Source organism: Oryctolagus cuniculus, chromosome 5 (assembly GCF_964237555.1).
Source record: "Oryctolagus cuniculus chromosome 5, mOryCun1.1, whole genome shotgun sequence".
In the NCBI taxonomy this organism is placed as follows: domain Eukaryota; kingdom Metazoa; phylum Chordata; class Mammalia; order Lagomorpha; family Leporidae; genus Oryctolagus; species Oryctolagus cuniculus.
Genome location: NC_091436.1, coordinates 166,550,461 through 166,601,188, shown reverse-complemented (window position 1 = coordinate 166,601,188; position 50,728 = coordinate 166,550,461). Strand labels below are relative to the sequence as shown.

The window sequence follows — 50,728 nt, the reverse complement described above, 5'->3', positions numbered from 1 at the left end:
CCCTCCCCTCGTTCTGAGTTAGTTATGAGGCTCCAGAATCAGGTAATCAGACCAAACCTGGACACAGAAGGCAGCCCCGGGGGGCAGCTATTTTTGCTGGGTTTCTTGGCTTCAGACCCGGCTCGTTAGCAGGTGCTTCTTGATACTTCGACGAGGGGGCGATGCCACGCTGTGGCCCCTTCCATCCTCAGCCTGCAGATCTCCAAGCCTGTGCCAAGGCCTCTCCATGGCTCCCAGGGTGGCGGGGCGCAGGCCAGACTCGAATGACATCTGAGGAAAGGAAAAGGAAACAGACGGAGCCGGTGGCCGCGTGGCCTTTCTGGCCAGAGGCAGCGCTTGGCCCGAGCCAGGCTCTGGGGATGAGTCAGCAGAGGGGCGCAGAGGTGGCCTGGCAGGTCCTGCATCCGTGATGGGGCAGAGTGCTGATTGCTCTGGGGTGCAAACGAGAGGGAGAGAGTCACGCGCACCAGACAGGCACAGAGACAGGCGCGAGACAGTTGGTCTCGATTTTCCTCCCCGCGAACCTGCGATTGTTAGAGCGACAGCCAGGTTCCCTGCGTGCATGCTGGGTTTGTGCTAAGCCCTGAGTCACTGCCGCAGCCTTCCAAATGGGTTGGAGGTGAGCTGGCGTGGGAGGGGCAGGGAGGCCGGGGAGGTGGGAGCTGCTGGGCTGTGGGCAGCCGCCGGCTCGCCCGCTCGCCCGTGAGAGCGTCTGTCCGCAGGGGCGGGCGATGCTCACTTCTGAGCTGGGGGAGCTGTCACCGCTGGCTTTCTACCAGCAGGCTCTGCTCTCCCAAGGTTGGCACTACTCTGGCCGTCCGGAGTGCAGTGTTGGAGTAGGGGCGCTGCGTCCATTCCAGACAGAAAGAAGAGAATCCTTTTCCCTCTCCGCTCAGGGGCCAGCTCCGCTGGGGACTGCCCTCTCTCATCAGCGGCGTCTGAAATGAACATCCCAGGGTTTGGCGGGTGCAAAGGAGAGATGCCCAATTGCAGCCTTGGACTAGCTTCCCGGCGCAATGGGCGCGAGTGCAGAGGGCGGGGCTTGGCAGGTGTGCCGTGGTCTGGCTGTGCATCCTCTGGTACCGCACTCCGCTTGATGAGCAGCCAGCTGACCCACTCAGCAGCGACCAGGGGCGGAGCCTGCTGCTGCCTGCCGAGCCTCACGCACGGCTGAGCCCTGGGTGCTTGGAGGCTCTCGCGAGGCTGTGACGACTGTCGGGAGGAAGTGCCTAACTGAACCACCTCGCGAGTTAGGTCTAAAATGATAAAAGTCACTGCTTTAAAATTTTATTCATTTTATAAAAGAACAGAAAGAAACCAGAGTTGTTGAAGCTTGCGTGTTCTTTACCACAAAGATTATTTCTCTAAGGGCAAGGGCAGATCGTGTGCATACTTCTGACAGGTGTGGATATTACATGTGCACGCATGTGCCCTCCCAGGCACTGTGGGTCTCTGTTCTAGAATGTGTCAGTCGGTGGGCTGGTGTCGTGCACAGTTGGTTAAGTTACCGCCTGTGACGCCAAGAGGCAATGTTGGAGCAAGGTTTTGAGTCCTGGCTGCTCCACTTCCCATCGAGCTCCCTGCTAACACTCCTGGGAAAGCAGTGGACGATGACCCAAGTGCTTGGGTTCCTGCACACATGTGGGGGGGACCAGAATGGAGTTCCTGGCTCCTGGATTCTGCCTGGCTCAGCCCCAGCTGTTGTGGCCATTTTGGGAGTGAGCCAGTGGTTGGGTGATTCCCCTCCAACTCTGTTGCTCACTTTCAAATAAATAAATAAATAAATATTTAAAAAGAGAGACCATGTCAATAACCTTCCTCCAAAGAGAGAGAAGGATGTCGGGGCTTCCACACTGTGGTTACTTCTCCTTTATTCCTTCCTATTTTAGTTATGTTCTATTGTGGGTTAAATTGTGTCCCCCAAAAGACCTTATTTGGAAATGGGGACCTTGCAGAAGCAATCAAGTTAGGGTGGGGTCACCTGGGGTAGGTGAGCCATGTCATTCGTAAGAAGAGAGAGATTGGGGCACAGACACGCAGAGGGAGGAGGCCACGTGCGGACGAGGCCAGGCTGGGGGATGTGCCTGTCGCCAAGGGCGCCAAGCGGTGCTGGCCACCACCAGAGGCTGGGACCTCAGAGCCTAACCTCTGGGCAGTCTACACATTCCCCTACTTCTCGATGTGTTTTACCCCTGCTGTCTTCCCGAATATGCCCTTTTGGACATGAATGAAAAACAAAAGTGACATCAGCTAGGTGAGTGCTCTGGGGGTCCTGCCATCATCAACACTCACCATGGTTTATCCATCACCACGGACCTTCTGGGCCCAAAGCCCTGTTCCAGGTATGCTCTCGATGACTCAGCATAAATGACTCAGCATAAATGCGTATACGCTGCTCGTTGGGCTATGCTTGAGGGAGCAGAGGCACCAAAGAAGTCAGCTGCTTACAGCTGGGCCCAGGAATCACCCAGAGCCACCCAGAGCCTCGGGTCCATCCGCTTCCACTGCAGACCACACTGCCTCCCAGACCAGCTCATCTGGGCTCAGCAGAACCCGGCGGTGGGGCTTCTTGGGCCTAAGGTGGAATTAGTCCCCCTCCACGTTCCCACGACCAGGAGAGCAGTGACTCTAGTGTGCAGTGTCGTCCGAGGCACTGGCTTCAGGATGGAATCTCAAGTCCTTTCCTCCTCCTCTTCTCAGCCTTGGAGACGCTGCTGGGGGCACACGTGCTGCGTGCGCCATGTTGTGAGCTCATGGAGAGAGGAGGCTCAGCTTGCTGTCTTCCCAGCCCCCTGATTCTGTCTTGAACACACCAGGGCCTTCATCCCTGCTTGTTGAACTGGCTTGGATCCATCCATTCCTCCTCAAAGGATGATGGTTAGACACGGAGCATATTCCAAGTAGATTCCAAAGGCCGCTCCACAAAGAGATACCAAGTGAATGAGCACCGGGTGCTGTGCAGGATTTCAACGGTGGCTCAGCCTGCGACCACACTGGGGTCCAGTGTGGGGTCAGGGCAGCGGTCCTCCAACAGTGGCATTCTCACATCTGCACGCCGGTTCAAGCCTCAGTTGCTCCACTTCTGGTCCAGTTCCCTGCTAATGAGCCTGGGAGACAGAAGAGGAGGGCCCAAGTGCTTGGGCCCCCGTCACCCATGTGGGAGACCCAGATGGAGTTCCAGTTTCTTGTCTTCAGCTTGACCCAGCCCAGGCTGCTGTGCCCATTTGGGGAGTGAACCAGCAGATGGAAGATCTGTCTCTCTCTCTCTCTCTCTCTGTGTGTGTGTGTAACTCTGACTTTCAAATAAATAAATCCCCAAAAGAACAAAAGAAAGTCCATGTGCTTGTGTTGCAGGGGATACCATTAAGAAGCCTCTGTTCATGACCTGGTCTATTTTTCAGATGAAGACGTTGTGCCCGGTGAGGGGCAGGTGGATGGCAGGGACCTGAACTTGGATTTAGGGTCGTATGGGCCCTGGTGGATCTGAAGTGGAGAGGAGGCTGATGACAGGGAGGGAGGAAGGAAGTTAGAGACTCCAGGAGAGGGAGTGGCTGGCTAGGGAGTGGGGCCACAGACATGGCCCAAGAGACGCCTGCATTTCCCACAGTCAGGGAGGAGGAGGGGATCTGTGAAAGGGTCAGGTGAGTGTCCAGGGGTCAGAGGGGCCAGCTGCCTGGCAGGACGTTCCTCACCAGAGTCTCCATGTCAGTCTACGAGGACAACTTCTGTCCGTTTGGGGACGCCTCTCCGATCTAACAACGGGAGCCCACAGGACAGTGAGGCCCAGGGACCACACATCATGTTGCATTCCGTGTGGCTGCAGCCTCCCTGGAAGGAGAGCCCTGCAGAGGCTTACGGATCCGTAGAGGCTGCTGATCTCCGCTTACCCCCCTCCTGCGTGTCTAACAGATGCTCGAAGACCCAGCGGGAGGGAGGCCAAGAATTCCTGCAACGCAAGGGCTTCAGTGCTTGGGGTCGGCTGTGGCACCTCGGGAAAGCAAAGCCAGGCGGCTGGCAGGCTGGCGGGGTGGGGGAGCTTAGTGGAGAGAGGGGGTGTGAGCCAGGTGGGGCACCCCCACCCCACCTGCCTGGCAGTTGTAGTAAATCCTGCTGTTGGCAGCTCCTGGGGGCTCTGGGCCCCCTCATACGAACCCCGCGGGCAGGTGGTGAACGTGGCTTGCACGCACACAATTGCTTTCTCTCTCTGTGGCTGGAACGTTGAGGAGGCATTAGTCCCAGGGCGCAGCTGGCTCTGACAGAGTCCCTGGGGGTTGCTGCTCCCTGGCTGACCACAGAGCTATAGCTCTGTTTTTAATGGACAAATACACATCGTATGTATTTATAGTGGTACCGCTTTGATGCCTGTGTGTCTGTAAGTACGGCTAACTCAAGCTAATCAACATGTGACTGGTGTCACAAACTCTCGTGGCAGTTCTCAAGTATATACTGTATTGTTGTTAACCACAGATTAGTTGTACAACCACCTGCACTTATTCCTCCTGTGTAAATTTGTGCCCTTTGGGGCAGGCATTTGGCACAGCAGGCAAGACACCACCCGAGATGCCCACACCCCACATGAGAGAGCTGGGCTTGGGTGCTGGTGCTGGTGCTGCTCCTGCCTCCTGGGCCCTCCCAAGGCTCACCCTGGGGAGCAGCAGTGTGGGTTTCAGTACTTAGGCTTCTGCCACCCATGGGAGCTCTGGACTGAGTTCCTGGTTCCCAGCTTTGATCTGGCCAAGTGCCGGCTGCTGTAGACATTTGAGGTGGAACCAGCTGAGGGAGCGTCCTTAATCCGGCCGTCCATCTTTCAAATGAATAATGAATCAAATGTTTATAAAAATTAACTCTGTGCCCTTCGACCAACATCTCCCCAGTACCCTGCCCCCACCAGCCCCTGGTAACTACTCTTTGCTTTCATGAGTTCAACTTTTTTAGTTTCTACATATAAGTGAGATCATGCAATATGTCTTTTGCAACATGACTCCTTTTAAAAAACATTTTATTTTTATTTTATTTGAGAAAGAAAGAGAGACGGACAGTTCTAATCCTGCATTAGCCGGGGCTGGCCTGGGGCCAAAGTGGAGGGCCCGGAGCTCAATCCAGGTCTCCCACGTGAGAAGCAGGGACCCAACCACTTGGGCCGTTTGCTGCCTCCCAGGGTCTGCATCAGAACAAAGCTGGGGTCAGGAACCAGAGCCAGGATTTGAACCCAGGCACTCAGAGGTTGGATGCAGGCATCTTAACTACTTGGTTAAATATCCACCCCCAAACACTACTTCTTTGTGTGGTGGTCACATAAAACTGAGCCACATCCGTTCTCCTTTCTCCGGTAAATTCTCCTTCTGCCCTGAGGTTAGGCTCCAGGAAGCAGCTCAGCTCCAGGAGCCAGGCAGGTGTCACTGTGTCCAGAAGCCACACAGGTCATCCAGGAAGGGGCCTTGGTGTGCAGAGAGGGACCCATCATTGTGCCTCATGGCTCTCAGATCCCAAACAAAAAAAGTGCAGGTTTGCTCTGGGGGCTGGCTTCAGACGTCTGCTACTCTCTACCCATCAGGCCTCACAGCATCACTGACAGCCAGCCAAAGGCCCACACACCATCAGATGTTGATGTGGGAAGAGTTACAAGGCCGCTCAGGGCCTGTGGCACCGCACACTCAGCACCCACCCCGAGGGGTGGCCGAGATCACCAGGAAGCGGCAGCAATAACCCGCTGGTTGTGACGGTGCCAGCGCTTACTGGTCTTGAAAACAGCCACCCTGTGCAGGGGAAGCCCTCAGCAACCCTTTAAAGAATTAGAGGCAAACTCTAACCTTTTCTGTAATTTTGGGGTGATGCATCTCTGTGGTGGTAGTGATTTTGTGCGTTTGCCCATGGACTCATCCACTCACTTTCGCCACGTTGCTCTAAGGTTGGACAGACAGGCTCCAGGTTCTTGAACACGTTTTCCCCAAAACAAAATAAAATGGAGGCCCTGCTGCTGTGCTAGATTCCAGCTTATTGAATGTTAGGGACAAAACCACCTGCGGGAATGGGGCCCCTGTGGACCACAGTGCAATGCGATGAAACGCGCTGGGGCTTCCAATCAACTGTGCTGGGTTCTCAGCTCTGCCTCTTCCAGGGCCTGCAAATGCCAGCTAAGTCGTGCTGCCTCTCGGCACTCGGTTTCACCGTTCATTTTGGGTGTCAACTTGACTGGGCCACAGGGTGCCCAGACATTTGGTCAAGCATAACTCTGGGCATGTCTGTGTTTCGGGCTGAGAGTTATACTGGACGTGGTAGCCTGAGTAACACTGATTCCCTCCCCACGTCTAATCTGTTGAGGCCTGACCAGACGCAAAAGGCCGACCTTCCTGTGAGTGGCAGGGAATTTTCTGTCTGAGGCCTTGGAGCCGGAACAGCAGCTTCCTCCTGACTTTGGGCTTGAACTGAAATATCGGCTCTTCCTGCGTCTCAGGCCTGCCAACCTCTGGACCTCTGACCACGATGACATCATCATTTCTCCTGTGCCTCTGGCCTGCAGACCCAGGCTGGAAGTACACCAGGGCCCTCCTGTCCACACTGGACCGGCCAACCTATATAACTGCAGGAGCTCATCCCTCAGAGACAACAAACAAATACACACAAACACACACATCCTAATGGTTTAGTTTCGCTGGAGAACCCTGATTGTAAGTGGAATAAGATGCCCGTCCCTCCCGTTCCTCACGGCTGCGGTTAATGAGCACATCCTGAAAGCTGCGAAGTGGTGCCCCAGTGATGGTCACTCTCATCCGCATCACAACGACCTCCCAGTCGAATTCCAGGGTCAGAGTTCATCTTTCCTTTCCTGACCAGCAGCATCTGACGTCGATGTTCCGCACACGTCCCCAGACGCCGCGCTCCCCCGTTGTCCGCCTGCCTCTCTGCCCTCCGCCTACTCCTTCTCACCTCTTGGACGCCTTCTGATTCCCCACATCACTGAGCCCTGGAGTCCCCAGGTCCTGTCCTTGGAATCCTTGCTTTCTCTTTTTTTTTAAACATTTTTTTAAGATTTATTTTTATTTATTTGGAAGACAGAGTGTGGGGAGCAAACCAGACTAGACTGAGTTACTGGAATTAAGACTTATTCTATGCATCTGCTCTCCCACTGTGGGGAGCAAACCGGACTAGACTGAGTTACTGGAATTAAGACTTATTCTATGCATCTGCTCTCCCACTGTGGGGAGCAAACCGGACTAGACTGAGTTACTGGAATTAAGACTTATTCTATGCATCTGCTCTCCCACAATATGGCGCTGGGAGAGAAGTAAACAGCTTCCGCACAGCTGCCTCTCACCAACTTGACAAGCTGCAGGACTTGCTACTGATTGGAGGAGAGCAGCGTACTCGGCGTGTGGGCAGCCGAGTTGGGATTGGCGGAGGAGGACTATAAAGGAGGAGAGAGACGGCATGCACCAGGAACATCTATGGGGAACATCTAGCTGAAGGAACACCTGTGCAGCCCCCCAGAGAACCGTCCGGCGGTGTGCCGCTCCCCTGCGGAAGTGGGGAATGTGGCCAGGGGGAACTGCCCTTCCACGGAGGTGGAAGGGATAGTAGCCAACCCGGGAAGAACCAGCAGCAAACCCGGGGAGGGCCGAGCAGACGAAAGAACAGCGCAGGGTCCTGTGTTGCTCCTCCACGAAGAGGGGGAGCGACATAATGGTGCCGTGACTCGGATAGGAAACCTAGGAGGGAAAGAAACGGGAAGAAGCAGGAAAATACCGGAGAGAGAGACTAGCAAAGAGCCTAGGTGCCAGAAGAAGCTATTGAAAGCCTAGGCATAGACTCAGATATGGACTGTGGGAAAGAAGTTAGGATTGAAAGCGAAAGTGAAAGCTTTCATAGACTCGGATGCGGACTATGGCGGGGAAGCTAGGAGATTGAAAGTGAAAGTGAAACCTGGAGGAGGCTTGGACTCGGATACGGACTGTGGGGAGTAGCCAGGAGAAATGAGAGGAATATTGTTGGAAGAAAACTTAAGGAAACATACCGGGTAGAGAAAAATGTTAGGGAGGATGAAGCCGCGAGTGCAGGCCAAGCCATCTTGGAATTCTTCAAGTCACCCCGGGGAGCAAGAGGCGAAGATCTGGAACCAGAGGCAGAGACGTGGGCCGCCAGGATTCGCCAGGTTAGTCCGGGGAACTTGGACTGAATGCCGGTGGTGGCGGAAACATTCGCGAAAGCCGCCGCGTGCAGAGAGAGCACGGGGCGTTGGCGTGAGGCCGTGGTGCGGGCGCGAAGTGCGTGGAGACCGCGGAGCGTGCGCGCAGAGCCGGGAACCCGCCGGCGGGGCGAGGCGCCGGGAAGCCGCGCAGAGCCGTGAAGCCGCCGCGGGGCGAGGCGCCGGGAAGCCGCGCAAAGCCGGGAAGCTGCGCAGATGAGAGAGGCGCGGGCTGAAGCGGCTCAGCCGGGAAGCCGCCGAGAAGCAGCCTCGGGGCGGGCGCAGCCGGGAAGCCGCGGGGATAAGAATGAGAGCGGGAAGCCGCAGGGATAAGAGAAACAGAAGTTTAGAAGTAAAGTGAGAAAAATAGGAATGCTGGAAGATAGAAGTAAAATGGGAGAAATAGGAATGCCCGGAGATAGAGAAATAGAGAAATAAAAAGGCCTCCCTACAACACTGCAATGTGAGAGCTTGGATTCGGTCTGCCTAATCAAGTGAGGCGATGAGCACCTGCGGGCAGCTAGCAGCTTATGCGCCGCAGGTCACCGAAGACAGGCACGAATTAACATCAGTAAGGCTTCCCCACAATGTAACAATTAGGAGGCTTGGATTCGGTCTGCCTGATTTAAGGCGGTAAGCGCCAGCAAGCAGCTCGACCAGAGTATGAGCTGCAGGTCACCGAAGATAGGCACAAACCAACACTAATAAGTCTCCCCCACAATAAGGCAATGAGAAGGCTTGGATTCGGTTTGCCTGATAGAGCTTGTAAGCCCCTGCGGGCAGAGCAGAGCATGCGCTGCAGGGCACCGAACACAGGCACGCATCAGCGCCTAAAAACCTCCTCACAACATGGCGAAGAGAGGACCCGGATTCGGTTTGCCTGATTGATAGGACTTGTAAGAACCTGTGGCAACTCTAGCAAGCAGAGCAGAGTGTGTGCCGCGGGACACCGAAGACAGGCGCGTATCAACGCCAAAAATAAAAAGAAAGGGGGATCTGTGGGGAGCAAACCAGACTAGACTGAGTTACTGGAATTAAGACTTATTCTATGCATCTGCTCTCCCACTGTGGGGAGCAAACCGGACTAGACTGAGTTACTGGAATTAAGACTTATTCTATGTATCTGCTCTCCCACAATATGGCGCTGGGAGAGAAGTAAACAGCTTCCGCACAGCTGCCTCTCACCAACTTGACAAGCTGCAGGACTTGCTACTGATTGGAGGAGAGCAGCGTACTCGGCGTGTGGGCAGCCGAGTTGGGATTGGCGGAGGAGGACTATAAAGGAGGAGAGAGACGGCATGCACCAGGAACATCTATGGGGAACATCTAGCTGAAGGAACACCTGTGCAGCCCCCCAGAGAACCGTCCGGCGGTGTGCCGCTCCCCTGCGGAAGTGGGGAATGTGGCCAGGGGGAACTGCCCTTCCACGGAGGTGGAAGGGATAGTAGCCAACCCGGGAAGAACCAGCAGCAAACCCGGGGAGGGCCGAGCAGACGAAAGAACAGCGCAGGGTCCTGTGTTGCTCCTCCACGAAGAGGGGGAGCGACACAGAGGTACAGAGAGAGGTAGAGGCAGAGAGAGAGGTCTTCCATCCACTGGTTCACTCCCCAGATGGCCATAATGGCCGGAGTTGCACTGATCCGAAGACAGGAGCCAGGAGCTTCCTCCAGTTTCCCACGTGGGTGCAGGGGCCCAAGGCTTCTACTACTTTCCCAGGCCATAGCAGAGAGCTGAATCAGAAGAGGAGCAGCCGGGACTAGAACCGGCGCTCATATGGGAGGCCGGCACTTCAGGCCAGGGCATTAACCCGCTGCGCCACTGCGCCGGACCCGGAATCCTTGCTTTCAACATCTCCTCTCACTCCCTTGAGGATGGCGGCGAGTCTCTTGGGTTGGACACTGTGGCTCCCCAGGGAGCAGCCTCTGAGCAGGAGATCTGGGTGCAGGGCGTTCCTGGGGACTGCTCTGGGGACTGGCACCTGCTGAGCAGGTGTCATTAGGACTGGAGCCTGCTGGGCTGGGGCGCAAGCCATTGGCACAGAGCGATTAGTTCTCATGGGAGTTCTACGGCGGGGAGGGCCCCTATGTTGTTATACGTGGAGGGAAGGCCCCTGACAATCTTGGGGTGTGGCTGCCAGCAAGGAGGTGTGACCTCTGGCCAGGTGGGTGTCTCTGGTGGTGAACCAGTCCAGGGGACATCTCAGCCACGAGCCATCAGCTGCGACACTCCCATAGCTGCGCAAATGAGTCGTCCACTTTCAAGAGGGATTAGGTTGGGAAAGTTATGAACTGCAGCCTGAGAAATGAATTCTTGCTGTCAGATGGTGCGATCTGAGCACGCCCCTTGCTGCAACGCAGTCACAGCTTAAGACGCTGTCCCAGAGCCTTCGTTTTATTGCAGAGTTGGGATTTGCATGAAGGACAAATCTCCCAGCATTCTCTCTCATTCTCTTCTCTCTTTTTTTTATAGGCAGAATTAGACAGTGAGAGAGAGAAAGGTCTTCCTTTTCCGTTGGTTCACCCCCCAAATGGCCGCTATGGCTGGCACACTGCGCCCATCTGAAGCCAGGAGCCAGGTGCTTCCTCCTGGTCTCCCATGCGGGTGCAGGATCCAAGCACCTGGGCCATCCTCCACTGTACTCCCGGGCCATAGCAGAGAGCTGGACTGGCAGAGGAGCAACCAGGACAGAATCCAGTGCCCCGACCGGGACTAGAACCCTGGGTGCTGGTGCCACAGGTGGAGGATTAGCCTGGTGAGCCGCGGCGCTGGCCTTCATTCTCTCCTACAAACACCATGCGCTCACGCATCTCTGGCCCAGCTTTATCCCCAGACACTACGCTTATTTACACAAGACTGACAGTCTCCATTTTGTTGTTTTAAAAAGAATCAGGCCTTGGGCACGTCAGCTCTGACAACCCACTTGCGGGTTAGGTTAGGTTTTGCAGGGTGTGATCACTCTCCAAAATGGCCACAACGGCTGGGGCTGGTCCAGGCCTAAGCCAGGAGCTTGGGGCTTACATGGGTCAGGGGCCCAAGCACTTGGGCCGTCCTCCCCTGCCTTCCCAGGCCATTAACTGGGAGCTGGATCGGAAGTAGAGCAGCAGGGACTCGAACCGGCACCCATATGGCAGGTGGTGGCCTCACCCACTATGCCCAGCGCGGGCCCCCGCACCTCCCTCCCAGGGTGCAGTTCTTAGTCAAGGCCAGGGGGATTCGCACGCAGCCCATGCTTAGGGGCTCTCCGCAAATCTGTCAGAGTAAGCCGCCCGAATCAGCAGCCTCGGGGAGGCCCCTCGGTGGCGAGGGGGTGCAGGGGCTTCTGACCCGTGATCAGTGGAGAATCCCATGGTGTGCCTATCACATCAATCACTGTTTCTCCCAAAGTCAGCTGCAAAACAGGTGCTAGGGGTCTCTGCCTGTGACACCAGCATCCCATCTGGGCGCTGGTTCGAGTCCCGGCTGCTCCACTTCTGATCCAGCTCCCTGCTCATGCACCAGGGAAAGCAGTGGAAGATGGTCCAAGTGCTTAGGCCCCTGCACCCACGTGGGAGACCCAGAGGAAGCTCCTGGCTCCTGGCTCTGGATTGGCTCAGCTCTGGCTGGTACAGCTGCTTGGGAAGTGAACCAGTGGAAGGAAGACCTTTCTCTCTGTCTCCTCCTCTCTCTGTCAGTAATGCTGCCTCTCAAATAAATTAAAAAAAATCTTTAAAAAAAATAGATGCTAAGAGTTCACCCAGGTATTCCAGTTCCTTCTCTTTGCTTTGGTTCGGGATATTCAGAACCCCACGCTCCCCATCACTGTCCCCAGACACTGCCCAGCCTTCTAGATACGCAGAGAGGACCCTGCCGCGGCAACCTGACCAGCAACTGTGTCCTATTTCCCAGGGCTGGGAGGGCGAAGCCATCTGTCGAAGATGCTGCAATGTGTCAAGCAGAATAAAGATCCAAATGTTAGCATCAAGAGATGGAGGAGTTTGGAAGCACAGGTAGGGCAAAGTCACCACCGTGTGAGTTCCGAGGTCAGGACGACCCGTGACCTTGCCAAATCTCTCTCTTTGCTCCACGCTTGACCGGACCCCACGGGGCACTGGGGCACAGCGGAGCATCTCACCAAGGGCCCGAAGCTGGGATGAAATGCTTCTCCTGTCCTTGAGGCGGATAAACGCCTGCACTTTACAACCCAGGGCTCGCCTGGGATCTTACGCAATTTAACAGTTGTCTCTCAGGGGCCGGCGCTGTGGCGTAGCAGGTAACGCTGCCGTCTGCAGTGCCGGCATCCCACATGGGTGCTCGTTCAGCTCCCAGCCACTCCACTTCCGATCCAGCTCTCTGCTGTGGCTGGGAAAGCAGTGGAGGATGGCCCAAGTCCTTGGGCCCCTGCACCTGCATGGCAGACCTGGAAGAAGCTCCTGGCTCCTGGCTTTGGATCAGCACAGCTCCGGTCATTGCAGCCATCTGGGGAGTGAACCAGCGGATGAAAGACCTCTCTCTCTCTCCCTCTCTCTCTCTCTGCCGCTCCTCCTCTCTCTGTGTAACCAACTTTCAAGTAAATAAATAAACCTTTTAAGAGAAAAGCGTCTCTCTGCCACCGATGCCTCCTTTCTAACCTGGGCACAGCCGCGGTTCCAACCCTGGGGGTCATCTCCATGACCACAGAGTTGCGGATGCTGGCACACAGTGAGGGGTGACATTTGCTGTCATCACAATGTCCCTCCTGTCCCTCAGGGAGTTGTTCCAGGACCGGGGAGATCGGCTAAGACATCAACACCTGACTCGGACAGCAGTGCTAGAATAAGACCCTGACCTTGAGCTGATTATCTTACACGTACTTTCATGTTTTCATTCTGGGATTTTTTTTTACAACTATTGCCAACACCAGGACCACTGAGCGCCATCTGTCGCTACAGGGGGTGGGGGCGCTGGTGCTCACATCCGGTGTCTCAGTCCGGGCCATGCGGGAGGCTTCCAGAAGTGCACCTGTGCACCCAGCACCTTGAACGGCTGCCCCCACGGTGCGCACAGTGGAGGGCGAGCTGGACCCCTCACGTACGGGGCACCAGGGGCTGGCCTAGAAGGGCCCCTTCCCACCCCACATCCCGGTCTGCACTTCTAGGTTGGTTTCTTTCAAAGGCAGGTGTGGGAAAAGTGCTCTTCAGTCTTAGCCCGGGCTTGTGTGCGAGTCGGTCTGGCGTCTCTAGGAGAGAGGCTGTTTTACACTTTCCTACAGCCTGTCTTCCTTAATGGCTCACCCTCGGCTTTGGAACAATGCCAAGGGCAGTGCCTAGAGTGGTGCCCACAAAAGCACCCTGGCTTATAACAGGAGCTCAATAAATCGGTGTCGGATGAATAAAGTGTTCACAGTGCTAAGTGCATGAATAAACAAATCAATGAGGCACGGCAAGCTGGGATCCCCCAGAAGCCCACTGGAAGCAGCTGGTTGGCTCCCCCCGGGGGTGCACCGACAGTGCCACGCCCCCAGGGCTGCTCTGAGGATTTGCAGGGCTGGATGTTGGGGTGCGTCACCCACATCCACAGCAAACAGGAGGCAGAGTCCCAGCAGAGCGTACGTCACTGTCTCAGGCGAGAGGCAGCCTGGGGCCTGCAGTGCGTGGTGACCATGGTGGCCTTGGCACTGGACTCCCACAGGTGGCGGCCGCTGCTCCCCTTCTGCTCTGCGCTCATTGGCTTGGGGTAAGGGAGACCTGTGTCTTATGGCTGCAGGCTTTTTTTTTTAATTATTATTACTTCCAATTCCCAGGTTCCACGGCTGCTTTCACGAAGCCATGCTAACCCCAGGGGGTAGGAACAAGCATCACCCCCAACTCGAGACACAGCCCCCGGACTCTCATGCTGGGCAGAGGCTGCTGGGACAGGCAGAGTTGCCCAGCATCCATGCCCTCGGCGTGGCGGGGAGGGGCAGGCACAACCGTTACACAGAGCACCGTCCCTCTTCCCCAGGGCAGCCGCTCTGGGAGGCTGCGGATGGACACACGGAGGGCGGAGGCACAGGTGTGTGGTGTGTGGCTAGAAGGCGGGGAAGGGAGCCTCGCTCTGACACAGAAGGGGACTCACAGGGCTGGATCAGGCTTCGGATCGAGGGAGACGGAAATGTACAGAGCCCTACTCCCTTCCTGTTCATGGTTTGCCCCGCAAAAGCCAACGGAGCTCACGGGCGGTGCTCCTTTTGGTGGGGCAGGGCGGTAGATGCGGTGAGGGACAGGCAGAGGGGAGCTCACAGCTCTGCTGCCGTCTCTGCTCCGCCGCCTGAAAGCTGTGTGCTGGGGGGAAGTTGCTCAGCTTCTCTGAACCTCACTGCTGAGTCTGGAAAACGAGGGTAGCGATCATGCACTCCGCGGGTGTGTGTGTGTGTGTGTGTGTGTGTGTAAGCATTCAGTGAGAGCACTCCACCCAGCTGCTAAAAGAAACACATCAACGCCCATCATCTGTGGCTGGCACGGTGGTGCGGCAGGGTAGGCCACCATCTGCAATTCCAGCGTCCCACATGGGTTCGAGTCCCAGCTGCTCCACTTCTGATCCAACTCCCTGCTATGGCCTGGGAAAGCAGTGGAAGACGGCCCAAGTCCTTGGGCCCTGCACCTACGTGGGAGTCCTCGAAGAAGCTCCTGGCTCCTCGCTTTGGAGTCGCAGCCATTTGGAGAGTGGATCGGGGGATAGAAGATCTCTTTTTCTTCCTCCTTGTAACCCTGCCTTTCAAACAAATGAATAAACCTTTTTTAAAAAAATGGTTCATTCTGTGCGAATTTTCCTTAAAAAACAATAAAAAAAAAAACCAGTGCACTAATGAGACAAACAGGCTACACATGACACACTCCAGTACCCTGTCAGCACTCCTCAAAGCTGTGGCAGCCACAGGAGAGCAGGGGATGGGTGAGGAAAGGCCCAGCTGGGACTCACCATAGCAAGGTCTCCCGGGTGAGATCCCGGCACAGAAAAAAACAGGCGAAACCGAGGAAATCCGGGAGAGCCTTGAGCGTTAGCTGAAAGCAGCGTGTCAGGACTGCTCATGAACGCTAGCCAATGCACTGCACTGTGTAAGACGTCAATGATGCGCAAACTGGGGGCAGAACCTAGGGGAACAGTCCGTCCTCAAAAGTAAAGTCTTTTTTTTTTTGGCAGAGTGGACAGTGAGAGAGAGAGACAGAGAGAGAGAGACAGAGAGAAAGGTCTTCCTTCCATTGGTTCACCCTCCACTGGCCGCCGCAGCTGGCGCGTTGTGGCCGGCGCACCGCGCTGATCCGAAGGCAGGAGCCAGGTGCTTCTCCTGGTCTCCCATGGGGTGCAGGGCCCAAGCACTTGGGCCATCCTCCACTGCCTTCCCGGGCCACAGCAGAGAGCTGACCTGGAAGAGGGGCAACCAGGACAGAATCCGGCGTCCTGACCAGGACTAGAACCCGGTGTGCTGACGCCGCAAGGTGGAGGATTAACCTAGTGAGCCGCGGCGCGGGCCTTAAAGTCTGTTTTTAAAAATCCCCTAGTTAGCGCTGACCTTTCTCCTTTTTTTTTTTTGGGAAAACTGGTAGATTCTGACTACGACTTCTGACTCATCTCTCGTGGCTGTGGGTTTTGGGTGAATTCAGATTGCAAAGATTCACCGTGCTTGGAGCCGGCCCCGGGCTCCGCGGTGACCCTGGGAGTGCCAGGGTGTGGTGAGATCGCAGCCCAGTCTTCAAGACCTTCAGAAAGTTCTTCTTGGGTTCTGTTCCAGGATGTGCAACGCGGGGGTGAGCTTGGGACTTAACTTGGGTCCATTCACAGAATCGGGTGGGGGGCGGCATTGTGGTGCCGCAGGTAGAGCCGCTGCCTGTGACGCCAGCATCCCGTAGGGGTGCCAATTTTTGTTTTGGCTCCCTGCTAATGGTCTGGGAAAAGCAGCAGGGGACGGCCCAGGTATTTGGGTCCCTACCACCCACCTGGGAGACCTGGATGAAGCTCCTGACTCCTAGCTTAGTGTGGCTGGGCACTGGCCATTGTGGCCATCTGGGGAGTGAACCAGAGGATGTAGGACGCCCCCAGCCCCCCTGCCACCATCACTAACTCTGGCTTTCCAAACAAAAAAGAATCGGGGCTGCTGCTCCAGCTCTGTCCCCACTGGAATGTCCACCACACTCTAGCCACCAAGATCCCCTTCCCATGGCTCCTGGGGCCAGAAAGAGAGCTTTCGCCTTGGGTTTTAGGCGCCTATGCGGTGGAGATAGAAGCAGTCTTGCCTTGCGGCTAAGCCTTGGGGCAGAGCCGGAAAAGAAAGACAAGAAGGAAAGAAAGAGGAAAGAGGAAAAGGGGAGACGGCTCCCACACTCTCAGACGCACAGAGACCCCTTTTCCTGGTTGTCTGGCCAGGGGGAGTGCGTTACACATGGGAGTTTGCTGTCCGCACCCCGTGTGTACATCTGAGTCTTGGATTTACCCTTGGGTCAAAGCTGTGAGATTTAAAACACAAAGATTTTCAACACAAAACAAGCAAACTCTTGGCGTATCAATCGTTTATCAAGATTCAGTTTGTCCAAATGGCCTGCTCTCCTTTGCCTTTCGGGTCCTCACGTAGTGCAGTTGCTTTTTGTGTTCTGCCCCGAGTTCACAGCTGGGATTAGTGAGAGAGACTGAGGCTCGGAAGGGCTTGCCCCGTTGTAGCTGGCACCTGAAATTCAAGGTCAGCCTTCAGCCATCCCTACTTTGCAACACCTGCTGGGCCCCCGGCCCCTTCCTCCCCCATTTGTCTCCAGTGTGGTCAGCCGCTCTGCCCGACTCTTCTGCTGACCTCCTGGAGCTCTCCAACCTCCTCCCTCTGCTGTGGCAGCTCCTCCGTCTGACTGCCCAGTGAGCAGACCCCTCTCTCTGTCCCTCAGACCACCCACGCCTGTGAATGGGCAGAGAGCCTCACGCGTGGGCGCTGCTGCACTCCGTGGCTGCTCACCGTGTTGGGGTCCTGGCCGGATCTGCCTGGTCTTCAATTTTCCGGAACACTGTGGCTGGACCGAGTCCCGCTTAGAGGTCATCGAAGACGAGACAGAGCTCAGAGCTAAGGGAACTAACTCTGATGCAGGTGCGGCCCTACGCCAGGTCAGCTGGAGACCAACACCCAGTGTTGCCTTCCGAGGTGGCACAAGGGACTGGGGTGGCACAGGGGACAGAGGTCACAGGGGACAGAGGCAGGGGCAGGCGTTGGCCGGGACTCTCCCCAGCAGTGTCCCACCAGAGAGCACTGATGGGGACCTAGGATTAGACTCCACGTCGCTTCATTTCTGATCTCTCAGTGGGGGCCAAATTCATCCTCAGAAGGAATGAATCTTTCTTTCTTTCTTTCTTTCTTTCTTTCTTTCTTTCTTTCTTTCTTTCTTTCTTTCTTTCTTTCTTTCTTTCTTTCTTTCTTTCTTTCTTTCTTTCTTTCTTTCTTTCTTTCTTTCTTTCTTTCTTTCTTTCTTTCTTTCTTTCTTTCTTTCTTTCTTTCTTTCTTTCTTTCTTTCTTTCTTTCTTTCTTTCTTTCTTTCTTTTCTTTCGCAGTAGTTCAAAGTGATCCAGAAAGGAGCTCTCTCTCCAACGAGACGAGTTTCCAAGTTGGTGAAGCTGGCGTTGATTTCAAATGGGACGAGAGTGTGGAGGAGACTTGGGGGGGGGGGCTGCGTGTTAAATGACCTCAGAAAACGGTTCATGAAGATTCCAGTATGCTTGGAGGTGGGGCAGGACTGCCTCCCCAGGGAACCCTGGAAGGGACAGCCCCGTGCCACCTACTCCGTGTGAAGTCAGAACCCGTCCGTCAGTTCCCAGCCACTCGGCTTGCTGCCTGGCTTCCTGGATGTGACTGGAATTCTCACTCCTTGGAAACAGCCTCAGGAGGACTGCCCGTGAGTCAGGGGTGGGTTGCAAGTGACAAAGCTCTGGAAAACAGAGCCTGAAACCAGCCAAGAGTTTTTCTTTGCCTACCATAGCTGCAAAGGTTGCTGGGAAATCTATTTTTCAGCCACGTTCTCGTTGTCCTCAACTCCAAGTGAAGATTTCTTTCGTTCTCCGAAGGGGAGAATGGATCTCGAATTGTCAGGCCTTTGCCGTCTCTCATTTCCGATAACTGAAACTTGAACCTAAGTCTCTGGATGTGCTGGGGTCCTGGGGACCAGGACTGCTGGGTGCCCTGAGATCGCCGTTCCCTAAGGTCCCAGGAAACCACGGAGTGCGGGAACGTTCCTGCCGCTGCTCCCTGGCTCCCGGTCACCGCTGGACACGCTGCCAATTCAAGTTGCATTCGAGATTTTGTTGGCCTCAGCCATCCATGCAAATTAGCAATTCAGCTCCCTTTCTCAGGTCATTAATATTCACATGAGTTCCTGTTGTGTGAGAACTTGGACCACTACATGATTTAGAAAGAGCTCCACGAGGCTGAAGGAAAGCCAGAGTGTCCGCTGACAGTGAGTTATTCACAACGGATTGTTTATGCCTGCTTCTCTCCTAGAACTAAATCATCATCCACCCGCCCTTCCACTCCCCTGTCAGTTAGCGCCTGCTGGGAACCAGGTCTGGCACTAGACACTAGGAACTGGCAGGTGGGTAAGAAGTGTGGTCTTCCGAGAGCCTCGAAGTCTGTGACATCGGCAGAGAGCTGTGCCTGGTACCTAGGGGTCAACGGGGAGGTGCTTCTGTGTGCAGAACCTGTACCTGATTCTTCTGTTAGTCAAGGTAAGTAATTTGGCTTGCATCTGCCCCTCCACTCTTTAATTTGTTGAGAGAGAGAGAGAGAGAGGGAGAGAGAGAGGGAGAGAGAATTTCTCTACCATATAAAAGCCCTGACCCAAGCTGAGGCGTGCACGTTCACATGCTGAGAGTAAGCACAGGGAAAGAAAACAGCCAGTCTTAGAAAGAATCCTGCCCTGTTTGGATTAGGCTTGGATTTCATTTTCGCTTTACACTTTTCTTTGTTCTTTCTCCAGTTTCTCTGTTGTCTTCTGGGTTGCTTCAGCCCCGCACAGTGGAATTTGTATCCAAACATCCTCACTGGGTCGACGAGGCGACCCCACAGGGGCATAAAGGAGTGTGTTTAAGGCCTGGGAGGGTGAGGTGGCCGGAGGACCCAGGAGGCTGGGCGCATTGCAGGAGCTCTGGGGAAGGCATGGTGTCTGTGTGTGCGTGTGTGTATGCACACGTGTGCGTGTATGTGTGTGCGCACATGTGTATGTTTGTGCACACATGTGTGTATGTGTGCATGTATGTGTGTATGTGAGTTTATGTGTGTGTATGTGTGCGAGTGTGTGCACGTGTGTGCATGTGTGTGTCTATGTATGTGTGTGCGTGTGTTAGTGTGTATGCACACGTGTGCATGTATGTGTGTGTACGTGTATGTGTGTGCACACATGTGCATGTGAGTGCATGTGTGTGCATGTGTGTCTATGTATGTGTGTATGTGTGTGCGTGTGTGTGCATGTGTGTCAATGTATGTGTGTGCGTGTGAGTGTGTGTGTGTGAAGGTGGGAGGAGAATCTTGCATTTATCTTCCTCTTTCATGACTTCAGCAGCTAACCCTACACTCACACGAGGAGGAGAAGTTCTAGGAGCAGAATTTGGTGGCAATCGGGGAGCAACACGGTGATAAATGGCACCAACGCTGTGCTCCCTCCTGTGTGGGAAGACGGCTCTCGTGGATTTTGATGTTTTCCTTCTATAGGGCACTAACGGGGCTGAAAAACTAATCTTCCTGTGGCTCAGGAAGTGGAGGCCAACTCTGTGCGAAGCAAGAGGAACAGGGACCGGGGTCGGGGGACCAGCGACCAAGGCTGGTATTTGTAGGCATTTTCCTGTGGGCCAGGCGCGGTTTTGAGAACCTTGTACACGTGAACTTGTGACTCCTCCCAGCAGCCCTGTTCACGGAGGCCTGGAGCAGATGAACTCGACGGTCTCTCCTTGCAGCCCTGCCTGGGCCAAAGCCGCCTTTACCGTCCCGCCCCCTGCCCCCTCCCTGTGAAGTGAAAACCACAGCTCCCATTAAACCCCAGCCAGGAACCGGGCTGGCCCAAAATAGCCAACATGGCTGCCGCCTGCACTGCGGTGTTGACCTTTAGTGAATTCCAAGGTCGTTACAGAACCACTGCTGTGGCTCACATCCTAGTCCCATCATGCACCTGACACGGTGGTACTGAATTCTAGAGTTTGTTAAAGTTTGTATGAGAGATGACTGGAGTTATGTATCTATGACTGTGATCAGACAGCAAGGGGAGGATGGGGTGGACGTGAGCTGCAGAGAGGCAGGGTGGGGCCGGAAGGCCTCTAAGCAGGTGAAAGATCCCAGTCTTTTAAAAATAATTTCAAAAAGTATCAATTTATTTTTTTGACAGGCAGAGTTAGACAGTGAGAGAGAGAGAGACTGAGAGAAAGGTCTTCCTTCCATTGGTTCACCCCCCAAATGGCTGCTATGGCCGGCACGCTGCGCCGATCCAAAGCCAGGAGCCAGGTGCTTTCTCCTGGTCGGTCTCCCATGCAAGTGCAGGGCCCAAGCACTTGGACCATCCTCCACTGCCTTCCCGGGCCACAGCAGAGAGCTGGACTGCAAGAGGGGAAACCAGGACAGAATCCGATGCCCCAACTGGGACTAGAACTCGGGGTGCCAGCGCCGCAGTGGAGGATTAGCCTAGTGAGCTGTGGCGCTGGCCATATCAATTTATTTATTTAAGATTTTATGTATTTATTTGAGAGGTAGAGTTACAGGCAGAGAGAGGGAGAAACAGAGAGAAAGTTCTTCCTTCCATTGGTTCACCCCCCAGACGGGCGCAACGGCTGGAGCCAGGAGCTTCTTCCAGGTCTCCCACGCAGGTGCAGGGGCCCAAGCACCTGAGCCATCTTCTATTGCCACAGCAGAGAGCTGGATCAGAAGGGGAGCGGCCGGGACTTGAACCAGTGCCCATATAGGATGCTGGTGCCACAGACGGAGACTTAGCCTACTACACCACAGCACCGGGCCTTCAATTTATTTTTATTTTTTTGAAATGCAGAGAAACAGAAAGACAGATGGGCACATGTAGAGAAAAAGAGACCTTCCACCTGCTGGCTCACTGCCTACATGCCCGGAACAGCTGGGGCTGGGTCAGGCAGACACCGGGAACCATAACTGCACCCAGGTCTCCTCTGGGGGCGGCAGGGAACCAGCGTCTTGCGTCAGCAGCCCCACCCCCAGGGTGCTCAATGGCAGGAAGCACTGACACGAGGCATCGTTGGTTTCTTCTCACGAGACTCCGGTTTTCTCACAGAACGAGAGAGGGAAGCATGACCTGTGGTCACCCCTGCCGCACCCCGATCTCTGTTCCCACCCCCCCGCCATGGGTTACAGTGTCACGTGTTCTGCTAGAGAGAAAGGAGGAAGGAGTGGGCACCAGGAGACCGGCTCGAAGGCGCTCCCAGCACTGTTCTCCGCCCGGCACGAGGACGGGCAGTGGGCCATCGTTCTGCTCCTGGGAGGGCGCTGATGGCCACCCGTGCCTGGGCCCGTGCTGTGGGCTGGGCGCAGGTTGGCCTCCCCGGAGTGCAGAAGAATCAGATAGGTCTGTCGTCTGGTTAAGCTCAGCCACTGTGGAGGGCGCTGTTCCTCTGCACACAGCTTGTAAGCGCGGCCCATTTTCCAGCCTCAACATTCCTCTCCCAGCGGCTGGTCCGGGCACTACGTCTGTGGAAACTGACCTTTCCGGTGTGAGCGATTCTGACCGGGGGCGCTGGCGTGGTGCTCCCAAGCGCCCCCCACCCGCACTCCCGCTCCCCGGGCAGCACTGCCCTCTCCCAGCCAGCAGCCACGCGGGGCCTTCTGCCAATGCACGTCACCAAGCGGAAGACACGGCCACCCCTTCCATCTTGCAATGCTTCGGCGAGGGTCTTGCTGGCCCGGGCAGGGGCCCAACCACGCTGGCAGATCCCCAGTGCCTGCGCTGGCCCAGGTGTGCGTGCAGCTCTGCTGGAGTTCCTGGAGTAGTCCCCACGCCGCTCTCGTGGTCCCCACGCCGCTCTCGTGGCCCACAGCCCTCGCCCTGATCCGCCTCTTCTCACCTGCTGCATCCGGCTTTGGCCGTGAGCTCCCCGCGGTCGGACCTCCTCTCCCGGACTTCGGCTTGCCTGGCTGGGCTCTGGCTGTCTCGTGTGTGCCAGTTCCACTGGAGGCAGCATCTTGTTCCTGCTGGGAACAGAAGCTTCTCGTCTCCCATGCTACCCACACGCACTGCACCCTGCCGTCCGCTGGTCAGGGCCTTCCCCCCAGCCTGCGGGGGAGTCAGCACCTTTTGGGGCATAAGGGATTGCCCGGGCTCTCCTTGTCGCAGGGTGTGGCATTATATGCCACGGGTCCTCACACAGCACGCACCAGAAGCCCCTGGAGGGCAGAGAGAGTTCTCGACTCTTCAGGGGGAGGAGCTGCGTCTCTGGCAAGTCCCACAGTGGTGCTGCTGGGATCTTTGTGGGTGTTTGTGACACAAGCGGACAGGCCCTGTCTGGAGGGGAGAGGGCTGGCCGTACCCTCTGTGACCTGTAGTTGGAGCGTAAAGACCTGTCAGCAGACACAACAGGTGTGTTCGCCTGGGGAACTACCAGATAATCAGCCTCCGGTGGGAGTGCTCGGAGGAAGGCTTTCTAATTACCGTGATGGGTACAGGGGATGTTTGCGGAGCTACAGTTGCCACAGCAACGGCCTTGGGCCTGCGTTGTGGCTCAGCAGGTTAGATGCCGCTTGCAGTGCTGGTTGCTGTGTGAGAGCGCCGGTTCGAGTCCCCACTGCTCCACTTCTGATCCAGCTCCAAGCTGATGTGCCCGGGAAAGCAGCAGAGGATGGCCCTAGATGCACCCATGTGGGAGATCCAGCGGGAATTCCCGGCTCCTGGCTTTGGCTTAACCCAACCCCAGCCACTGCGGCCATCTGGGAAGTGAACCAGCACGTGGAAGATCTCTGTCTCCCTCTGTCTCTGTGTCACTCTGGCTTTCAAATCAATAGACCGATACATCTTGCCTCAATAGATCAGTACATCTTGCCTCCTTCCGGCAACACCTAACTCCATGTATCTCATGTTCATAACTCCCCCTCGGACAGGCCTCGTGCAGTTTCCTTGCCTGTGATTGGCCCCTCTGAGTTCAATGCTGCAAGGTGAGCTCCCGGAAGACCCCGTGGGGAGCCAGCTCCTGTGAGTGAACCTTGCCAGGTCTCTGCCCCCGCCCCTGAGCCCCTCTCTTGCTCAAATCCCACACTCTTGGCTACAGACCCGTGGCCTGCCTTGGGCCCCAGAGCGGCCAGCCAAGGACCTGGCCACGGTGGCGGGCAGCGGGCTGCTACCTGGAGGAGGCTCATTTGGTCAGCTTGAAATCAAAGCCACCACTAGCACGCAGCTGGACCCGAGAGAAAGCAAGAGTGAAAGCAAGAGAGAGAGAGAGACAGAGAGAGACAGGCAGACAGACAGGGAGAGCGAGAGCGAGAGAGACAGAGCAAGAGCGAGAGAGAGAGAGAGAGGAGAATGCACTTGGACTTTGGATGCAAACACAGCTTGCTCAGAATCCTGTCTCCACGACATGAGTTTGCTCACCTGTCTGGAGCCGCAGAGCAGGACACAAGCTTCCGCCGCACCAGGCTGTGCTGGGGCTCCGATGAGACGCGCCCAGCCCCTGGCACAGCCTGGCAATGCGTGCAGAGCTGGAGGCCTTGCACGCCGGGGTTTCCTCCCAGCTGCTCCGTGCCCCACACACTGTCCATCAGGAGCTGTCTACAGGTTATGGGCAGAAGCAGCACCCTGAGAGGCAGCACCCCCATAGGGCGGGAGCAAAGGAGAGAGGAGGGGGAGGGGAGCTGTGTGTTTACTGCCTACTCTCTGACGAGGCGACTTGTTCCCATTTTACAGCTGGGGTAACTGAGGTCACGGCAGCGCTGTAGAGAGAAGCCCAGCTCTTGGATGTGCTCCAACCCCTGCTTTTAGAGGTGAGAAAACCAGAGGGGCTGCGTGACTTCCTTCAAGACGCACAGCTGGCTCAGCAGGACAAGGAAGCCAGGCCTCGGTTGCTAAGCCCTGGGCTCGCCTCGCCGTATGATGGTGCTCTTAGGTTTGTCCTCTGAGGCCACCTCGTGTGCAACAGACATGTGACAGCTTTGCTCTGGGCAGCTCCAACCCAGCACAGCCGGAGAAGGGATCTTGGGATCCTAATGGACACAGACAGGGGCCCTGGGCTTGGTTTCCGGGCTGGCTAAGCCGCCCTCCCCTCCTCTGCTCCCTGTCTCCTATCCCAGCTGATAACGCTCCTGGGTCAGCCCATTGTTCGTGACAGCAGGTAAGCCAGGTGTAAGCCTGTGTAAACGTTTGCCTGTTTTATTTTTATACACGCGGGCAGGAAGGAGTCTGAGCTAGTTAAACACTGTCACATTCTAGGTCCAATGTCTTCTCCGTCTGAAGTTCACGGCACACACAGGCACGGAGCGCCTGCTCTGGGGCAGGTGCGGGTGCAGGTCCCCGGTGCACCTGTGAGTAGAGCGCTGATGCCTGTCAACTTCACGGTGCAGTAGGGACCTCGACAAAAAGCAGCAGGCGGTGAGTAAGTGCACCTTCAAAAGGATTGTGTTCCCTTATTGGAAAGGCAGAACGAGAGATAGAGAAAGTTGCCATTTGCTGGTTCGCTCCCCAAATGGCTACAACAGCCAGGGCAGGGCCAGGCCAAAGCCAGGAGCCTGGCATTCAATCTGGGTCTTCCTGGGCCGTCCTCTGCTGCTTTCCCAGGTGCGTTAGCAGGGAGCTGGCTCAGAAGCGGAACAGCAAGGAATTGAACCGGCGCCCATATGGGATGCCGGCATCGCAGGCAGTGGCTTTGCCCACTGCGCCACAGCGCCAGGTCCTATAAGCACAATTTGAAGACAATAAACACCAGAGAAAGAGGAGAATAGGGAGGTTAGGAGACTTGCAGAAGGCTGTGTTCAAAATGTTCATGAAAAATGCCTAGTATGACAAAATTATGCATGGATTTCAATTTTTTTGCACCAAAATAAAGTTATCTTTTAATTCTATTCCATGAACTTTTTGAAGTATCCTCACATTTGGGTGTGTGGGTAAGTGTGCATGTGTGTGTGTTTCTGTGTGCACAAGCACTTTCTTTTTTTTTTTTTTTTTATTTATTTTTGACAGGCAGAGTGGACAGTGAGAGAGAGAGACAGAGAGAAAGGTCTTCCTTTGCCGTTGGTTCACCCTCCAATGGCCGCCGCGGCCAGCGCGCTGCGGCCGGCGTACCGCGCTGATCCGATGGCAGGAGCCAGGAGCCAGGTGCTTCTCCTGGTCTCCCATGGGGTGCAGGGCCCAAGCACCTGGGCCATCCTCCACTGCACTCCCTGGCCACAGCAGAGGGCTGGCCTGGAAGAGGGGCAGCCGGGACAGAATCCGGCGCCCCGACCGGGACTAGAACCCGGTGTGCCGGCGCCGCAAGGCAGAGGATTAGCCTAGTGAGCCGCGGCGCCGGCCGGCACTTTCAAGCGTGGTTTATTTGAAAGGTGGAGTTACAGAGAGAGAGAAAGGGAGGGAGGGAGGGAGAGAGAGAGAGAGAGAGAAGGACAGAGGGGTCTTCCACCCACTGGTTCACTCCCCAGATGGGCACAACAGTCACTGCTGGACCAGGCCAAAACCAGGAGCCTGGAGCTCCATCGGGGCCCCCCACGCGGGTGCAGGGGCCCGAGCACCCAGGCCATCCTCTGCTGCTCTCCCCGGCGCATTAGCAAGGGGCTGGATCGGAGGTGCAGCCGCTGAGTCGAGCCGTGCTCACATGGGATGCTGGCCTGGCCGGTGGTGGATCGCTCCACTGTGCTACAACACTGCCCTGACAAGAACTTATAAACCAGGTGCTAAGTGAGAAAGGCCAGACATAGAACTGCAAATACCGTGTTTCTCTGAACTGTGGAAGTTAATATATATGTAGTAACAAGTGTGTAGATGCCATATTATTTGGTCTATAGATCATTTATAAATGCTGTCTTACTAATTATAAGCTTTACAAAATAATATGTTCTTCCCCTCATTTTATGATCTGTCATGAGTTCCACAGTATGTGATCCTCTGCTTTCAAGAAATAATATTGTGTGTACGTGTAGATTGACATAGAAAGCTAATATGGCGAAATGTTAAAAACTGTGACATCTATGTGTGCTCACTCTACTTTTCTGTGTTATTTGAAATATTTCAAAATAAAAAGATAAAAATAGGAATAAAAACAGAGGATAAAGAAGAGGGTAACCGCCACCTGCAGCACCAGCATCCCACGTGGGCACCAGTTCGTGTCCCGGCTGCTCCACTTCCAATCCAGCTCCCTGCTAAGGCCTGGGAAAAGCAGCAGAAATTGGCCAAGTGCTTGGACCCTGCACCCACATGGGAGACCTGGGGGAAGCTCCTGGCTCCTGGCTTCAGCCTGGCCCAGCCCCGCTCGCGGCAGCAGTCTGGGGAGTGAGCCAGTGGCTGGAAGAGCTCCCTCTTTCTCTCGTCTCTCCGCCTCTCTGTAACTCACTTTCATATAAATGAAATAAACATTTAAAAAAGAAAAATATAAACAAGTCCAGAAGGTGCTAGAACAGGCCTTCCTGGGAGGCGATATTTGGGCAGGGACTGGGAGGGGGCAGGTGAGCGTCTGGGCTCTGAGCTGAGAGGCGAGCAGGCTGCTTCTGCAGGGATTCCAGTTCTGCTCCACACGTGCACGGGAGCTTCTGGAGCAGCAGTGCTGCACAGCATAGAGGCATCTAGAAACCCTCCTGTCTTCCTGGGAGTCTTGGCTGAGGCACGTCAGCCGCGGTATCGAATGGGATTTGGAACCATGTTTGCCTTCCCGAGGGGGCCTGAGCCGGGGCTGGGGAGTGACTTTGGACGTCTGCGTCACGTGATCGCGGGTGACCTCCATCTCCAGGAGGGCAGAGCAGGCTCAGCACCTGCAGGGCTGGCTGTGGGCTGCGGCGGACCCCCCGCACCTGCAGGGCCGGCTGTGGGCTGCGGAGGACTCCCCACACCTGCAGGGCCGGCTGTGGGCTGCAGCTGACTCCCTGCACCTGCAGGGCCGGCTGTGGGCTGTGGCGGACTCCCTGCACCTGCAGGGCCGGCTGTGGGCTGCGGCGGACTCCCTACACCTGCAGGGCTGCCTGTGGGCTGCGGCGGACTCCCTACACCTGCAGGGCTGCCTGTGGGCTGCGGCTGACTCCCTGCACCTGCAGGGCCGGCTGTGGGCTGCGGCGGACTCCCTGCAGGAGTCCTGACTCCTTACAGTCTGCAGGGCCAGGGACCGGGGCTGTGGGCAGGGACAGCCCGCAGAAATGCACCTGGGCTCTCATGGGACGTGAGACGACCGTGAGGAGGAGCCCGCCCTAGGAGATGACGTGACTGAAAACTGCCCAGCACCCGAGGGACAGTGCCCTGGCCCCTCCCACTTGGAACCCTGGCTCCTGGGTTTGCTTCCTATGATGTCATCCTGTCCCAGGGAGAGATGATGCAACCACCAGTGTTTGCTTTTTCAGGTGGGAGGAAGTCACGTGGGGCATCTGATGTTGAAGCACACACAGCTCTCCCAGGCCTTGACGCTGGCTGCCAGGATGGGCTCTTCCCTGCGGCGCTCCGCAGCACCAAGGGGGGTGGGTGTCCTGCCTGGGGTGTGGACTTGGGGTGCTGGGCACCCGCGGTTTTGTCGTGAGCCCCCTGTGCTGGATGGCCAGGGCGCACCCCTGAGTCCTTGTCTTGGGTTATCCACAGCATGCAGCAGCACCCAGAGATGCCAGGGACTGACGCGGGGGGAGCAGGGGAGTGACGCGGGGGGAGCAGGGGAGCCTCCCGCACCTGCAGGCCCCTGTCAAGTTCCAATTACCACCGTCTTAAATGTCACCGTAGGTGGAAAAAAAGGCTCCCGGGAGCTGGACTCCCTGCCGCGTCTCACTTGAAAGACAGGCTTTGTGACGGAAAATTTCACAGAGCCAGTCGGTGCCGGTGCCTTCCTTACCCTCAGAGTAATTGTCTTAGCCGCATCGCCTAGGAATGCTTTGCAAACATCGCAGGGATGCAGGAGACGGGACAGGCAAGTGGCTCCCATCAGAGGCATTCAAAGAGCAGCTTTGACAGTAATGGAAACCCCTTCTCTTTTGATTTTCATTTCCCCGTGCACTGACTGCCCTGAGAGAGATTCCTGAAAAGCCGTGAGCGTGCAGAATCTGCCTGCATCTTGAGATTTGCCGCTTGATTTACGACATGGAGTCAGCGGCCACCTTTGTTTCAGGCCGCAGAATCCTGCCTCTGTGGTGCCTGGGAGCAGCGGCGCTGTTGGGACGGGGCGCCCTGAGGCTGGACTGAGGCCGTGTGGGCGTCCAGTCCTCGTTTCTCCCTTTTGGTCAACTTCCATCCCAGTGTTGCCCAGCCCTGCAGGTGGGGTTGACCAGATGTCCCAGAGCTCTGCCCGTCACATGGTTGCCTGGTTGATGCATTGCTTTGTTCAGTAGACTCCCTGAACCTGGGCAACCAGAACGGGCTGCTGTGTTAACACCAGGTGACCCAAGTTCTTCATATAGATATATATGATATCTATCTATCTATCTAGGGACCCTGTTGCCGAACAACACCCCAAACTGGTTGGAGGTGTTGCTGTAGAACACCCCAGACTGGGTCCGCTCGCCCAACACACAAAAAGCCAATCACGGACTTGGGGGTGGAGGGAGGGAGTAGGTGTCGATCACAAAGCAGCAGGGCAGCTCTTGCTTGATCCCCGGGCTCCCCAAGGAGATGTACAGGATTGCAGCCAGGGCTGAGAGGGGCGTGCTCAGCTCATGTCCAGTCCCGGCTGGTCACAGGTGCTGTGTTCTGTAGGGAAGTTATGGTGCCAAATGGGCTCCAGCTGAGCCAAGGTGAAGTGCAGCTGGAAACCACATACTGCTCAGAGCTGGACTTCTCTACGCGAACTGCCCTGGAACGACACTGGCCATCACGGCTCTCAGGATTGGAGAAGCAGATGACCCCTGAGTCCGGTGATCAGAACCCTGTAAGGCCACCTGGGTCACTCCCTTAAGTCAGCGAATTCCTTTTGATAAAGGCCAGGCAAGGACACCTTGGGCTAAGGGGGACAGACAAGAGGCTGGGTCCTGCTTGTACGTTATAGAGGTTCGGTTTCAACACCACAAAAACAATTAAAATAAATGGCTGCTTCCCATGATGCTGCGTGCCCAGTAAAAACTCCACAGCTAACTTTCCGAGTGCTTGTCCAGGAGACGGTTTGATGTTTGCATTTTTACTATTCACGTGAAAATCGCTTATTAAGCAAACCACCTACAAACGCATGGGAAGGGAAACTGGTTAAAGTACTTAGGAGAAAAAAATCGACTTTGAAGTTCCTCCATACGCATGCTTGGTATAAGTTTTACTGTGTCCTCTTGGACGAGTTGGAGCATTGATTTCATGTTTATGGGTCTGCCAGCAGGGCCTCTGTACTGGAGACAGGGAGGGACACGAGAGGTCGGAATCAGAGCACGGTCAAGTTTTAGGTGGGACTGGCACTGCAGCGGGCGTGCACACGCGTGATAAACCAGACATGTGTTCAAAGACGCGGCCCTGGAGAGCAATCTTGAAAAGCAGGGGTGAAGAGCACCACAAGCTTGGGTCCCGACGAGGAACCACAGGTGGTGCCCGGCCGAGGCCACCCGGAGCTTGTCAGGCCAGGGTCCTCGCAGCGGCCCTCGTGGGAGGCTGTGGCCCTGGCAGGGTCTCCTGGGACGTTTCCCTTCTGTCCCTTGCGCATGAGAAATGTGTCCGCAGAAATGTGTGCACAGAATGTTCTGCGTATCCTGCCAGCTTCATTTCTCCATGGGGCTGACACTCGCGACTCCAGGTTGGGTTTGATGGCCTTCCCCGTCATTTACAATATCAGCTGCATCCTTCGTGTTGCCCGAGGGGCTGTGTCGCACTCTTGCAGCCCTCGTTCCAATTCCCCAGATCGTTGCTGATGGGGCACCCCGGCCCCGGCCGCCTTTGATGTCGCTCCGACGTCGACAGCCTGCGTCCAGGCCCTTGCTCCGCTCTGCATTCCGGCTGCCTGTCCACGATGGCTCCAGTGCGTGGGTCCCTGCACCCATGTGGGCAACCTGGGTGCAGTTCCTGGCTCCTGGCTTCAACCTGGCCCAGCCCTGACTGATGTGGGTGTTTGAGGAGGGAGCCAGCAGTTGGGAGCCCCACCCCGCCTTTCAAACACACGCTTTTAAATTTTTTAAAAAATATGCAATTTCACCTTTTTTTCCTCTTCCTCGCCAGCCTTCGCGGGAAGTCGGCCCTGAGCATGAGCAGGCCCTGGACAGGGAGAGGACGTGCGGATCTGCTCCTGACCCCTGTGCTAAGCTTGGTGTCGCTCCCCTCTGCAGTGCCTCCCTCTGTGAGACTCAGGGTGCTGGCCACAGTCCACAGCTTCTGAAAACATTGTAGCCGCGGCTTGCCTGCTCCGAAGCGCACCGTACACACAGAGCCTGGGCAGAGAACAGCCAGAGGGGAGCCCACGGGCTCCGAGGTCTGGTTCCCGGTGCCGCACCTGAAGCCAGGGTTGCGAATGCAGTCGTGTGGTCCTCGTGCTGCCTCCCTGGGGAACTCTCACTGATGCGCAGTTCAAGAGCGACTGGACTAAATGGGGTCTCCCCCTCCCTTACTCTCTCTGATGGACGTAAAGCTATGGTAAAGAATCCTTGATGATGTAAGCAATTGCCCCATGAGGTGTTATTAAAATTTCAGCTGCTATAGTTTGAGCTTCTTTAAAATAAAGCACACTCAGAGCCGGAGTTGTGGTGTAGCAGGCAAAGCCACCACCATCAATGCCAGCGTCCCATATGGGCGCCGGTTCAAGACCCGGCTGCTCCACTTCTGATCCAGCTCTCTGCTATGGCCTGGGAAAGCAGTGGAAGATGGCCCAAGTCCTTGGGCCCCTGCACCGGCGTGGGAGACCCAGAAGAAGTTCCTGGCTCCTGGCTTCGGATCCAGGCAGCTCCGACCATTGAGGCCATTGGGGGAGTGAACCATCAGATGGAAGACCTCTCTCTGTCTCTGTCCTTCTCTCTCTGTGTAACTCTGATTTTCAAATAAATAAATATTTTTTTTTAAAAAGGCACGCTTGTGGGATTTTTGTTATAACAGTCTGTGAACTTAAATAATTACACTGTAGTGAACGAGATGGCATTACACTGGTGGCGAAGCAGCCAACCTAGTTGGAAGGAAAGGTGTCAGGAAGACCCTGATGTGGCTGCCGAGGGGGCCTGGGGGCGCACAGAGGCCGAGGGACGTGTGCAGGGGGGCACAGAAGGGCATTCTGGTCCCACGAGCCCCAAGCCGATCAGCTGGGGAAGAAGGTCTCGGGCCTCCTACTCGCTCGTGGAAGTGTGAAGACAGTGCGGCGGCAGCCGAGGCAGATCAACAGAGACCTGAGAAAACACCCCCTCCACTCCACAGACTCCTCTCTTCTGACCGTGGAGACGAGAGTCGAGAGGCGGCGGCAATGTGCGGAGCTGGCTGTGCAGACAGGGGCCTGGGGCGGGGAGGCTCAAGGGCTCTCGGTAGGCCAAGGTTATGGCTGAACAAAGGAAAAAAGAGACTAAAATAGGCAAAAAAAAAAAAAAAAAAAAAGAAATTACACTCTTTCAACAATGCTTCGAAGTGTATATTATCATATTTATGTTACAAAACTGGAAATAAACTCAGCAGCGTGCGTGTTACCCAGTCAGATGTTGACACGCAGTTTCTGTGTCGCTGGAAACATCTCCTGTGCTTAGACCAGGGAGAGGAGAGGTGGCCGCCTGCTGCCCACCCCCAGGGCTGTCACGGTCTCCTCTCCATCTCCACCCATCCCAGCTCAGCAGGAGGACACGCGACAACCTCTCCCAGCCTTGGCACTCCCCACACCTCCCTTAGGACAGTCCCCCAGGTCTGAGACCACAGGGGTCACCCCATTAGAGGGACAGATGGGCGTTTGGGGGCTGGGTCTCCTAGCATGTAGCTCCTTGGCCAGGATATTGGGGGACGGCTAACAGAGCTCTGGCTGTGCAGTGCGCCCGCCCTCCCCGTGCTGAGCCGGGACACCCGGGCACGGTGCAGGCTGTAGGGCCAGTAGGGCAGCAGCCCCAGGAGAGTGGAGCTTCCGGGACAAAGCGGGACAAAGCGGGGCAGAGCGGCTGCCCGACTGGATTTCTCGTGAGAACGGGGGTCACCCCGCTAGACGTGATGCACGTGAGAACGGGGGTCACCCCACCAGACGTGATGTACGTGAGAACGGGGGTCACCCCACCAGACGTGATGCATGTGAGAACGGGGGTCACCCCACCAGACGTGATGCACGTGAGAACGGGGGTCACCCCACTAGACGTGATGCATGTGAGAACGGGGGTCACCCCGCCAGATGTGATGCACGTGAGAACGGGGGTCACCCCGCCAGACATGACGCCGTGAGAACGGGGGTCACCCCACTAGACGTGATGCACGTGAGAACAGGGGTCACCCCGCCAGACATGACGCCGTGAGAACGGGGGTCACCCCACTAGACGTGATGCACGTGAGAACGGGGGTCACCCCGCTAGACGTGATGCACGTGAGAACGGGGGTCACCCCACCAGACGTGATGCACGTGAGAACGGGGGTCACCCCACCAGATGTGATGCATGTGAGAACGGGGGTCACCCCACTAGATATGATGCATGTGAGAATGGGGGTCACCCCGCTAGACGTAATGCACGTGAGAACGGGGGTCACCCTGCCAGACGGGAGGCCAGGAGAGTGGGTCAGGGGTCAGGCTCTGGCCTTGGGAAGTCGCTCTCACAAGCACTAGTTCAGGGCCCTGCAGGAGCCCCTTCACCCTTGCTAGAGCAAGGCCCTGATGGCCTGAGGCCTCCCACTAGGCCCCACCCCCTGCAGCTCCCATCACTTCTCATGTCCCCACGGGGGGACCAAATTTCCCCTACAAGAGCCCTTGGGAGACCGGCCACCTCCGAACCACGGCTCCCGGTGTTGAAAACTGGGTGGACGAGGCCCATGGAGGTCCCTCCTGGTGAGGAGGCCACAGAGCGGAGGGGAAGTCCCGTTACAGCTGGGTTCTGCACCAAGGGGACTCCCCAGGGCTGGGCCAGGCCGGAGTCGGGAGCCGGGAGCTCCACTCTGCTCTCCGAAGTCCTTGGGCCATTACCCACGGTCTTCCCAGGAATGTTAGCCAGGGCTGAATGGAGAGCAGAGCCGCTGGGACTCAGGTGGTCACTCTCGAAGTGGCCGCCTAACCCCTTGTGCCACAGCACCATCCCTCGTGGACAGACATTTTTTACAAAAAGCTTTTCATTTGTTTACCGAGGTAGCACCAGACAGAATCTATGTGAGGGTACTTCAAAAAGCTCATGGAAAATGGAATTAAAAGATAAGTTTATTTTGGTACAAAACAGTTTGAAATACATGCATAATTTTTTAAGGTCTACTTAGTTGAAAGGTAGAGTGATAGAGAAAGAGGGAGAGACAGAAAGAGAAAAGACGCAGAGGGAGAGAGAAAGAGAGAGAGAGAGAGAGAGAGAGAGAGAGAGAGAGAGAGAGAGAGAGAGAAAGGGAGAGAGAGTACTCTTCCATCTGCTGGCTCACTCCCCAAAATGGTCCCAACAGCCAGATCTGGGCCAGGATGAAGCCATGAGCCACAAACTCCATTCTGGTCTCCCACACGGGTGCAGGCTCCCACGTACTTGGGCCATCATCCACTGTCTTCCCAGGCACATTAGCAGGGAGCAGGATCAGAGGATCAGCCAGGACTGGAAACCGCATTCCAGTAGGAGATGCTGGTGTTGCAAGCAATTGTGGGGAGCAACTCGGACTAGACTAAGTTACTGGAATTAAGACTTACTCTATGCATCTGCTCTCCCACAATATGGCACTGAGAAGGGAGTAAACAGCTTCTGCACAGCTGCCTCTCGCCAATTTGATTGACTGAGCTGCAGGAGCTGATCTTGCTCCTGATTGGAGGAGAGCAGCGTACTCGGCGTGTGGGTAGTAGAGTTGGGATTGGTGGAAGAGGACTATAAAGGAGGAGAGAGACACCATGCACCAGGAACATCTATCTGAAGGAACACCTGTGCAGCCCCCGAGAGAGCCGGCCGGCGGTGTGCCGCTCCCCCGCGGAAGTGGGGAAAGTGGCAGGGGGAACCGCCCTTCCACGGAGGTGGAAGGACGGCAGCCAACCCGGGAAGAACCAGCAGCAAACCCGGGGAGGGCTGAGCAGACAAAAGAACAGCGCAGGGTCCTGTGTCGTTCCTCCGCGAAGAGGGGGAGCGACATAATGGTGCCGTGACTCGGATAGGAAACCTAGGAGGGAAGAAACGGGAAGAAGTGGGAAAATACCGGAGAGAGAGACTAGGGAAGAGCCTAGGGAAAAGCCGGACGGAAAAAGTGCCAGAAGAAGTTAGGATTGAAAGCAAAAGTGAAAGCTGGAGGAAACTTAGACTCGGATACGCACTGTGGGGAGAAGCTAGGAGAAATGAGAGGGGAATATTGTTGGAAGAAAAGTTAGGAAACATACCGGGTAGAGAAAAACGTTAGGAGGATGAAGCCACGGGGGCAGGCTGAGATGGAGACGTAAGCTAGGTTTCATCAAGTCAGCCCGAGGAGCAAAAGGCGAAAATCTAAAACCAGAGGCGGAGACGTAAGCCAGATTGGAATCCGTCAGATTAGCCCGGGGAGCAAAAGATGGGAAGCCAAACCGGGAGCGGAGACGCAAGCTAGGTTGCATTTCGTCAGGTTAGCCCCGGGAACTTAGACTGAAAACCAAGAAGCGGAAACGTGAGCTAGGCTGTGTGATTCGCGGAAGCCGCCACACGCAGAGAGAGTGTGTGGGGTACAAGCGGGGAGAGCGCACGGGCGCGAGTAGATAGGGAACGCGGGGCTGGCACGAAGGCCGTGGTGCGGGCGCGAAGGGTGCAGAGACCGCGGAGTGCGCGCGAAGCTGGGAAGCCGCGCAGATAAGAGAAGCACGGGCTGAAACGGCGCAGAACTGGGAAGCCGCCGCGGGGCGAGGTGCCGAGAAGCAGCCTCGGGGCGGGCGCCTGGAAGCCGCGGGGATAAGAGAAACAGAAGTTTAGAAGTAAAATGAGAGAAATAGGAATGCTGGCAGATAGAAGTAAAATAGGAGAGATAGGAATGCCCGGAGATAGAGAAATAGAGAGAAACAAGGCCTCCCCACAACACGGCAATGAGAGAGCTCGGATTCGGTCTGCCTAATTAGTAAGGCGATAAGCACCAGCAGGCAGCTCCACCAGAGTATGAGCTGCAGGTCACCGAAGAAAGGCACGAATCAACATCAATAAGTCTCCCCACAATATGGCAATGAGAAGGCTCGGATTTGGTCTGCCTGATTGGTAGGGCTTGTAAGCACCTGCAGGCAGTTCTAGCAGAGCAGAGCATGCGCTGCAGGGCACCGAACACAGGCACGCATCAGCGCCTAAAAACCTCCTCACAACATGGCGAAGAGAGGACCCGGACTCAGTTTGCCTGATTGGTAGGCTTGTAAGCACCTGTGGGCAACTCTAGCAAGCAGAGCAGAGTGTGTGCCGCGGGACACCAAAGACAGGCGCGTATCAATGCCAAAAATAAAAAGAAAGGGGGATCTGTGGGGAGCAACTGGGAGCAACTCGGACTGGACTAAGTTACTGGAATTAAGACTTATTCTATGCATCTGCTCTCCCACAATATGGTGCTGAGAAGGGAGTAACAACTTCTACACAGCTGCCTCTCGCCAATTTGATTGACTGAGCTGCAGGAGCTGATCTTGCTCCTGATTGGAGGAGAGCAGCGTACTCGGCGTGTGGGTAGTAGAGTTGGGATTGGCGGAGGAGGACTATAAAGGAAGAGAGAGACAACATGCACCAGGAACACCTGAGGAACACCTGTGCAGCCCCCGAGAGAGCCGGCCGGCGGTGTGCCGCTCCCCCGCGGAAGTGGGGAATGTGGCAGGGGGAACCGCCCTTCCACGGAGGTGGAAGGGTCGGTAGCCAACCCGGGAAGAACCAGCAGCAAACCCGGGGAGGGCTGAGCAGACAAAAGAACAGCGCAGGGTCCTGTGTCGTTCCTCCGCGAAGAGGGGGAGCGACAGCAATGGCTTAACCTGCTGTGCCACCATGCTGGCCCCTGCGTGGTTCTTTGTAATATGGCTTTTTCATCAGTTTCTTTTTTTTTTCTTAAAGATTTTATTTATTCATTTGAGAGGTAGAGCTACAGACAATGAGAGGGAGAGACAGAGAGAAAGGTCTTCCTTCCATTGGTTCACTTCCCAAACAGCCGCAACAGCCGGAGCTGTACCGATCCAAAGCCAGGAGCCAGGAGTTTCTTCCGGGTCTCCCATGGGGGTGCAGGGATCCAAGAACTTGGACCATCTTCCACTGCTTTCCCAGGCCATAGCAGAGAGCTGGATCAGAAGTGGAGCACTGGGTATCAAACCAGCGCCCATATGGGATGCCAGCTCTTCAGGCCAGGGCGTTAACCCGCAGTGCCACAGCACCGGCCACAGCTTCTTAAAGTTGGTTGTAGATGCTTGGATTGATGTCTGGTGTTCCATTGGTCTATCCATCTGTTTTTGTACCAGTACCAGGCTGTTTTGACTGTAAGTGCCTTGTAGTAGGTCTTGAAATCTGGTATTGTGATGCCTCCGGCTTCATTTTTGTTGTATAGGATTGCTTTAACTATTCGAGATTTCCTGTGTTGAAACCTTTACTTGGTATAGAGTTGGTCTTCTGTGTATAAAGTTAATTGTAAATGAATCTTAATGAAGAATGGGACTGGGAATGGGAGAGGGAGGAGGTGGAGGGGTGAGAGGGCGAGCATGGTGGGAAAAGAATCTCTGTATTCCTAAATTAGGAAATGTGTACTCCTTAAATAAGAGGTTTCTTCGGGAAACAAATAAAGCAAAAATAAAAATAAAAATATGTAATTCTAAAAAGGTGCAGACTTTGTACAGCACCTTGATTCTGCCTCTGCAGAAACTGCCCTGACTTTCTTGTAGAAGCCCCCGTCCTCTCCGAGGACAGGGGAATTGGATTCACACACACTGGGGGCTGCACTTAAGGTACTGTGTTTATTCCATGGGAGAACACAGAAAAGTCCATAGAATAAAATGAGCTTCAGCCACTAAAAGTTTTCCCACGCTAGTGAACAAGGAAGGTGAGGAAATAAGAACAAATGACCCTGGCTCTGTCGACGATAACACAGCCCGGCGTTGGATGCTACACAGCCTGATGTGTGCAAATGTGTTTCTGCTAACAGGTTTTGCTCCATTAAATGAGCACTTCGCCTTGCTATTACTGAAGCGACAGACCGGCGACGAAGACGTGTGAGCTTTTCTGGGTGTGCTTCTCTGGGAGGGCAGCACAGCCCGAGAGGGAAGAGGCCAGCTTGCCCGAGTTACGCGATGCCAAGCTCTGCTCTGAGTGAGGATGAAGCAGCCCCCCAAGGCCGTTGCGGGCCTCCCTCGAGCCTGCAAGGACCCTGCATGTGCTTGAAATTCCAGGAAAGAAAAGCAGTAGAAGCACTGTGGCTCTCATTTTGCTACTTCTCTTTCTCCTCTGTCCCCGTGCGGACAACGGAGACACCGGAAAGACTGACCTGCGGTTTCCACGGGGGCTGGGGCGTCAGTACACGTGTGACGGTCAAAATGGTACAGCTTGTTTTATTTTATTTAAAGATTTGTTTATTTTATTTGAAAGGCAGAATAAAAGAGAGAGACAGAGACAGACAGAGAGAGGAGAGACAGAGAGAGAGGAGAGACAGAGAGAGAGAAAGGTCTTCCATCTGCTGGTTCACTCCCCAGTTGGCTGCAAGGGCCAGAATTGGCCCGGTCCAAAGCCAGGAGCCAGGAGCTTCTTCTGGGTTTGCCACATGGGTGCGGGGGCCCAGACACTTGGGTCATCTTCTACTAATTTTTGAGTCATTAGCAGGGAGCTGGATTAGAAGTGCAGTAGCCAGGACTCGAACTGGCACCATATGGGATGCTGGAGTCACAGGTGGTGGCTGTACCTGCTATGCCACTGTGCCAGGCCCTATACCTTGTTTTAAGAAACATGATTATGGGCCGGTGCCGTGGCTCACTAGGCTAATCCTATGTCTGCGGCGCCGGTACCCCGGGTTCTAGTCCTGGTTAGGGCACCGGATTCTGTCCCAGTTGCTCCTCTTCCTGTCTAGCTCTCTTCTGTGGCCCGGGAGTGCAGTGGAGGATGGCCCAAGTGCTTGGGTCCTGCACCCGCATGGGAGACCAGGAGGAAGCACCTGGCTCCTGCCTTCAGATCGGTGCAGCACCGGCCATAGCGGCCATTTGTGGGGTGAACCAACGGAAGGAAGACCTTTCTCTCTGTCTCTCTCTCACTGTCCACTCTGCCTATCAAAAAAAAAAAAATAATTAGGACAATAGCTGGAAGTGAGAGATCAGGGCGCCAGCTTGGTGGGGTTCTGGTGAGGGTCCTCTGCCCAGCGGTAGGTGGATGCTGTTTCACTGCCTAAACATGGCAGAAAGAGCGCAGGTGGAGAGTCTCTCTGGAGTCTCTTCCATAAGGGGCCCCGCCCCATTCATGAGGGCTCCACGCTCAGGACCTCGGCTTCTGATGTTACACATTGGGCAATAGGGTCGTAACATGCGAACTTTGTGCACTTTTAGTCCGTTGCAATAACCAAAGTTAGGGTCAACAAGGTTATACAGAGCATAAACATTACAGTTATGCTGGCGCTGGCACTGTGGTGTAGCGGGTAAAGCCGCTGGCTGCAGTGCTGGCATCCCATATGGGCGCTGGTTCAAGTCCCGGCTGCTCCTCTTCCGATCCAGCTCTCTGCTATAGCCTGGGAAAGCAGTAGAAGATGGCTGAAATCCTTGGGCCCCTGCACCCACATGGGAGAACCAGAAGAAGCTCTTGGCTCCTGGATTTGGATTGGTTCAGCTCTGGCTGTTGCGGACATTTGGGGAATGAACCAGCAGATGGAAGACCTATCTCTCTGTCTCTACCTCTCTCTGTAACTCTGACTTCCAAATAAATAAAATAAATCTTTTTTTTTTAAAAGAAATTCTACCTCTTAGGGGAAATTTGCTGTCTAAAATTGTATTTACTACTTTTTGTTTCCTCAGTTCTAGTCTCTATTAATAAAAATATAATTATCAAAATTGATAGTGTTGTAACATACAATTTTTTCCTCTTTATTCACTGGGATTCAGGATGTTGGGGAACACACACTTGGCTATCATAAAGCTGAAATTACCTGAAAGGTTTTTTTTAATTGATGATTTCTCTCCCCTCAAGTCTCTGCCAACTGAATACTTGCAATGATATTGTTCCTTTTAATTCAGCTGAGAGATGGGAGATGTGGCTTCCAATTTTAGCTGTGGGATTCCTGGAACAAGTCGATAACCCTCCCTCTCAGGTCCAGGAGCCTAGGATGCAATCCAGGTCTCCCACATGGGTAGCTGTGTCCAGGGTGCAGACCTGAGAGATGGAGGCTGGGCCAGGTGGCCGGGAGGTTCCACAAGCCTGGGTCCTGCCTTCTCTCTGTGGTCCTTTAAGAGCTGGGACCGCACGGCCACGTAAGCCTGGCGCATTCCTCACATGGCGTCTCCTGTCTGAGGAGCTCGGCCCCAAAGACACACAGGAGGCCTGATTGAACCCAGTGCTCCCCACACCTGTTAGAGTGTGGGCTCTTTCGTTGCGATGACATCGTTGGCCTTATCACAAAGCTGTTGAACCTATCGCTAGTGGAGCACTTTAGCGATGCTACCCACAGCAGCAGGAGGTCTCCAGCCAAGAGGCATTCGCTGGCTTTGAGCTCTGTCTTCTTTTTTTTAAAATATTTATTTTATTTATTTGAAAGTCAGAGTTATGCAGAAAGAGGAGAGGCAGAGAGAGAGAGAGAGAGAGAGAGAGAAGTCTTCTATCCGATGGTTCACTCCCCAGATGGCCGCAACAGCCAGAGCTATGCTGATCCGAAGCCAGGAGACAGGAGCTTCTTCCAGATCTCCCACGCGGATGCAGGAGCCCAAGGACTTGGGCCATCCACTACCGCTTTCCCAGGCCACAGCAGAGAGCTGGATCGGAAGAGGAACAGCTGGGACTAGAACTGGCGCCCATATGGGATGCCGGCACTTCAGGCCAGGGCTTTAACCCACTGCACCACAGTGCCGGCCCTGAGCTCTGTCTTCTAAATTGTTTCCCAGTTGGGCCAGGAAGGCTGAGGAGGGACAGACCACACCGTTGCCAAGCAAGACTATGGATGGAGTGAAGAAGTACAGCGGGCAGTCCACCCTCCTGGCTACTGCAGGGAGGCCACAGACCGTGGCCCGCAGAGTCAGCAGGGGGAGTGCTCAGCCAAGACTCAGGGCCTTCCACAGGGCCATGGACCCCAGCCCACTCCTGCCCCACATGCACAGAGCCCCTCGATGGAAACTTGTAGGGTGCCCATTTTCACGTGGGAAATTCAGTGCCGGTCAAGGAGGGAAGGCGGTACTGCAGGTGAGGAAGGGATTCCCCTGGGGGGCTCATTTCCATAGAAACAAGCGGGGGGGGGGCGCTGGGAACTGCCCCCCCCCCCCCCCCCGGGTGGGTTTACAGATCCCGGAACGAGAAGGAGCCTAAGAAAGTGGAGTCTAAGGGTCACTTCCTCCATGTACAGAGGGAGTCTGGAGGCCAGGGGGGCCTGTCCAGGGGCTGCCGAGTCTGCAGGGGGGTGGCTCAGGGCTTCTGACGCCCCCCCCCCAACCCCACTCCTGCGGTCAATCCCAGCTGCACGTGGGAGGGGGCGTGTCCAAGGCAAGGGGACTCAGGCACCCACAGGTGCCTCTGTTTTGTCATTTTGGTCTCTCTGTCTTTGCACACGCGTACTTCAGAATCTTTGTGGAAAAGCTGGAATCAAAAAAGTCAGGTCTTTTTGGCATAAAATAAAATGCCACCCGCGCATAGTACAGTATGCCTTTTCCACCGTATTTTAAAGGCTCCTGATAGCCCGATAGTCTCGGATACTCATTCGTGTTTTTCCCTGCACCTGCTCTCTCCTTTGGAAGGAAGCATCTTTCTCGGTGAGTTGATATTTTCGAATGCCCAGAAGAAATAAACACAATTTTATTGTTCTATTGTTCTCTACTCAGACTTGAATCAACTTACATCCCTAGCTCCTCCAGGTAGCGTAAAAAATAAATTCCTTTACAGAGACGAACAGGGAAACATTCGCTCATTCTATAAGTAGGTGCCAGGTGCAGTCTTAGCCTCTGGAATCCGCCATGAATAAAACGGAGCTCAACGTCTCACCCGGTAGAACTAATGACCCAGGACAGGGGCTCAGGGCCATAAGCAATGAACAGATGGAGTAAAATCTGCCGGATGCTGGAACGGGCCTTCGCAAGTGCTCACGGACTGCTCAGTGCCTGGGCGCCTGGGTAAAACGCAGACTGAAGCCGGCGCCGTGGCTCAATAGGCTAATCCTCCACCTTGCGGCGCCGGCACACCGGGTTCTAGTCCCGGTCGGGGCGCCGGATTCTGTCCCGGTTGCCCCTCTTCCAGGCCAGCCCTCTGCTATGGCCAGGGAGTGCAGTGGAGGATGGCCCAGGTGCTTGGGCCCTGCACCCCATGGGAGACCAGGAAAAAGCACCTGGATCCTGGCTCCTGCCATCGGATCAGCGCGGTGCGCCGGCTGCAGCGGCGGCCATTGGAGGGTGAACCAACGGCAAAGGAAGACCTTTCTCTCTCTGTCTCTCTCTCTGTCCACTCTGCCTATCAAAAATGAAAAAATAAAAAAAAATTAAAAAAAAAAATAAAATAAAAAAAAAAAAACGCAGACTGGAGGACGCAGGAGGCCCTGCGGGTGGGGGTGGGACCCGGGACCCGCCCGTGGGACCCGCCCGCCCTCCCACCACACTTTCACCAATAAAGGGTTGCGAGGGGAGGGCGGTGCCCTGCGTGTCCTGCGCCTACAGGGGTGAGTGGCTGAGTGGGAGGTGAGCTGGGGGCCGCCACGGGCGGCGGCAGGAAGGCAGACCAGGTGGGAGGTTCAGAGGTCCTGCGCAGGCTCTGATGCTACTCAGAAGGACGTGGGGAGTTGATGAAGGTGCGAGGACCCTCCCAAGGCTCTGCACCTGACTTCATAGCAGTGGTTCGTAGCCGTCAAACCAGGAAACCATCTGCCGCTTATCAACCAGCGATAGCGACGCGCGGCTTACCCACTCCTAGCTAATGCGGAAAATAATTTTACTCAGCAGCAAAAAGGAGCCAACGATTAATGCATGCTGCACCCTGGAGGCCCCAGGTGGGCCTTCTGCTGCCTGGGCGCCACCAGGCACAAAACCACAGGGCACACGGCTCCCGCCCCCAGGGGCTTCAGAAATTTCCCGGAGACAAAGGACCAAAAGATAAGTTCCCTGTGGTGCAGAAAGTTTGGAATCCACGCAGTGTTTTCATAATATGCATTTTTCCATGAACTTTTTGAAAGCTCCTCTTATATGTGGATTTCAAAAAATAATTTTGCACCAAATAAGCATCTTTCAACTCCATTTTCTATGAACTTTTCAGAGTAGCCTCGCATAGGAGTTATCCAGGAAAGGAGACTTACGGAGGCAGGAAGCCGGAAGGTGGCTGTCGAGGGGTTGAGTAAGACTAAGTTCCAGTTGCAAAGAAGCACATGTTGGGGTGACGGGGACCTAAAACAGAGCCCGGTCTTGGAGACGGCTGCACGGCGCCACACGCGCACTCAGTCACTGAATTACACGCTCGTGATGAGTGTGTGGGGGATGCAGGCGCTGTGCCTCATTCAGACTGTTTTCAAAAAATGTTTTTTTAAAGGCAAGAAGAGCAGCGGCACTGCCTGGCTTCCGTTTCTCCAAGATGCACTCGACTGATGATCTGAGCGCTCGGCGCGGCCGGGAGGGAGCCAGTTGGAGGGCTGAGGGCCGCAGCACTGCCTGTCTTCCCTCTGCTTTGTCCTTAGTAATAGTTAATCCAGCTGCAGAACTGTGAGCTCACGGTGACTTCCTTCTTAGTCTGTTTTTCCCCGTTGATTTCTCCCGTGTTGTGTTAGCCCATTTCCCATGGCTATACCCGAGGGCCCGAGAGTGGCTGCTTTATAGAGAGATTGATTTGACCCACAGGTTAAGAGGCTACAGTCCAAGGTCAGGTGGCCCCTGGGCGTCAGCTCCGGGAAGGGCCTGACGTGGGTGGCATTGCAGTGGGGGTGCAGATGGGAGAGGTGGTGAGACGGGAAGCCACGGCGAGAGGGAGGGACCAGGCGGGCTCTATGTTAAGAACCCACTCTTGGCCGGCGCCACAGCTCACTAGGCTAATCCTCCGCCTTGCGGCGCCAGCACACCGGGTTCTAGTCCCAGTCGGGGTGCTGGATTCTGTCCCGGTTGCCCCTCTTCCAGGCCAGCTCTCTGCTGTGGCCCGGGAGTGCAGTGGAGGATGGCCCAAGTGCTTGGGCCCTGCACCCCATGGGAGACCAGGAGAAGCACCTGGCTCCTGGCTTCGGATCAGCACAGTGCGCTGGCCGCAGTGCGCCGGTTGCGGCGGCCATTGGAGGGTGAACCAACGGCAAAAGGAAGACCTTTCTTTCTGTCTCTCTCTCTTACTGTCCACTCTGCCTGTCAAAAAACAAAAACAAAAACAAAAACAAAAAAAACCCACCACTCCTGCGGGAGCGGACTCACCCCCGTGCCTTCCTACACCTGCACTCCCCATGGTCTAATCACCTTGGCTGACCTCGCGTCTCAAAGGTCCACTCACCTCACCCTGAGGCCCGAGCTTCCAACGCATGAACCCTCGGGAGACGCATTCCAACCGTTCCCAGAACGCAGCTCTTCTAGGGATTCCTATGAGATTCCTCCTGTCAGTCAAACTGTCTTTTTTTTTTTTTTTGTGAATAACCTGTCTTCTCCTTTTATTAATAAGAACATTAAAAAAATTTTGTGTCAAAAATATAGACAAAAAACTGTGGAAAATGTTTTCGTGTTCGAGGGCTGATTTATCTAGTGTGTACGGAATGCCTGGAAATCAGAAAGAAAAACACGGACTCATTAGGAAAACGGGAAATGACGTTCTTTGGAGAAAAACTTCAAATGCTCCTTGAGCACGCAGAAAGGCGCTTCATGTTAGGGAAGGGGACAGTCGAGGGGCTGGCGCTGCGGGCGCGGGTGAAGCTGCCGCTTGCTTTGCCAGCTGCCTTTGTTCGAGTCCCTGCCGCTTTGCTTCCAATCCAGCTCCCTGCTAAAGCACCCGGGAAAGCAGCGCACAATGGCCCAAGGGTGGGAGACCCCCATGGAATTTTGGGCTCCTGGCCCAGCCCCAGCTGTTGCAGCCATCCGGGTGGTGAACCAGCTGATGGACGATCTCTCCGTCTCTTGGTCACTCTGCCTGTCAAATGAACAAATACACGAGCAACTAAATAAATAAATCTTTGAAAAAGTGAGCGTTGAAACTGTATGCTTTTTTTTTTTTTTTTTGACAGGCAGAGTTAGACAGTGAGAGAGAGAGACAGACAGAGAGAAAGGTCTTCCTTCTGTTGGTTCACCCCCCAATGGCCGCCACGGCTGGCGCGCTGCGCCGATCCAAAGCCAGGAGCCAGGTGCTTCCTCCTGGTCTCCCATGGGGTGCAGGACCCAAGCACTTGGGCCATCCTCCACTGCCTTCCCGGGCCACAGCAGAAAGCTGGCCTGGAAGAGGAGCAACCGGGACAGAATCTGGCGCCCCGACCGGGACTAGAACCCTGGGTGCCGGCGCCGCTAGGTGGAGGATTAACCTAGTGAACCACGGTGCTGGCCAAAACTGTATGTTTTAAAAGTTTCGCCACCGACTTTGTTGCCAGGCCGTGGGGGCAAGGCCATTGTTGCGTGTGGAGTAGCACCCGGTCCCATCAGCAAGAGTTTAATTGACTTCCTCGCCAGTCTTTGCACTTTTAGGAATCTGGCTGGTTATTTATCACAGCATTATTTTCACTACCAAAATACTGGAGATGGCTCAATGTCCATCCATCAGCAGGAATCTGGTTAAACGGACCACAGTATAGTCACACACTGAAGCACCATGCAGCTATTAGAAACAAGAAACCATGAGGGAGTTCTCAGGATATAGCAAGTAAGAAAAAACAAAGCAAGGTGCAGAACATTGCCTATAACACACTAAATTCGGCAATTTAAGGAAGGGGATATAAGGTCACTTAGGTAGACTTTTCTATCTACATGCATATTTGCTATGGTTGCAAAAGGAATCATTGGAAAGATGCAGGAGAACTAAAAATGGTCTCTGACAGGTTGGAGACGGAGAATCGGGTGTTGAGTGTAGGGAAAGACAAGACCTCCCAGAGTTCACCTGTTGACATAACTTCTACTTCAAACCATGGAGATACGCTGTGTACTGTATACAGAAAAGACAACAATCTGGAAATTTAAAACAAAAGGAAAGCATTCGAATAGAATTGCATATCAGATTGATAATATAGCCGAAAGGGTTTCTTTCAAGTGGGCTGCAAGCTGTCTTGGCTGCACCCCTGTTTGAATTCAAACACGCAAAGACTCTGGAAGTGCACACAGTGGTCATGTTGTTGGTAGGAACGCGGTTCAAGGCTAAGCAAGTGTGTAATTACAATAATATTTTTAGAACTAAGGTTTTTCAGAACAGAAGAAGTCAAATACAAAAGGGAAGATGTTGGGGCTGGGCCTGGTTTGTGTCCTGGCTGTTCCACTTCCCTTCCAGCTCCCTGTTGATGGCCTGGGAAAGCAGCACACGATGGCCCCAGTGCTTGGCCCCTGCCACCTATGTGGGGGACCTGGATGGAGCCTGTGGCTCCTGGCTGCAGCCTGGCTGAGCTCCGGCTGATGTGACCAAGCTGGGAGCGAATCAGTGTATGAAAGACCTCTCTTTCTCTCTGTCTGTCCATCTATCTCTATAATTCTGACTTTCGAAATAGATAAATGTCTTATAAAAAGAGCGAGAGTGGGTAGCTGCCCCCTGAATCGCTCTGACTTCCCAGGCGCTCTTACTCTCGAACAAGGTCCATCATGACTCCAGCTGCTCTGCAGAGGGGCCCTCGCCGGCGCCAGCACCGTGCTGTTTAGACTCCAGCCTCCCACACCGAGAGCTGACTCAGCCGCAGGGAGCCGATGAGGACAGGGAGGACTCAGCGCAGCCCGCCTGGGTCCCCACGCCTTGGACGGCCCTTTCAGCCTGCGCGGTTCTTCCTGCGTGCAACTCCCAGCCGCCTCCACCTACCCGGGAGCAGAGCCAGAGCTGAGCACGCCGGCCCAGGGTCCCCCTGCCGGGCTCCGTTGCCTCCTGTTCCGGCCCAAGGTCTTGTTTGTGAGGACTCCGGTTCTCAACTGTTCCTTCTCGCTGTGTGAGTTATGCTTGGTCTACCACAGCTGAGTGTTTGCAAGACGCTCCTCAAGGAGCAAGCTCACGGCGCCTCCCAGGCCAGACATCTGCTACGCCAGTCTGCAGATGTTTATTCAACTGGTATCTACGGCTCCGTAGTTTGTGCTCGCTGTGCGGTCTGGAACCGTGGAAACATTTTAGAACTCAAAAGGCAAGGCGCTAACATGAAACATTAATATGATTTTTGCCAGGAAAATCATCTGTCTAAACTGCTTGTTTCGCCAGTGAGGCATGAGCAAGGGGACGTCACTCTTCTCAGGTCGCAGGAGTTGGTGACAGAACACCAGCTGGACCCCAATTCCATTGCTTTGCACACCACACCATAGCCCCCAAAAGGGTCTGATTGGATGTGCGGTGTGGGGAGGGAGAGATGAGTCATGGATAGCACAAATTAAAGGTGCGTGGCCCACACGATGCACCTCCCCACGGGGACCCAGTTGCTGTAGCATTTTTTTAAAAAGATTTATTTATTTATGCAGAAGGCAGAGTGACACAGTGAGTGAGAGGGAGAGAGAGGAATGGGGCGTGGGGCTTTGCTATTCTGGCTCCCTCCCCAAATGGCTGCCATATCAGAGGTTGGGTCAGGCTGAAGCCAGGAGTCAGGAGCTCCATCCTGGTCTCCCACATGGGTGGCAGGGACTCCAGCACATGGAGCTTGATTTGGCAGGGAGCTGGATGGGAAGTGGAGTAGCTTGGACTTGAACCTGTACTCTGATGTGGGCTGCTGGTTGTTGCAGGCCGTGGCTTAACTCGCTGTGCCACAACACTGGCCCCTGTGTTAGCATTTGAAAACACTACGCCCTTGAACACAAGCGGCACTTCTAAACTGATTTTCACTCAGTGGATGTTACAAGCAGAAAGAAATATTTCTTCTCCTTCTTTTTAAAAGATTTATTTATTCATTTCCAAGTCGGAGTTACAGAGAGCAAGGAGAGTGAGAAAGAAAGAGAGAGGTGTTCTGTGGGGAGCAACTCGGACTAGACTAAGTTACTGGAATTAAGACTTATTCTATGCATCTGCTCTCCCACAATATGGCGCTGAGAAGGGAGTAACAGCTTCTACACAGCTGCCTCTTGCCAACTTGAGTGATGACCTCCAGGAGCTGATCCTGCTCCTGATTGGAGGAGAGCAGCGTACTCGGCGTGTGGGCAGCCGAGTTGGGATTGGCGGAGGAGGACTATAAAGGAGGAGAGAGACAGCATGCACCAGGAACATCTCAGGGGAACATCTATTTGAAGGAACACCTGTGCAGCCCCCGAGAGAGCCGGCCGGCGGTGTGCCACTCCCCTGCGGAAGTGGGGAAAGTGGCCAGGGGGAACCGCCCTTCCACGGAGGTGGAAGGGACAGCAGCCAACCCGGGAAGAACCAGCAGCAAACCCGGGGAGGGCCGAGCAGACAAAAGAACAGCGCGGGGTCCTGTGTCGTTCCCCCACGAAGAGGGGGAGCGACAGTGTTCCATCCACGGGTTCACTCCCTAGATGGCCACAACGGCTGGGGCTGGGCCAGGCCAAAGCCAGGAGCCAGGAGTTTCATCCGGGTCTCCCATGTGGCTGCAGGGGCCCAAGCACTTGGGCCATCTTGCACTGCTTTCCCAGGCCATAGCAAGGCACTGAATCAGAAGTGGAGAAGCTGGGACTTGGAACGGAGTCCCATGCGATCCTGACACTGTGCCACAGCACCGGCACCCGAAATAGTTGTATTTAAATAAAAGCAGGAACTGGCCAGCACCATAGCTCACTTGGCTAATCTCTGCCTGCGGCATCAGCACCCCAGGTTCTAGTCCCATTTGGGGCGCTGGATTCTGTCCCGGTTGCCCCTCTTCCAGGCCAGCTCTCTGCTGTGGCCCGGGAGTGCAGTGGAGGATGGCCCAAGTCCTTGGGCCCTGCACCCGCATGGGAGGTTGGGAGGAGGCACCTGGCTCCTGGCTTCGGATCGGTGCAGCATGCTGGCCGTAGCAGCCACTTGGGGGATGAACCAACAGAAAAAAAAAAAAAAGGAAGACCTTTCTCTCTGTGTCACTAACTCTGCCTGTCAAAAAAACAAAACAAAACAAAAACAAAACAAAACAACAACAACAAAAAACAGGAACTTTTCTTAGAAATTAACTCATGAATTAAGATGTGGGAGATTTCGAGTTAGGGAGCATATGTTAAGACACTTAATTATTCTTTCCATTAGGTGAAACAATTTGGGATATATTTTCAGGAAGAAAACTACTAAGATCTACCAGCACTATTTCCAGTTAACACATGGATGTTAATCTGACTCAGCAAATTGCTCCATGTAAACAGGTGTCCTTTATGGCTCATCACGAAGACTGACATTTATGTCCCACATTTGTTTGGCACGTTATATCTTGCAGGCCATTTTTAATTACAGGTTGGATATCCTTTGTATGAAATACTTGGGACCAGAAGTAGGAGGATTTCACAACTTTTTGAATTTTGAAATATTTGCATATATACAATGAGATATCTTGGGGTGGAGCCCAAGTCAAAACGCAAAATTCACTTACGTTCCATGCATACCCTAAGGTGTATGTCGCCTGAAGGTAATCATATCCTCTGTATTTGGCACACTTGCCTTTGACTGTGACCGCCCTATGAGGCCTGGTGCAGAATCTTCCACTTGAAGCCATGATGTTGGTGGGGAAAAAGTTACAGATTTAGAGTGTTTCAGATTTTGGGCTAGGGATGCTCAACTTGTACCTACTTTTTATGTTTCCTTAACTTTATAAAACCCTCTTGGATGGGTAGCATTTGTTTTCTTATCCTTAGAAAGATGGGGAAGTTAGGGCTCCAAATACCATCTGACTCACCCGGGACTGTTTATCATGCTGGTGGCAAAACCAGGACACGTTGTCACATCGCCTGTCTCCGATCTTGCAATCTTTCCTGAAGACTCAGGTTGTACAAGGTCAGGGTTTGTCCTACCTGTTTCAACGTCCTGCCACCAACGCTGCCACCAAGACAGGGAGGCGTTGTGGAAGTCCCTGATCCACTGCTGGGCAGCACCCTTGGGGATTATGGTTTTCATCATAAACAGAAGCCTGGCTTTCCTGCTCATCCCTGTGGGTTGCTTCTGACTTTTTGCTGGGTACTTACTCAGGATGTGCACACAGACTTTGTGTCGGGTCATCGTGGCAGCCCAGCAGGTCTTTCCTCTGGGGAGTAAACCGAGCGTGCTACCGCACTGGGCGAGCTGCACACTGTTAGTGTGAAAGGCAAAACAGACCACGACAGAATTATCTCTGCTTCCTCTCAACTTCACTTGGAAGTTTTTCAGCGCTAAGGGAGATTTTAAAGAGGTGAACGTGAGTGCTAACATACCATTTAACATCTGATGACGTTTGCTTTATCTTTTTTTTTTTTTTTTTGCTTTATCTTTATGTATGCTTGGGGTTTTGTAGCTGCTACTGCAGACTGCCTGTGTCATGCCATTCCTCTCCTAATGATGAAGAATGCGTGCATCTCCAAGGAAGTGGGACAGACTCCCACAGAACCGCAACATGTCTGCTTTCAAAACACAACTTCAGCAGTTCCAGCCCCAGGGAAGGCAGAGGCAGTTGAACCGAGCGGATGAGCCCTTCCTCTTAATTTCCCCCTTGGCAGGTGCGTCCACACGTGCGCAAACGATGCCATGGAACTGGATCCGCTTCCTCTCTACAGACTGCCCCATTTTTTGTGTTTTTTTTTTTTTTTTTCCCCATCTGATATGCGGTCCTGCTTCAAGGCTTCTTGGAAACATGTGGAAGGAGGTAGCAAGAGGCAAGAGCTTTCATTTGGAGACACGAGGGTTTTATAGTCATCAGCAGTGATGTACCAGTCACGTGATTTCTGAACCCCCGTGTTTGTCATGTTACCAGTGACATGTTTTCTAGGCTGGGGTACCTGCCATTTGTTCTCCCTGAGTGGGGTCCAAAGGACAGTGTCACTGGGCGTCCCTCGGTGTGGCTAGGATCAGAGCAGCCGGAGCAATCAGCCAGCGTTCTCTCGGCTTCCTGCCCCAGCTCTCTGCGCCTGGTGTGAGGCATGGACGCACGCACAGGTGCCCAGATCCCAAAGGGCCCTGTGACCAGCGGCTCCTCTTGCATTTCCCCCGAGCTCCTGGTGGTGCCCGCAGTGCTGAGTGTGGTATAGGACGAGGTTCCTGGGAATTATTAGTTGATATTC

General features: G+C 54.7%; 1 long non-coding RNA gene across 2 annotated transcripts; it reads left to right on the top strand.

Annotated features, from left to right (window-relative positions):
• The first annotated feature begins 18,037 nt into the window (after positions 1 to 18,037).
• Positions 18,038 to 31,288, top strand: LOC103352273 (uncharacterized). Of its 2 annotated transcripts, XR_519763.4 has the most exons (4): positions 18,038 to 18,868; positions 24,043 to 24,466; positions 24,565 to 24,723; positions 30,436 to 31,288. It is a non-coding gene; the product is annotated as an uncharacterized lncRNA (long non-coding RNA). The 2 variants fall into 2 exon arrangements; XR_011389068.1 differs by having other exon boundaries at positions 24,043 to 24,723.
• The last annotated feature ends 19,440 nt before the right edge of the window (positions 31,289 to 50,728 follow it).